Raw genomic sequence first — 72,089 nt, 5'->3', positions numbered from 1 at the left:
ATCTCCCAGTCAAAACTCTGACCCATAATTGTTCCTGTCTGAAAGAACAGCAGAGACAAAACTGGAGAAATGCCTAAGGAAAAGAAGGTCCAGCTACAGGCCCAACTTGGGATTCAGCCCAAGGGGAGGCCCCAAGGCCTTGCACTATTACTGAAGCTATGCAGTGCTCACAAAACGGGACCTATCAAGACTGTCCTCTGAAATATCCAATAAGCAGTTGAAAGAGTCAGATGCAGATATTTGCACCCAACCAATGAACAGAAGCTGTTTGAATTAGAGAAAAGCTACAAAAAGCTGAGGAGCAGAACGACCCTGTGGGAGGACCTGCAGTCTCAACTGACCTAGATCCCTGAGATCTCTCAGACACTGGACCACCAACTAGGAAGCATACATCAGCTGATATGAGGCCCACAACATGCATACAGCAGAGGACTGCTGGCTCTGGGTTAAGTCAGAGAAGATGCATCTAACCCTCAAGAGAATGGGGGCCCCAGGGAGTTAAGAGGTCTGGTGGGAAGGGAGGTAGGGGAGGGGAGGAACATCCTTGTGGAGACAGCAGGAGGGATGGAGGAGGTATGGGATGTGGAACAATCAGAGGGTGGACGAGAAGGAGGATAAAATCTGGAGTGTAAAAAAAAAAATAAAAATCTCAAACAAATTTTTAAAAAACATTACGATTATAGGGAGATAGCATATCTTTGTTTTAAATAAAGTAGCTTTTATTGAGATTCTCAGATGAATTCTAGAGAATGGTACAAGGCTGGTTCATTGTTTCTACAAAATATCTAAACATGAAAATATTATTAAATCTATGTTGGCAGCCTTTATACAAGTGTTGATTGTGTTAGAATTGCTCATTTGATGGCAAAAGAAATCAACTTGGTTCCTAGTTAAGGGATTCGTTTTCATGCCTGGTTTTCATAATTTCAAGTCTCTCATTCTTTTTCCATATAGATAAAAGTCAATGTTCTGTTCTCCTAGAAGTACTCACAAGAAAATAAAAATGAGGCGCGGGACCTGAGACTGCATTAGTTAGGGAAGCAGAAACCGGCCTGAGTAGGGCCACAGGCCTCACCCGGCCGGATCAGCGCCAGGGTAGTGGGAGCGCAGGGTTGCCTGACACCCGCCAGCTACCCACGACCCCCGCCGCAGGATTTTGGGACTGCTGGTGAGTGGAACACAGCTTCTGCTCCAGTCCAACCACGCGGGACCTGAGACTGCTCTGGTTGGGGAGAGAGAAATCCGGCCTACACAGGGCCACAACCCTCTTCCGGTCAGAAAAGCACCTGAGCAGCTGGGGCGCAGGGTCTGCTGACACTCGCCAACTGCCCACAACACCCGCCACAGGATCTTAAAACTTCTGGTGAGTGGAGCACAGCTTCTGCTCCAATCCAATTGCGCGGGACCTGAGACTGCATTAGTTAGGGAAGCAGAAACCGGCCTGAGTAGGACCACAGGCCTCATCCGGCTGGATCAGCGCCGGGGTAGCGGGAGCGCAGGGTTGCCTGACACCCGCCAGCTACCCACGACCCCCGCCGCAGGATTTTGGGACTGCTGGTGAGTGGAACACAGCTTCTGCTCCAATCCAATTGCGCGGGACCTGAGACTGCATTAGTTAGGGAAGCAGAAACTGGCCTGAGTAGGGCCACAGGCCTCACCCGGCCGGATCAGCGCCAGGGTAGCGGGAGCGCAGGGTTGCCTGACACCCGCCAGCTACCCACGACCCCCGCCGCAGGATTTTGGGACTGCTGGTGAGTGGAACACAGCTTCTGCTCCAGTCCAATCACGCGGGACCTGAGACTGCTCTGGTTGGGGAGAGAGAAATCCGGCCTACATAGGGCCACAACCCTCTTCCGGTCAGAAAAGCACCGGGGCAGCTGGGGCGCAGGGTCGGCTGACACTCACCAGCTACCCACAACACCCACCACAGGATCTTAAGACTTCTGGAGAGTGGAACACAGCTTCTGCTCCAATCCAATTGCACGCGGGACCAGAGACTGCATTAGTTAGGGAAGCAGAAAAACGGCCTGAGTAGGACCACAGGCCTCTTCTGGCTGGACCAGCACCGGGGTACCGTCAGCTACCCACGACCCCCGCCGCAGGATTTAGAGACTGCTGGTGAGTGGAACACAGCTTCTGCTCCAATCTTTAAATAGTGACAACGATAACAACTAACCCCAGAGATTACCAGATGGCGAAAGGTAAACGTAATAATCTTACTAACAGAAACCAAGACCACTCACCATCATCAGAACCCAGCACCCCCACTTCACCCAGTCCAGGGCACCCCAACACACCGGAAAAGCTAGACACGGATTTAAAAGCATATCTCCTGATGATGATAGAGGACTTCAAGAAGGACGTTAATAACACACTTAAAGAAATGCAGGAGAACACTGCTAAAAAGGAAGAAGACAATAAAGAGGAAGCACAAAAATCCCTTAAAGAATTGCAGGAGAACACTGCTAAAGAGTTACAAATCCTTAAAGAAAAACATGATAACATAATCAAACAGGTAGAAGTCCTTACAGAAAAACAGGAAAACACATCCAAACAGATGATGGAAATGAACAAAACCATACTAGACCTAAAAAGGGAAGTAGACTCAATAAAGAAAACCCAAAATGAGGCAACACTGGAGATAGAAACCCTAGGAAAGAAATCTGGAACCATAGATACGAGCATCAGCAACAGAATACAAGAGATGGAAGAGAGAATCTCAGGTGCAGAAGATTCCATAGAGAACATCGGCACAACAATCAAGGAAAATGGAAAATGCAAAAAGATCCTAACTCAAAACATCCAAGAAATACAGGACATAATGAGAAGACCAAACCTACGGATAATAGGAGTGGATGAGAATGAAGATTTTCAACTCAAAGGACCAGCAAACATCTTCAACAAAATTATAGAAGAAAACTTCCCAAATCTAAAGAAAGAGATGCCCATGAACATACAAGAAGCCTACAGAACTCCAAATAGACTGGATCAGAAAAGAAATACCTCCCGACACATAATAATCAGAGCAACAAATGCTCTAAATAAAGATAGAATACTAAAAGCAGTAAGAGAAAAAGGCCACGTAACATATAAAGGCAAGCCTATCAGAATTACACCAGACTTTTCACCAGAGACTATGAAAGCCAGAAGATCCTGGACAGATGTTATACAGACACTAAAAGAACACAAATTCCAGCCCAGGCTACTATACCCAGCCAAACTCTCAATTAACATAGATGGAGAAACCAAAGTATTCCACGACAAAACCAAATTCACACATTATCTCTCCACGAATCCAGCCCTTCAAAGGATAATAACAGAAAAAAACCAATACAAGGACAGGAACCACGCCCTAGAAACAACAAGAAGGTAATCCCTCAACAAACCTAAAAGAAGACAGCCACAAGAACAAAATGCCAACTTTAACATCAAAAATAACAGGAAACACCAATTTCTTTTCCTTAATATCTCTTAATATCAATGGACTCAACTCCCCGATAAAAAGACATAGACTAACAAACTGGCTACACAAACAAGACCCAACATTTTGCTGCTTACAGGAAACTCATCTCAGAGAAAAGGATAGACACTACCTCAGAATGAAAGGCTGGAAAACAATTCTCCAAGCAAATGGCATGAAGAAACAAGCTGGAGTAGCCATTCTAATATCTGATAAGATTGACTTCCAACCCAAAGTCATTAAAAAAGACAGGGAGGGACACTTCATACTCATCAAAGGTAAAATCCTCCAAGAGGAACTATCAATCCTGAATATCTATGCTCCAAATACAAAGGCAGCCACATTCATTAAAGAAACTTTAGTAAATCTCAAAGCACACATTGCACCTCATACAATAATAGTGGGAGACTTCAACACACCACTTTCACCAATGGACAGATCATGGAAACAGAAACTAAACAGGGACACAGTGAAACTAAGAGAAATTATGAATCAAATGGATCTGGCAGATATCTACAGAACATTCTATCCTAAAACAAAAGGATATACCTTCTTCTCAGCACCTCATGGTACCTTCTCCAAAATTGACCACATAATTGGTCACAAAACAGGCCTCAACAGATATAAAAATATTGAAATTGTCCCATGCATCCTATCAGATCACCATGGACTAAGGCTGATCTTCAATAACAAAATAAATAATAGAAAGCCAACCTTCACGTGGAAACTGAACAACACTCTTCTCAATGATACCTTGGTCAAGGAAGGAATAAAGAAAGAAATTAAGGACTTTTTAGAGTTCAATGAAAATGAAGCCACAACATACCCAAACTTATGGGACGCAATGAAAGCATTTTTAAGAGGAAAACTCATAGCTCTGAGTGCCTCCAAAAGGAAACTAGAGAGAGCACACATTAGCAGCTTGACAACACACCTAAAAGCACTAGAACAAAAGGAAGCAAATTCACCCAAGAGGAGTAGACGGCAGGAAATAATCAAACTCAGGGGTGAAATCAACCAAGTGGAAACAAGAAAAACTATTCAAAGAATCAACCAATCAAGGAGCTGGTTCTTTGAGAAAATCAACAAGATAGATAAACCCTTAGCCAGACTCACTAGAGGGCACAGGGAAAGCATCCTAATTAACAAAATCAGAAATGAAAAAGGAGACATAACAACAGATCCTGAAGACATCCAAAACACCATCAGATCCTTCTACCAAAGGCTATACTCAACAAAACTGGAGAACCTGGATGAAATGGAGAAGTTCCTAGACAGATACCAGGTACCAAAGTTGAATCAAGATCAGGTTAATGATCTAAACAGCCCTATATCCCCCAAAGAAATAGAAGCAGTCATTAATAGTCTCCCAACTAAAAAAAGCCCAGGACCAGATGGGTTTAGTGCAGAGTTCTATCAGACCTTCAAAGAAGATCTAATCCCAGTTCTTCACAAACTATTCCACAAAATAGAAACAGAAGGTACCCTACCCAACTCATTCTATGAAGCCACAATTACTCTGATACCTAAACCACAAAAAGACCCAACAAAGATAGAAAACTTCAGACCAATATCCCTTATGAATATTGATGCAAAAATCCTCAATAAAGTTCTTGCTAACCGAATCCAAGAACACATCAAAACAATCATCCATCCTGACCAAGTAGGTTTCATCCCAGGGATGCAGGGATGGTTCAATATACGGAAATCCATCAACATAATCCAGTATATAAACAAACTCAAAGACAAAAACCACATGGTCATCTCGTTAGATGCGGAAAAAGCATTTGACAAGATCCAACACCCATTCATGATAAAAGTCTTGGAAAGATCAGGAATTCAAGGCCCATACCTAAACATGATAAAAGCAATCTACAGCAAACCAGTAGCCAACATCAAAGTAAATGGTGAGAAGCTTGAAGCAATCCCTCTAAAATCAGGGACTAGACAAGGCTGTCCACTTTCTCCATACCTATTCAACATTGTACTTGAAGTCCTAGCCAGAGCAATTCGACAACAAAAGGAGATCAAAGGGATACAAATTGGAAAAGATGAAGTCAAAATATCACTTTTTGCAGATGATATGATAGTATATATAAGTGACCCTAAAAATTCCACCAGAGAACTCCTAAGCCTGATAAACAGCTTCGGTGAAGTAGCTGGATATAAAATTAACTCAAACAAATCAATGGCCTTTCTCTACACAAAGAATAAACAGGCTGAGAAAGAAATTAGGGAAACAACACCCTTCTCAATAGTCACAAATAATATAAAATATCTTGGCGTGACTCTAACTAAGGAAGTGAAAGATCTGTATAATAAAAACTTCAAGTCTCTGAAGAAAGAAATTATAGAAGATCTCAGAAGATGGAAAGATCTCCCATGCTCATGGATTGGCAGGATCAACATTGTAAAAATGGCTATCTTGCCAAAAGCAATCTACAGATTCAATGCAATCCCCATCAAAATTCCAAATCAATTCTTCAACGAATTAGAAAGTGCAATCTGCAAATTCATCTGGAATAACAAAAAACCTAGGATAGCAAAAACTCTTCTCAAGGATAAAAGAACCTCTGGTGGAATCACCATGCCGGACCTAAAGCTCTACTACAGAGCAATTGTGATAAAAACTGCATGGTACTGGTATAGTGACAGACAAATAGACCAATGGAATAGAATTGAAGACCCAGAAATGAACCCACACACCTATGGTCACTTGATCTTCGACAAGGGAGCTAAAAACATCCAGTGGAAGAAAGACAGCATTTTCAACAAATGGTGCTGGCACAACTGGTTGTTAACATGTAGAAGAATGCGAATCGATCCATTCCTATCTCCTTGTACTAAGGTCAAGTCTAAGTGGATCAAGGAACTTCACATAAAACCAGAGACACTGAAACTTATAGAGGAGAAAGTGGGGAAAAGCCTTGAAGATATGGGCACAGGGGAAAAATTCCTGAATAGAACAGTAATGGCTTGTGCTGTAAGATCGAGAATTGACAAGTGGGACCTCATGAAACTACAAAGCTTCTGCAAGGCTAAAGACACCATCAATAAGACAAAAAAACCACCAACAGATTGGGAAAGGATCTTCACCTATCCTAAATCAGATAAGGGACTAATATCCAATATATATAAAGAACTCAAGAAGGTAGCCTCCAGAAAGTCAAATAACCCCATTAAAAAATGGGGCTCAGAACTGAACAAAGAATTCTCACCTGAGGAATACCGAATGGCAGAGAAGCACCTGAAAAAATGTTCAACATCCTTAATCATCAGGGAAATGCAAATCAAAACAACCCTGAGATTCCACCTCACACCAGTCAGAATGGCTAAGATCAAAAATTCAGGTGACAGCAGATGCTGGCGAGGATGTGGAGAAAGAGGAACACTCCTCCATTGTTGGTGGGATTGCAAGCTTGTACAACCACTCTGGAAATCAGTCTGGCGGTTCCTCAGAAAATTGGACATAGTACTACCGGAGGATCCAGCAATACCTCTCCTGGGCATATATCCAGAAGATGTCCCAACCGGTAAAAAGGACACATGCTCCACTATGTTCATAGCAGCCCTATTTATAATAGCCAGAAGCTGGAAAGAACCCAGATGTCCCTCAACAGAGGAATGGATACAGAAATTATGGTACATTTACACAATGGAGTACTACTCAGCTATTAAAAAGAATGAATTTATGAAATTCCTAGCCAAATGGATGGACCTGGAGGGCATCATCTTGAGTGAAGTAACACAATCACAAAAGAACTCACACAATATGTATTCATTGATAAGTGGATATTAGCCCAAAACTTAGGATACCCAAGATATAAGATACAATTTGCTAAACGCATGAAACTCAAGAAGAATGAAGACCAAAGTGTGGACACTGTGCACCTTCTTAGAATTGGGAACAAAACACCCAGGGAAGGAGCTACAGAGACAAAGTTCGTAGCTGTGATGAAAGGATGGACCATTTAGAGACTGCTGTATCCAGGGATCCGTCCCATAATCAGCTTCTAAACGCTGACACCATTGCATACACTAGCAAGATCTTGCTGAAAGGACCCAAATATAGCTGTCTCTTGTGAGACGATGCTGGGGCCTAGCAAACACAGGAGTGGATGTTCACAGTCAGCTATTGGATGTATCACAGGGCTCCCAATGGAGAAGCTAGAGAAAGTACCCAAGGAGCTAAAGGGATCTGCAACCCTATTGTTGGAACAACATGATGTACTAACCGGAACCCTGGAGCTCTTGTCTCTAGCTGCATATGTATCGAAAGATGGCCTAGTCGGCCATCAATGGAAAGAGAGGCCCATTGGACTTGCAAACTTTATATGCCCCAACATAGGGGAATGCCAGGGCCAAAAGAATGGGAATGGGTGGGTAGGGAAGTGGGGGGCGCTATGGGGGACTTTTGGGATAGTATTGGAAATGTAATTGAGGAAATTATGTAATAAAAATATAAAAAAAAAAAAAAAAAAAGAAATTGAGTAAAATTGATGTTAAAATTTAAAAAAAAAAAAAAAAAAAGAAAATAAAAATGAGATTTTTATATGATGTGATCTTATACACAAAATTCTACACAAAATTATTAGAATGAAACAATATGTATAGAACATTCTCAGGATTAATTTATTATAAATTATTATTATTATTGTTGTTATTATTTTAATTTTGAGACAGAGTCTTTCTCTTTTTTTTTTTTTGTATTTTGTTTTTGCTTTTTTTGGGGGGCGGGAGTTCGAGAAAGGGTTTCTCTGTATAGCCCTGGCTGTCCTGGAACTCACTCTGTAGACCAGGCCTGCCTCTCCCTCCCAAGTGGTGGGATTAAAGGTGTGTGCCACCAACGCCCGGCTGACAGAGTCTTTCTTAATAGTCTTCTCTGTGCTGCAGCTCACTACCTATAGCAGATTGGCCTTATACTCATAGAGGGGTACCTCATTTTTAACTCCTATGTCCTGAGACAGAATAGAAAGATTAGTAGATAGATTTGGTCAGTTGTTCGTTATTTGTTGAATCTCGTTTTTCTTGTGAGTACTTATAAAAAACATGCATGAAAAGGAACCCCTTAACTAGGAGCCAGGTTGAGTTCTTTTGCCATCAAATAAACAATTCTAGCACAATTAACACTTGGTATGTTATAAAGGCTGCCAATAGAGAGTTAATAAAATTTGTGACAAAGAATTTTATCCTAGTAGACTGAGAAATTGCTGCCATTTCAAAATGACTGCCGAGGCAACTAATATTTCATAGAAAACAAGAACATTAAATCCTTAACTTATATTAAATCCTAAACCCACGAACAAACCCCACAACACGCATCTATCTAAGTACTAACTATCTAAGATATAAGAGCTACATCCCACAAACACAATAGAACACAATGAAAACTTGAGGCCTTGGACTTAACAACTTTCGACCACAATTGGAAAGTAGTGGCTGCATAATCTCTGCATTTCATCAACTTTGAGCCCTCACATACTTTTCTAGCTGTGCATTAAGTCTTTGCTACATATTGCAAAGATGTGCAAAGACAACTGAATCCTGAAAAAGGAGGGCACAGGTATAAAATTTTTGTTGTAAATCAAATTAATTTCATTATACTAACTAAACATTTGATTTCTAAATTTAAAAGTGTTAAGTTCTCCCTAAAAAAATGTTAGTCAATAAATTGATACTATTTTTCAAAGAAAATAGTGTGGGTATTATCTCAGCCCCTAGTGAGTAGCATTGTCATACCAAATACATTTTCTCCACACAAATGGATAGTAAATAGTGAAATTTATAGACAATAATGTCCTTAGCAAGAAAGATAAATGATTTAATGTTATGTATGTATATGTGTGTGTATAAAACTGGGATTCTGCCGTTTATGAATATATTCCTGTGTATTTTTTCTATTATAGAGTACTTACTTGAACATTATGCTGCATTAAATAGTTCTCAAAACTAAAATATATTTGATGAATAGTATTCTGTAACATTTAGGCATCAAACATTTCTTTCTTTCTGATAAAGTGCAGATTTCCCCCTTTATGTTGATTATTTAGCAAATTTCTCTTTAAAACGTTACTATCCCATTTTTCTCACAACATATTAAAGATTACTCTGGCACAGAATTATGAAAATGTTTTTAGTATTTTATCAAGGCTTCTCAAACTAATTTCTAGACATTTAGCATAATTTAATAGTTATTTAAAAATTAGCATCAGTAACTAAATTAAATAATTGAATTAGAATTAAATTAAAGTAATTTTAAGATATATACTTAATATATTTCTATATCATTGCTATTCAACTTAATTTGTTTAATCATTTATATTATGAAAAATATTATCATTTTCATAATAATTTCATGAGATTTTATGAGAAGCTTTATAATTATTTTAGGATCTCAAATATGTTATCTACTTGCACACTGACCTACACATCAGACACATCATCTATTTTTTCCTTATAGTGTATCATTTTGTAGCTTTTAAAATTATTTTTATGCTTTAAGCTTCCTAATTTTGAGTTTAACTTTTGTGTTTTGAGAGAAGCATGGTTTAAATAATATAGGTAATAAAATTGGTATTGAATTTTTTTTAAATCACTTTTAAAAGAACTACATCTTAAAACACTATTTTTCTTATGATTTGTAATGCTTCGGTTTCGTCTAATAATCTCCTCAAATATGAAAAATGCCATCCTGAAGCAAATCTTCTAAAACTCAAGCAGTGCTAGAATGAGAAACACTAAGATTCAAGAAATTCAGGGCTGAAGCGGTGGATCAAGGTTTAAGATCACTTGTTGCTTTCGAAGAGGATACACAAATATTGTTCAGAACATACATATTCATGTGGTCGCTCAAATCTTCCTGCATTGTAATTCCAGGTAGCCTTCTGCCTTGCACTGGCCAGAATGGAACTAAGGATGCACATGCTGTACACACACACACACACACACACACACACACGATATGTATTTATATATTTAATTAAAATGTTGGAGATAAAATGCACAGTCTCTTGAATATTTTGCACATTATACATGTCTGAAATATTTGTCTAAGTTTTTTTTTTTACTTCTCATAATCACAAATCTAAAGATGTGTCTTTCCTTTGTTGAAGAAAGGATAGATCTTCCATGGATTCCATTGCAAAATTCAGGTCACAGGAGTTAAGCTGTGCTTGCACTAAAAGAATGATATGTATGGACGAGGGTTTGGTGTATGAAATTTTCCTAATCATTTTCATCTTTCAAGGAAAAATCTAATGCTTCTGTAGGAATCTTGTGTAATCTGAAAGTTTTGAAAATTAGAAGTGGCTCTAAACTTTTCATAGGGTGAATCACAATGGTACATTCTATTATGGGCAGGTATATCTCTGAGTATAGTCATGTAGATCCAAATACAGCCATGTAGAAGGTTTAAGATGATTTGAATAATGCTGTGAGAAATTGTTTGTTTTCATTTCTAAAGCACAGTATCTTTTCAGATTACTATATTTAGGAAAAATTATCTAGCACTAGAGTACATATAGACATAAAACCTGAGAATAAAGATGTTTTCATAAAGAATCTATCTATGTGTGAGAAAGAGGATTGTGTGTCTGCCTATTTGTCTGTCTTTCTGAAAATTAATGATGAAGTTCTTCAATAATGTAGGTGTGATCTTAACTAAGAAAAGGAAGTCAGGATCTGAGAGCTATAGCTCAAATTCAGGTCCCCCAGGCTATGTACGAATGTCTCTATATGCTGAGCCATCCCTCTACACCAGTGAGGTGTTCTCTTCATTTTTCTATATTAAATACTAGTTTCTTACAGGTAGACACTGGAAAAGAATGTTGGACTCCATAAGTAGTTATGAGCTGCTTAATGTGGGCGGTGGGAACAATGGTAAATAATGTTTTATTTATCTTGAGGCCCATACCACGAGATGAAGGCCAGGTCCCTATACTGTCTGGATAGCCATGAACTGAAAACTGGATAGATCAGAGACCTAGGGTATAACAAAACATAAATGGCAAATAAATAAATGAATAAATAGTTAAAATTTAAAATGTGCTTAACAATGTTCTGCTAGACTTCTAGATCAGTGGCTTGTCCAGTCCTCTTCCTTAGACAGGGGCAGCAAATTGAAGCAGATACAGAGGCCCATAGCTCAACTACATGTAGGTAGTAGAAGGTGAGAGGGAAGGGAGGGAGAGGGAGAGGAAGAGAGTCCCTAAATTGATTAAGAGGTTTCCATTGATTCCCTCCCCTCAGAACTCAGGGAAGTGCAAATGTAGAAGAAAAGATGGTAGGAGTCAAAGAGACTCTTTCAAATATTGATTTCCAGGGTGGTTGTACCAGTTTGGAAGCCTACCAGCAATGGAGGAGAGTTTGTCTTTTTCCATATCCTCACCAACATCTGCTGTCTACTGAGTTTTTTATCTTAGCCATTTTCATTGGTGTCGGGTGGAATCACAGGGTCCTTTTGATTTATGTTTCCCTTATGACTAAGGACTTTGAACATTCCTTTAATAGCTTCTCAGTCACTTCAGATTCCTTTGTTGTGCATTATCTATTTAGCTCTGTACCTGATTTTTTAATTGGGTTATTTGCTTTTTTGGAGTTGTAGTAGGTAATTGGATGGGGACTAACCTCTATATTCCTGTGTGGCAGGCCTCTGATGGATATCTTTGGCTGTACGATTCTGGATCTGCAGGTCTGTATGGCTCAGGATCTGTAGGTCAGTATTGTTTAGGAGCTACAGGTCATATGAAGGTTGGTGGAAGGTGGCAGGTGAATGGAGGTCCCTTGGTATAACAGGCTGCTCAGGGTGGTTTGGCTGGCCTTAGAGGACTCAGCAAGCAGGGAGGAAGAGTGAGGGAAGGGAAGCTAATCTGTACAGGTCAGGATAACAGGACTGATGAAGGTGAAGGTAGAAGTAGCAAGAGAATGGAGTTCTACGTGGGACAGCCGGCTGCTCAGCGCAGCTTGGATTACAATTTATTTTTAAATTGGATATTTTGTTTATTTACATTTCAAATGATACTGCCTTTCCAGGTTTTCTCTCTGAAAAATCTCTATCCTGCTCCCCCCCCCCCCCACTGCTTCTATGAAGGTGCTCCCTCACCTACTCCCAGGTCACTACCTAACATTGGTCTGGGGCAATACACTGGGGCATCCCAGCCTTCACGGGACCAAGGGCCTCCCCTCCCATTGATGCAAGGTCCCTTTAGATCCTACAGCCCTTCCCCTAACTCCTCTACTGTGTCCCTGTGCTCAGTCTGATGGTTGGCTGCAAGCATCCGCATCAGTATTGGTCAGGATCTGTCAGATCCTCTCAGGAGACAGCTTATTACAAATTCTTAAGTGTATAATTTTAAAATATTGTCCACACTAACATACACCATTAAGTAGGTGATTAAAAAATAAAGAGTGCATTTGTTTTACTCTCAAATGTATGCTACCTCTTTAAATATTCAGATTTCACCATATTATTCGGCTCTTGAAAAGGCTCATATGATTTGGGTTTTGATGCAGCATTTTTTGCCATATTTATCTCAGTTTAGCTTATTTCAGCTTAATTGTCCTATTAGATCTTAGAATGTATCATCAAAAAAAGCTCTGCATTATAATCCATGATAAGATCCAAAATTTTAGGAAAATACCATTTTTAAATTCCTAGTAATTGTTCAAGTGTGCATACATATAATAATACATATAGTAGCTGAAAACTATATATCATAATAAGTTACTTAAATGTTAGAAATAAGGTAAACCTGAAATCCATGTCTTTGCCCTGAGTAACTATTTAAGTTACACAAGAATCTGTTATATTTTAAGAAGATTTATACCTTATTTAACTTTATTGTTTGCATCAAGTAAGGATGTAGAATACTAAAGTCACAAGTCATATTTTCTGTTGTAATTCAAAAGGTGATAACTTAATGGGCCTGTTGTTTATTAATGGGTTTATTTTTGATTCGGTACACGTGTTTCAGATTTCCTAAACACGTAGATTATAAATACCATTTCTAAAAATGTCTTTCCATAAACACTAATTTGCAAAGGTTTGACATATATTTAATCACATTTTAAAGTTTGCAAATTGTATTTTGACAGTTTGAGGGAGTGCAAGAGCAGTTTAATGAGCTCAAGTGTTGGAATGAACAAAAAAGCACAGCGCCATGCAACTGTGAGCTGTGTAAGGAAATATTCATGTGCTCTGTCCTGGCTAGTTTCACATCAATATGTTAAAATGCCTTCGTAAAAACCTGATGCAGGATATTTTCTTAATTAGTGAAGGCCTAGCCCATTGTAGGTGGTTTCATCCCTGGGTTGTTTGGCCCTAGGGTTTGTCAAAAAATCTAACCATTTCTTAGAAACACAGAGGCAGATGCTTGTAGCCAACCATTGAACTGAGTGCTGGGCCTCGAATGAAGGAGTTAGAGAAAGGACTGAAGGAGCTGAAGGGGTTTGCAGCCACATAGGAAGAACAAAAATATCAACCATCCAGACACCCAGAACTCCCAGGGACTAAACCACCAATCAAAGAGTACACATGGAGGGACCCATGCTCCATCCACAAATGTAGCAGAGGACAGCATTGCCTGGCATCAATGAAAGGGAATGCGAAGGCTGGGAGTGGCCAGACTCCCACATAGTGCTTCTATGTGGGTGGGGAAGCACCCATATAGAAACAGGGGGAGTGGAAATGGGATAGCAGGTTTGAGGAGGGGAAACTGGGAAAGGTGATGATATTTGAAATGTAAACAAATAAAATATCCAATTAAAAGAAGAAGAAGAATCTATGAGGAGCAAGCAATACCCCTCCATGGTCTCTGCATTACATTTTGACTCCAGATTCCTGCCCTGTTTGAGTGCTATTCCAGACTTCTTTTTGATGATAAACAGTGATATCAAAGTGTAAGACAAATAAATTCTTTCCTCCCCACGTTAATTTTTAATTATGGTCTTTCTTTGCAGCACTAAAAATGTTAATTAGGACTAACTGGTATTAGAATTTGGGTGTATTGCTGTTATAGGCCTGATTGTTTTGACTAGGGAGGATGGCAAGAAAATCCATTGAATGTTAAATGCTTGGTAAGCTGGCCTGTAGTTTCTTAGAAGATAAGAATAGTGAGAATAATGCTGAAGGAGAAGGCTGGGCTTGTGAAGTTTCAGAGGCAAGTTGAAAGGATTATGGGACTTTTTTTATTTTTTTTAAATTAAAATTCTAAGTTTGTAGTTTGCTGGGGCTGAAGAATCATCTTCATTTAACAGTATACCAGAACTGTTAAAGAGAAGCCTATCCTTTAGTGGGATACTCAATGCTGGCGATCTAGAACAGAGAAATTAGCAGTCATTAAGAAGAGACCAGCACGATTGCAGTGAAATCTTCAGGGACATGTTGCATGTGGGTTAACATGCAGAAGTTGTAGTCTAGAGGTGACCAAGTCTATACCTCAATACTGAAGGTCAAAGTTGGTAGTATAAGAGTCACACCAGTTACTGATGAAAATATAGCTCAGTTGTAGCAAAAGACCCTAGGATTTTGGAGTTGGCGGTACCATGTGACATCCAGCAAGAACAATTGCATCCTTAGACTGGCTGCATAATCATAGAATACAAGCTCTGTGTACTGCAGAGGGTGACAGAAGACTTATTGAAAGAGTCAAGAAGATTGTGAGTAAATCTCAGGCATTGGTCATTGGGTTATTTATACCTTTTGCGATTTGTTTTGCCTTGTTCAGGTTATGATTATTTATGATTATTTCGTGGTTTTTCTTTTTGGAAGTGAAAAGGAATTTAATTTCATTTTGATTCTTATAGAAACACACAGCTGAACAAATTTGAACTTTGAAAAATGATTTTTGATTTTTAACAATATTGGATATTCTAAAGAATTTTTAAAATGGTTAAATTTTAAAAGACCGTGGACTTTAAAATTTTGGAATGTTTATTTTGCAATGTTCATATTAATGTATAATCTTGGGGATGAACTACAAGGAACAGTGCTGTTTCTTTGTCTGGTTGACAAGCAATTTTAGGTCAATTTGACACAGCTAGAGCTATCTAAAAGGGGAAACCACAGTTGATAAAATGTCTCCACAAGATTCATATCTAAGATATCTTATTAATTAGTGACTAATGAGGAAGGGCCCAGATCATAGTGTGTGGGGTCATCCTTGGGCTTGGTTAGCCTAGTTTCTATAAGAAAGCTCGAACACATTCATACAGGAGACAACTACTTGAACAGAACACCAATTGCTCAGACTCTTAAGAAGTACTTAAAGATATGTTCAATGTCCATAGTCATCAGGGAAACTGTAAATTAAAATAACTTTGAGGTTCCATCCTATACCCACCAGAAAGGCTACAATTGAAAACTAAAGGGTCAGCTTAAGCTGGCAAGGATGTAGAGAAAAGGGCAACATGCCTCCATTGCTGGTGGGAGTGCAACCTTTTACAACCACTTTGGAAAACAGTCTGGCAGTTTATCAAAAAACTGGTAATAGTTCTGCCTGAAAACATAGCTATACCATATCTGGGCATACACTCAAAAGATGTTCCACCATCCACAAAGACTCCTCTATATTCATAGCAGATTTACTCATAATAGCCAGAAACTGGAAATAATCCAGATCCCTTTCAACCAAAGAATGGATACAGAAAGTGGTTTATTTGCACAATGGAATATTACTTAGCTATTAAAAACAAGGATATCATGATTTTTTGGAGGCAAATGAATGAAACTGAAAAAGGACTCAGGCTATAAGATCAATAATTAATAAATAGAACCTTATGAAAACCTTATGAGGCAAAGGACACTGTCAATAGTACAAAATGGCAGTTTATAGATTGGGAAAAGCCTTTGCTAACTCTATGAGAAAGAATTACCTGAGTGAGGTAACCCATACTCAAAAGGACAAGCAAAGTATGTATTTACTTGTAGGTGGATTTTAGGCATAAAGTACAGGATACCTATGCTACACTCCCCAGACACAAAGCTAAACAAGAAGGAAGCCCTAGGGATGATTCTTGCATATCACTTAGACAAGGGAATAAAATAGTCATAAGAGGCAGATGGAGAAAGAGAACTGAATGGGAGAGGAGATGTGGATGGGAATGGAGCAGGTTCAGGATCAGGTGTTTGGATAGAAAGGGTAGAGGGTCAGAGGGCCAGGCGAATGAATGCACATCACTACTGGTATGGGTGGGCAGGTGTGAACCATCTTTAGTACATACCAGAAACTTGTGATGGAGAGGGTCCAAAGATATAAGATACAATTTGCAAAACACATGAAACTCAAGAAGAACGAAGACCAAAGTGTGGATACTTTGCCCCTTCTTAGAATTGGGAACAAAACACCCATGGAAGGAGTTACAGAGACAAAGTTTGGAGCTGAGACGAAAGGATGGACCATTTAGAGACTGCCAAACCCAAGGATCCATCCCATAATTTGCCTTCAAACGCTGACACCATTGCATACACTAGCAAGACTTTGCTGAAAGGACCCTGATATAGCTGTCTCTTGTGAGGCTATGCCGGAGCCTAGCAAATACAGAAGTGGATGCTCACAGTCAGCTATTGGATGGATCACAGGACCCCCAATGGAGGATCTAGAGAAAGTATCCAAGGAGCTAAAGGGATCTGCAACCCTATAGGTGGAACAACATTATGAACTAACCAGTACCCCTGAGCTCTTGACTCTAGCTGCATATCTATCAGAAGATATTGGAAAGGGAGGCCCCTTGGTCTTGCAAACTTATATGCCTCAGTACTGGGGAACACCAAGGCCAAGAAGTGGGAGTGGGTGGGTAAGGGAGTGGGGACAGAGGGTATGGGGGACTTTTGGGATAGCATTGGAAAGGTAAATGAAGAAAATACATAATAATAATAATAATAGTAATAATAATAATAATAATGAGTATATGAGGTTGAATTTAGCTGAAACTCCAAGGGATATGGAAACTACCTGAAGAGGCTTCCTCCTATATCCAGGGCACGATCTCAGTGGAAGGGCACCAAATCACCCACAAAACTTTGACCCCCATTTTATTCTGTCTACAAGAAATGCATGGACATAGCCGGGCATGGTGACGCATGCCTTTAATCCCAGCACTTGGGAGGCAGAGTCAGGTGGATTTCTGAGTTTGACGCCAGCCTGGTCTACAAAGTGAGTTCCAGGACAGCCAGGGCTATAATACAGAGAAACTCTGTCTCAAGAAACCAAAAGAAAAAGAAAAAGAAAAAGAAAAAGAAAAAGAAAAAGAAAAAGAAAAAGAAAAAAAAGAAAAAGAAAAAGAAAAAGAAAAAGAAAAAGAAAAAGAAAGAAAAAAGAAAAGAAAAAGAAAAGAAAAGAAAAGAAAAGAAAAGAAAAGAAAAGAAAAGAAAAGAAAAGAAAAGAAGAGAAGAGAAAAGAAGAGAAGAGAAAAAAGAAATGCATGGACAAAGATGGGACAGAGAATAAGAGGGAATGGCCAAACAACAACGGGCCCAACTTGAGACCCATCACATGACTAAGAGCCAATCCCTGACACTATTAAAGATACTCTGTTATGCTTGCAGATCCTAAGAAAACTATCCTTTGAGATTTTCCACCTAGTAGCTAACTGAAACAGATGCAGAAGCCCACAGCCAAATATTGTACAAGATTCCGGGAGCTGGAGAAAAGATTGAGGGCTCTAGAGAGGGTAGGCACACTGCCGTGGACCAGGCTCAGTTGGGCCCCCTCAATCTGCGGAAGAAATCAGGGATTCTGGACAGGTGGGCGGGAGTCGGCGAGGAATGACAAATGAATATGAACATAAGGGAGTATGGTATCTGAATGTAATTTGTCTCAAAGCAAGCACCAGTATTATAAGTGACTTTTACACAAAACAGAGGAATGTATACAAAAAGTTAACAGGAACCACCTGGGATAAAAACAAAAATCAATGTTAACAACTGGGATCAAAAGAAGCCCCACCTAAGGTCATCTTAATCTTAGAAGTCAGGGGCAAGGGCTTCATGTTCTTGCCATAGTTCCAATTCTAGTCTACTGTATAGTCCACCTTCCCCCTAGGCCACTGTAAATTCCTGTGTGTGGGTGTAACTCAGCTATCAATAGTTCTAAGTATTTACTCTAGTTCCTTCTTAGACCACAAACTTCCTTCTTCCTAGATAATGATAAATTCTTGCATATGGGAGTAGGTTGCCCTGAGATTTCTAACTCTTATCCAGTAAAATACTGTAAGAAAGATTGCAAGAGCCTCCACATTATTGCAGGAACAAATCTGGGGTATTCTGAAAGAACCTAATGGGGAAACCCCCACTCAATTCGCAATTCGGCTTGCACACAAGAATCACAAAGAGAATAGAACACCTTGATGTAAAAACATGAGGTAGTTTAATGGCAGAGCTCTGGGTTGAAACGTAAGGTTCTACGGGAGGAATTGGCACAGTTTCACATGATTGGTCCATTTAAACATCAGCAGCCTGTTAACATTTAACTTAGGTCAGAGATAGGGAGGTGCCAGGCCAGTCTGACATGTCATTCTCTTTATCTCTCTTTATCTTTATGGCCAAGCAGCCTCAGGAATGTCTGTCTTAATGACAGGCCTGCCAGGGCATGTCCTGGCCTGTTCTGCTATGTTCTCAGCCCCACGTTTCAAAGCTCACAAACAACTCTTTGGGCTATTTGACATAAATTACATGAACCACAGGTATCAAGTTTTATTTTCTTTCAATTCTAGCTATGGGAATGCCTAATTTCCAGGAGACTAAATTTCCGTGAACTTTTCGCCTCAGGATTGTGTCCAGGTTTTTGGGGCCTGTTGCCTGTCACTACTGGAGTGGATGTAGCAGCACACCACCGATCGACCAAAGAGTCAACCAACTTGGACTCATGGGGGATCCCATATAATAAATCACTGATCTAAGAGTAAACACAGGCAGGACTTAGGAACCTCACACATAGGTAGCAAATATGCAACTCGATCTTCATATGATTCTTGAAAACTGGAATGGGGGCTGTTTCAAAATCCATTGCCATCTGTGGGCCTTGTTTCTCTATCTGGACTATGTTGTCTGGCTTCTGTGGGAGCCTAGCCCTGCAGAGACTTTATTTGCCAATGAACAGGGATGTTGGGGGGTGGGCTGAGGTGCTCCACCCTTTCAGTGAAGAAGGGGAAGGAGGGGGGATGAATGAGGGGACTGCGTGGGTGGTAGATCAAGATGTTATATGTATTTTTTGTTCCAATAAATAAATTAATGGGAGAGAGAGAGAGAGAGAGAGAGAGAGAGAGAGAGAGAGAGAGAGAGAGAGAGAGAGAGAGAGAGAGACTGAGAGCAAACTGATTCAGCAAACCATGAGGAAGAAGGAAGTAAGGAAGTAATCAACAGCCTTCCATGACCTCTGCATCAGCTCCTGCCTCCAGGTTCCTACTGTGTTTGAATTCCTGTCCTGACTTTCTTTTTGACAAACACTGATGGAGAAGTGTAAGCTCAAAAAACCCTTTTCTCACCCATTTGCTTTTGGTCATGGCTTTCCATTGTAGTAATATAAACCCTAACTAAGACATGGTGACATGTTGTTGCCTTATGTGATTTACATTATAATGAGGAATTTTATTTTGATTACAGCATTTTTTGTATACATTCTCACTTCTAATTTTAACGTTTATTTTCTGATACTATAAATTCCTGGTCAATTAATCTAAGCTGATTAAATTTGTGGTAGAAACAGGTTGAGGAGATTTCAAGTATTGGCAAGGAAATTTAATGGTTAACATCAAGTTTTGGGGTGGGTGAGAAGGCTCAGAATATTATGTAAGATAGTTGTTGCACAGGCTTGATGACTTGAGTTGAAACTCTATAACCCATGTGTAGGTAGGAGAAAAGTATCTCTATAATGTTGTTCTTCCACTTCCAAGTAGGATCAGTGGCATGTATGCAACACCCACCTACTGACAAATCAACAATAATAAATGAACTTAGTTTTTAAAAATTGAGAACTCATGTCGAACCTTAAAGTTATTTATATTTTGCTCTTCAAGATCATTCTATTAGATGAAATTCTAAAAAATATCATGCAGTGGAAAAGGCTGACATACTTAACAGTGTTCAGCAGTTATATCAATGATCAAACAAATATATAACAGCTTTCAAATTGGTGTTCAGAGGTCACTTTGTGGGTATAATTTCTAATCAATTGTTGTATTCTATAAGAAGAAGAATATTTATAACATAGAGATAAAGTAAAAGTGCTTGTGGTATATTGTTCAAAATCTATACTAAAACTCTTGTACCGTATTCTAGAGTGGTTAGAGAATTCTTCATGCTTGATATTGCTGATACATATAATCCTTTATACTCATTAGTCACATTAGCACATTGACATTATTTACTAGATTTGTGGTTATATAGGTCAAAAATAAACTTTGTTTCTAAATCAGTGAGGTACATTTGGACATCTTTTATGGTGGAACTATGAGCTTTTATTCTCTAGTTTTCACTTGAATTAAGTTTATTATCCCATTAGTCCTTTCCTTTATAAAAGAGCTGAATAAAATATCCACATGAGTTCATTTTATATTCTTAGAAAAATAAAGGCTGTAACATAAAAACAAGTTAATAATTTTTATAGAATTTGTATTTATATATTTTCTCTGGAAAATAGATTTATTTATTTATTTTTTACCTGTGTGTACATAGTACTGAAGCCGTTGAGTAATGGTCACAAATAGGAGGATGCTCATATCCATTCTGTGAATTTAGCATTCAGATCTGACATGGTTAAGGTAGAAATATTTACACTATAAATTCTGGAGCAAGACTAAAAATAATTTTAAAAATCAAGATACTTTACAAGAACTTCACTTTGCATCTAATTAAAGTGAATTAATTAATGGAAAAAAAAGGGTACAATCCCCATAGAGTGTCTGCATGTTAGTATGATCTAGGCATCTCTTTCTTTGACACTATCCTCTTAGTTGATTCTAGACTGTGTCAATTTGGCAATAATCTAACTATGGCATTATCACTATTATAAAATGAGTTTAGAATCGGTTTATAATGCTATTAGAATGTTGCTGGTTTGAAAATGCCTACGAATCATGGGTCTACAGAGGAAAACCATCACAAACATTGACACGCAGGGAAAAAAAGCACATTGAATATATGTTACATGTATGCAAGCAATGTAAGACACAATGCACATTTAGTTGAGATAAATCTGGCACTTTATCTTTTGCCATACACAGTAGTTATTGGACCACAAATATTATGAACTCTGATCTTTACTTTAAAGTTTTTCATGATTAAGGTGAAATAATTTTCTGCTAAAGTCTGGTAATTTTTCAACATTAAAAGTGTTCTCTTCACATATTCACTTTTCATTAAACATTGTTTCCTGTGTTATTAATATGATGTTTATGGCTTCTTCATGCTTTTAGTTTTTGTAGTGATGTATAAAATATTTATCCTATCCATTGCTTTTAACAAACTGGTTATTTCCAGTTCATGTTGTAATTTTTTATTTATTTAACTACATACTGTAGAAAATATGCTTTGATGAAATACCAATTAAAATTTATTCATTCTATATTGGTTGCTTTTATTTTAATTTTTTTCTGGAACATATATAGATAAGTACATTGTAGATAAAATGAAATAGAATTATGAATTGTTAGCTATACTTATCACAAAGAATTTCAATTTGTGAACTAAATTTTTATTTTACTTCTGTCGTTTATAATAAACTCAAATACTCAATATTAATATAACCTAGATTATTATATTTTTCTAAATTAGTATTTCTCACTGTTGTTCATAGACTAACATAAGAACAAAAATATAAATATAATCACTCTCAACTATTCTGGACTAAAACTAATAAATAAAATAAGTATAATAACAGAAAGAAAAATAAAATAGCATTATAAATAAAATATAACACAAATGAATAAAATATCAGTCTCAACATTTCTATTCATATTACATTACAAGTGAAACAAGATGGGAGGGAGGAGAGGCCCTTGTTCCTGTGAAGGCTTGATGCCCCAGTATAGGGAAATGCCAGGGTGATGAGGTGGGTGATGGGGGTGGAAGAACACTCTCATAGAAGCAAGAGGAGGGGGGATGAGGTACAGAGTTTCTGGAGAAGGAGCCTAGAAAGGGGATAACATTTGAAATGCAAATAAATAAATCATCCAATAAAAAAAAGATAAATATTTTAGAGAATGTAGCATTTTAATTATTGTCTTCCAGCTAATAAATAGAATAAATTAACCTCTCAGTTTATAAAACATTATACATCTAGGAATGAAAATCCCTTGTATTATTTATAAACCATTATTTCTAGTTTTATATTTTGTATTTCAATAAATAAGATGTAATTTTAGTTTTTATTTGTGATTTTATAGAATTAGATTATTTTCTTGTTTCATCCTATCTCCCAACAAAAGTAAATATACAGAATATTATTGTTTGTTTTTTTTTCTCCTATAGAGAATTATACATTAATGCTAAACAAAAGAAGAATCTCAAATATGGCTTGAATTAGTACTGAGTTCCTTATGGAGAAACAATCAAATTTGAGAATATTTACTTAAATAAATGATGTGAAATTTTTCACAAAGTAAACTGTAATGTGTTATGCAGAGTATTTGCTGTAAAAACATGCATTTATGCACATACTATGAATGAGTGTCATAAAAGGACTTTCAGTGATTTTGAAGTTCCTTAAATAAACATCAATTTTCTTTCTCTGGAGGTGATATAGATTTGGTATATTTCAAATACATAATCATATACTTATTAGTGTACACTAATGTTTTATCAACATAGCTATTGTAATTTATTTACATAAAATTATATATGTTGACTCTGTTATGGATAATGGAGATTAAGGAAATGATATAGAAAAGTCCCATTTTATGCATATGGAGAGATGGAATATCTTTTACATTTTTTTTTTCCCCAAGGATGGTTTTGTTTGCTAAACTGCTCTTAAACAGATTACTCTTAAACAGAGTCCATGCTGGCCTCTGACTCACAGTAATGCTTTTGCCACTGATTCTTAATTATTCAGATTACCAGTATGTGTTACCAAACTCAGATTAGTCCTTGATTTCTATTATCAAGATAGGGAAATGTGAACCATAATTAGTGAATGAAAAAAAGTAAAAATTATATATCAGAGAGTGATACAACCCCAGAATTCTAGGAAAAATAATTGCTCAGTGACTACTATAGGGAACACTCAAAGACCATCTCTCCCTTTGAGATATAGTAAAGCTAACATCTAAACAACACTAAGGAACACCCTTAAAGTGATCTTTAAGGATAATATTTTAGGAGGGATAAAAGCTAGACTACCATAGTACAGAACAGCCTGAATGCGACTAACTTCCAATAAACTGGAATGTAACTACTGTATAGGGTATAAGGGTGGTGGCATAAGATAAAGCTAGCTCTTCATAAGTTCATGGGCTATCATTAGTGTTTGAATATACATCTTGTATTGAGTAGGATGACCAAAGTGACTATCAGTAGTACCCTTTATTAAATTTTATAATGGTCATATATTGCTTTAATTTTAATTTATAGGATATGAATCGAAAAGAATGATAAAACTTAGTCATTATGTTCAGGATGTCCACACAAGATTAAGTCAGTAGTCTTTAATTTTGAATTAGATATTTAGTGGAAACATATTAACATTTTAAATTACACAATTAGAGCTTAAATTACACAATATATTCAATCAATCCATCTTATTTATTTTAAAAAATGTGCATTTTGAAGAAAGTATTTTACAGCTATTTTCATATGTAATTTCAAGATGATTATATCATATCAAAATATATTTCAGTCATCTCATAGCTCAGAAATATAATTCTTGACAACACATGTAAATTTGAAGGTCATTGGCAATACAAATTAATTTTCTGTAAATTCATAGGCATGAGTGATACTGCTATCATTGATGGCCATTTCCTTCAATTCATTCCCACATTGAATTATTTCATTGTCACTATTCATAAATAGTTAATTCACCTATCACTCTCAGATGCTCATTTCAATTCACCTCCATACCTAATTGTTAATTATTGCTGAATTTTACCAAATTGCTAGGAGACAGCTACAAAATAAGTTCTGTTAAAAGGCATTTGCTGGATCTCTGCACTGCAATAAACATTACAAGCTTACTGGTGTACTAATAAAGGTCTTGTTTTTCTGAGATCATTTAATTTTCTTTCCCCAGAAAGAATTTAATAAAGATTTCAATTAAATTGGTAGATTAAAATATTCAGTATAATCAAGGAGGCAGTAGAGATTGTAATTCTAACCCTTTGGATAAAAGTGAGCAATAATCAATGATCTAGAAGTCATGAGAGAAGGAAATAGTTCATAGGTGTTTGATGAGCAAGTCCCATAAGGTTGGAGGGCATTATCTTGAAGTAAAGCTTTGTATCACATTGATGGTGATGCTTTCTTCTCTTATAATATTCTAGAAGCCAAGATGAAACACTAGGATAATAGAACAATGCTAATCATTGCCTTCTGTCCTTAGGGAAGACAAATCATATAAAAATAAAATTATTACAATTAAATTCCTAGGTCTTATTAATTATATTTGAGTATTATATAAATATTTATTGACAATGGGCCAACTGATAGATAATATGCTATATACTTCCACTAAATATTTTGCATAGCTCCAACATTTTAATATGGGTTTATGCATACTTGAGGAATGGGAGCTTGATGTTCCCATTGTATGAGTGTGGCTCATTATTTAGAATGCTAAATACAGCCTGGTTTGGAAACATCACCAAACATCGTTTTCTTGGTGGAACATTCTGGTTGTGTACAGTACATTAAAAGTTTATACATTGTTTAACTGACTGTTTGCATGATTATTTGGGGGAATATCTTTAAGAGAAAAGTAAATTGTCATAGATTATTCTGTGGGAAGTGGACAAATTAATACCATTCACATCGCCATAATTTACAAAGTTGTAATTATAAATTAAATATATCCTGTGTAGTAATTATTGCATGAGTATCCATAATTTATGTCATGTGATCAAGAATAACATAAGTAGTTCCATTGAGTTATTTCTGTTTTCAAAACATTTTTGTACATTCTTTTTTTTTGTACAGTGTCTGTGATTGTGTGTGTAAACAATTGTGTATGTATATGAGTTTGTGTATGAAAGTGTGTGTATATCTCATTCTAGTCTTTGTGCAAACCTGAATATACAGAGATCACACTCTTACAAGGAAACATATAACTAAACAATGTAATAAGAAATAAAACTATACTTCTGCATTAACATTTTTTATTTAACAAGATACCTAATAGTTGCTAAAACTTTCTTCATAACAAAACACAATTATGTTAGGTAACAATAACAATAATAAAATACATGTTAAAATTAATATATTAATATACAGCCTAAAATAAGCTTTTCTGTGTAATATTAACTCCAATTTCATGTAATAGATACCCGTTTTCAATGTAGGACATTAAAATTTGGAGAATAAATATTTTGAATAAGGTACGAACTTAGCACATTTCTGAACTTAACGCTAATAAATTAGATGACCACATGTTAAGTCAGCCTGTATAGCTTTCCACTATATAACTCTACTAAATTTTTATTGTTTTTGTTTTTGTTTTTATAATTTATTTACATTTCAATTGTTAGTCCCTTATCCGTTTACCCCTTCCAGGATATCCCCTTGTTGGGAACTATTAAGACAACACAATTGTCCTGATCTCTGAATTGGGCCTCTCCCCCCAAGAAGAAAAGGGGGTCAAAAGCGGGCCACTGACACAGAGCTCCGAGAACAACCACAGAGTGTTCCAGCCCTAAGTCAGTGCCAAATGTCCTGACCATAAGATGTACCCTGATACCATCAAGTTCCTGCTTCCCTGTGTAGCTGCCAAAAGAAAATTTTCCACTGCCCCATCCCTCCTGCTGAGAAGTACTTGTACTTCCCCTTTTGCTTGTGCATTTCCACTGCTCCACCCCTACTGCTGAGAAGTACTTGTACTTCCCCTTTTGCTTGTGCATTTCCAATGCCCCACCCCTCTGCTGAGAAGTACTTCCCCTTTTGCTTGTGCATTTAAGCCTTGAGCCTTGCTGAATACAGACACACCCTGATGCTACTCAGACTGGTTCCGTGTCATTCTCACACTTGATGTCTGTCTTTCTCTCCCCCAATTTGGTTCTTAGGAGAAGATCCCCTTGAGACCCTCGAATAACTAGACCTGCTGGATGGGTCATCCCCTATCCAATACCCCCACTGCTTTTATGAGGGTGTTCCTTCACCCACACACTCCTGCCTTCCCACCCTAGACTTTCCTATCAGGGTACATCTTGTGGTCAAGACATCTGGCACTGACTTAGGGCTGGAACACATCTATCAAGCCTTCATAGGGCCAAGAACCTCTCTGCCCATCGATCCCTGACAAGGCTGTCCTCAGCTACACATGCACTTGGAACCATGTGTACTGCTTGGTTTTTGTCTAAGTCCCTGGGAGATCTGACAGGTCTGGTTGGTTAATATTGTTGTTCTTATGCGGTTGCAAACCATTCTACAAATTTTATTGATCACTATAGTAATTGTATATCACAGTTTTGAAATGTACTTATGCCAAGCAATTTTTTAGACTGCAACTAACTGATCTTTGTTTTATTTCATTTTCCAAGTTGATCTGATCTTCATTACTTGATCTCAAGAATTTTTCATACACATGCAGACTTTACTGTCTTTATCTTTCTTTGCTTTATGGGCACTCAACTTTGCTTACTCAACTCCAACTTTAATGAGTAAATTATCACTTATTATATTACCTATTTTCCCTTTCTGGTTATAAATATTTATGACACCTTATTTTCATTCTATTACGATAAAATGTTAGACAGTATTTAAATAAAGTAGGAATAGAATATAATTTCTAAAACTATTTTTGATATAAATGTCATAAAGCATGGATTTCTAATAGGTCAGTAGATATTATACCATCAGATATTTATGGATATAGTATTTAATGTTTAACAATTATATTTTATACATAATTGAAAATAATATATATTGTGTTATTTTGAATTATTGAATATAACAGAACACTATATATATATATATATATATACATATACATATACATGAGCATATGAAATAGACTCTCCTGTCATACAATTCATCCTGATCATAGTTTCCCCTGCCTCTGCTCTGAGTTTTTCTATTCATCAAGAACAAGATATAATGAATCAAGGCAAACAAAACAAATCAAAAAACAAAAAATAAAACAAAACAAAAAAAAAAACACCAAGCAAACAACAAACTAACCTCATATTGAAGCTGGTCAAGGCAACACAGTAGGAGGAAAAGAGCCTCAAGAATATGCAAAGAAATTAGAGGAGTTCCTGCTCCCACTTTTAGGAGTCCCACCAAAACTCTAATACAACAGACATGACATGTAAACAGAGGACTTTGTGCAGTCCCTTTTATGGCCCTTGTTTGCTACTTTAGTGAAATGATTCCTAGGGATTAAAAAAAAAAGGTAGATACACTAATCTACATGATGAAATTTCACTGATACAACAGAAAATAGTTACTCGTACTTTATTAATTTAGCTTATAAAAGTATATGATAGTTTAGGAATTCTCAAAAGTATGTACCACTTTCATGCATTTATATATACAGTGTCTATCTTCAAGTGCACATATATATGTACATAAGTGTGTACATATGTGTGGGTAGATATATGAGTATGACTTTTTACATTACAGAAAGATAAGATTTTTTTTATCAAGAAATAAAGATATGTATTTCATTGTCCAACAATAATCTCAGGCAATGAACTGAATTAAATCATTAACCTTGCTGAAGAAATATGAAAATAATATTGGCACATTATGAAGCTTGCTACACACAGTCCAGTGAAAGTCTGTTTAGGAGGCCAAGAGGCTTGGAAGCACTCACAAGGCAAAGAGTTTCAAGGAAACTCAACCTTCTGGAACCTTGGCATTCTCATAACCCATACACTCATACCCTATCCCCGTGTTAGTCTGGTGTATGGACTCACGTAATCTCTTTTAGTATTATTTTATTATAAGTGCCTTTAAAGATTGAATTCTGACATAGCTAAGCCTTCACCAATGTTTCAACATCCCAGAAAATCCTTGAAACTGACAAAGTTGGAATTCAGTAGGAATTCAGTAAGAAGCTTGTCTATTCAGTAACATTCAAATTTACTTCTAGTAGAGAGGGTGAAACTAATTAGGCATTATAAAGAACATAGCTGGAATAGCTCAGGGCTGGTATGCAGTGTTTACTTGAGACAATAGCCAGTCTTACCCAGACAAGGTAATTTGCAATGGCCTAGTGAATAGGTGGGTTTACCATGAAAGAGTTAGGGAAACCCCCTGAGACAGGTTTCTTCACTTGGCCCAAAGAAACAGCATAATCAGGCATTTACTAAGAACCCCTGATGGAGGGCTTAACAATAGACTTGCATTACACCTGTTTCCCTTCTTAGTGGCAGTGGCCTGGTCCCCGCCTTCTTTTGATGTATACATTCCTTTTGTATTGTGTCCCCGCCTTCTTTTGATGTATACATTCCTTTTGTATTGTGTCCCCGCCTTCTTTTGATGTATACATTCCTTTTGTATTGTGTCACTGTAACTTGGCGGATGTATCTCGCCTGGTGTCTTGTTGATCTTCTGTATTAAAAGTATGATCTCGACTTGAAAAGTTACATTCAGATTCTATACATTCTCTTGGGTTAATTCTGTCTGTCATTCATTTCGCCGACTCCTTGTCCACCTGCAACCAGAGACCCGTTCTATGCAGACCCGTTCTGCTGCAGGGTCTGCAGTAGAAGCTGAAGAAATATTTTGGATAATTTTGCATAGATAAAATTGTAGAAAATATCAGTGTTCCTGTGTTCATATTTGTGTCTAATTCTCTAATTTAAGAATTATGAAATATATGATTATTTACAATTGAAATACATTAACAAATCATATTAAGGTTGAATACATTCAAGTTTTCAAAATATAACTATGAACATTAATATATACTCATTTTGGAAGTTAGTGTAAATATTACTATTGATTCCAAAGAACTGCTGATATACAAATTATATGATTTAGTTTAATATTGGCATGAAATAGATTGCTCACATGAAATTTTGATACAATAACAATTTTCACCATAGGATTCACTAAATTTGAATGACTAGGAATTTGGTATGTGATCACTCTGGGAACTTTAAGACATTTAGTAAATGGCACTAGAAAAAATACATAGTGTAGACATAACAGCATAATAAAATTATACCCCTTTTTAGTTTAAGCAGGAGCCAACTGTCATTTTGCTTGTTTCACATACTCCTCATCCCAGCATTTCCTTGTGTTCAATATTATTTAACATCTAGATCATGGCACTTTTGAATTTTTTAATTGGATATTTTATTTACATTTCAAATGTTATACCCTTTCTTGATTTCCACCCCTAAAACCCCCTACCCCATCTCCCCTCCTCTAGTTTCTAGGAGGGTGTGCCCCAACCCATCGGCCCACCCCCACCTCTTCAACCTTGCATTCCCCTACACTGGGGCACCTAGCCTTCACAGGACCAAGGGCCTCTTCTCCCATTGATGAGCAAAAAGGCCATCCTCTGCTACATATGTAACTAGAGTCATGGGTCCCTCCATGTGTACTCTTTGGTTGGTGGTTTAGTCCCTGGGAGCTCTGTTTGGTTGATATTGTTGTTCTTCCTATAGGGATACAAGACTCTTCAGCTTCTTCAGTCCTTTCTCTAAATTCTCCATTAGGAACCACGTGCTCAATCCAATGGTTGGCTATGACATCTGCACCTGTATTTGTCAGGCTCTGGCAGAGCCTCTCAGGAGAGAGCTATATCAGGCTCCTGTCAGCATTCATTTCTTACCATCCATAACAGTGTCTGGGGTTGGTGACTGTATACTGGATGGATCCACAGATGGGGCATTCTCTGGATGGTCTTTACTTCAGTTTCTGCTCCACACTTTGTCTCCATAATTGCTCCTGCAGTATTTTGTTTCCCATTCTAAGAAGGACAGAAGCATTCACACTCTGGTCTTCCTTCTTCTTGAGCTTCATATGGTCTGAGAATTGTATTTTGGGTATTCTGTGCTTTTGGGTTAATATTCACTTATCAGTGAGTAGATACCATGTGTGTTCCTTTGTGTTTAGGTTACCTCACTCAGGATGATATTTTCTAGTTCCATCCATCTGCCTAAGAATTTCATGAATTCATTGTTTTTAATAGCTGAGTAGTACTCCATTGTGCAAATGTACCACATTTTCTGTTTCCATTCCTCTTTTGAAGGACATCTGGGTTCTTTCCAGCTTCTGGCTATTATAAAAAGGTTAATATGAACATAGTGGAGCATGTGTCCTTGTTATATGTTGGAGGATCTTTTTGATTTTTAAACATTTCATTTTTTAAGCCTATATCCTGACACGAACTGGTTTCCACTTTATTTGGTGAGGGTGGTCAAGTCTAACAAATAGTTTTTTGCTTCTACTTTAACTTTAACTGTGAAACAGCAGCTAACATAAAGTACATTTAAATCTATCCTATTGACTCAAGGTTAATACTTTCTTTGGTTTGCTCAAATCAACCTCTAAACAACTTATATAAATTATGTTTGGTGATTGCACTTGATTATTTGGTACTGTACTATATAATTGTATTTTTCTACATTATGTGGTTTGTGTGTGTGTGTGTGTGCTTACTCCACTACTAAAAAATGATCCCAGGGGCTCTGATGCATGTAAAGTTTATGTTCTCTCTCAAACAAACTCTATGCTCAACTTTCCTTCCTATAATTTTAAACTGTTCATAGGAGTACATCTAGTACTCCACTGATTTTCCTATAACCATTATTACAGTGAAATATATAAATACAGAGATTTGGTTATATTGAGTTTGTGATTGTAGATTAGAATGATTTTTACATGATTATGTGTCTCCATACTACATGAAATATATGTCTGCATACTTCACAGATTGCATACCTTTGTTTTTGAGGCCATGATTTTATTAGTATTAACTACACCAATATTAACCTGAAATTTCCTTAGGGTTCTCATGTCATACTGGATGATAACGATGGTGAAGGGTCTTTCTAATTTTTTTTATTTGTTTGTTTCAAGACAGGATTTGTCTGTATAGCCCTGGCTGTCCTGGAACTCACTTTGTAGACCAGGCTGGCCTCGAACTCAGAAATCTGCCTGCCTCTGCCCCCCGAGTGCTGGGATTAAAGGTGTGCATCACCATGCCCGGTGAGGGTCTTTCTAATTTTTACATTCTGGATATGGTAATTTGGGCAAGTTATTGCAATAGACCTTGGATATCTTTTATCTAGTAAAGAAGATGTAGAAAATAAATCTATATCAAACTTATCAGGAATGTTCTATGCAAAACACTAGAAAAGTGGTGAACACAAATAAGATGCTTTAAGTATGAACTTCTATATAAGTTATGATTTATATGATAAATAAGACTTTAATATGCATAGTCTTACTCTCCTCCAAACAATCCCTAACGACTCCATTGTTAAGTTCAACTTTGGATAAATTAGCCAAAATAATCTGCAAGATCTTGAAACTTTAAAGGAAAAAAATTAAATTACTTTTCTCAGATGTGTGACTAGCAAATTAGATCACTTCACACAAAGACGAAAATGAAGATACAATAGAAACAGGAGTAGGAAGGCAGAAATGATTAGAATATATTTAAAATTTTGAATATCACAGGAAATTTTGGTGTAGAGTATATTGCTTCTATTAGTGTTTCCATTGCTGTGAAGGAACACATGGCCCAGGCAACTTTTATAAAGGATAAAATTTAACTGGAGCTAAGTTACAGATTCAGAGGTTTAGTCCATTATCATCGAGCCCGAAACACAGCAGCATCCAGGAAGTCATGGCACTGGAGGAGCTGAGAGTTCTACATTTTAATCTGAGTGCAATCAGAAGATTGTCCAGTTAGTTAGAAGGAGGGTCTAAGTCCCATTCCCACAGAGACACACTCCCTCCAGCAAGGCCACACTACTTCATACCTCCTAATATTGTCATTTTCTGACTGAAGCATATTCAAACACATCAGTCTATGAAGGTCAAATGTATTAAAACTACCAAACTGCCCATCATATGTAGGATTAGAGTTTGAGTGGCTGAAATTGAAAACAGGTCTAGAATCCCCCATAAAAAGAATATTTTAAAACTTGTATACCCATATAAAATTGATATAATTTATTTTCAGGCAGTAAAATTAATTGAAGAATTTCACCTTTAAAACGTAAATTGTTATTTTAGATACAAAATTGTACAGCCATTATGATTACAATTATTTTAAGGTGATTAATGTCAAGCCACAGTGTATACAATAAACACACAGTCACAGATACACACACACACACATACACAATATGCTGTGTATTTGCTGAGAGAGTATGTTTTAATGGTCAGAGTTAAATATGTCACTGTTCTGTTTAAATATTAAAAGATTAAATTGAAATACTGTTAAGAGTGGTGGCGCACGCCTTTAATCCCAGCACTGGAGAGGCCGAGGCAGGTGGATTTCTGAGTTCGAGGCCAGCCTGGTCTACAAAGTGAGTTCTAGGACAGCCAGGGCTATATAGAGAAACCCTGTCTTGAAAAACCAAAAAAAAAAAAAAAAAAAAAAAAAAAAGATTACATGTATGTTTTAAAAGGTAGTGCAAATGTGTTTTGCAAATAAGAATGCTAAGATTTCTGAAGTTGAAGTTATATTTATAACAAAGACTGCCTTAAATCTTCAGGAAATTTCATAATTTTAGCACTGCTCAGTAGAAACACAAGTTTGGCAGGGTTGCATCATGTGTTTATTTTTTCCCTGTAGAGAGTTAAGTTCCACACACAGATTCCTGATTCTATTATTACAATGTCCACTAGTGCTTTAGTTGCATCACCACAGAACTAAAAAACAATGACGAGTAAATAAATTATCAGAAGAAACAGAAATGAACAAAATATAAGTTAAAAAAGGTATAGGTCATAAGTCTTAAAATATCTATTAAAATAACATCTGCTTAAAATTTTTTACATGAATTAACTATCAACCTAACCCTTAATGAAATCATTAATTTATATATTGTTTTATTTTCAAATGACATTACCATGCACCTCAGGCTGCTCTCAAATTTACTACATGTCAACAAATGACTTGAACCTCCATTTCTTCTAATACAACCTACTGAGTGCTGGAATCACAATCACAGAAATCAACATTCAGCTGCTGGGATTTTAAGGTTCAAAGGCTCTTATTTTCTTTTTTATTTCTTCTTTGTTAATTGGATATTTTCTTTATTTACATTTCAAATGTTATCCCTTTCCTGGTTTCCACTCCAGAAACACCCTCTTCTATCTCCCCTCCCCCTGCTTCTGAGGGTGTTTTCCCACTCATCACCAACACCTATGTTCTTGCCCTGAGTTCAACTCTTCCCATTGATGCCCTTTCAGGCCATCCTCTGCTACATACACAGGTGGAGCCATGGGTCCCTCCATGTATACTCTTTGGTTAGTGGTTTAGTCCCTAGGAGTTCTGGAGAGTTTGGTTGGTTCATTTTGTTTTTCTTCCTATGTGGTTGCAAAACTTTTTAGCTCCTTCAGTCCTTTCCTTCTCCTCCATTAGGGACCCCATGCTCAGTCCAATGGTTGTCTGCAAGCATCGGTCCCTATACTTGTCAGGCTCTGGCAGAGCCTCACAGGAGACAGCTAAATCAGGCTCCTGTCAGCAAGCACTTCTTGACATCCACAAATAGTATCTGGGATTAGTGACTATATATGGGATGGATCCCCAGGTCTCTGGATGGCCTTTCCTTCAGCCTCTGCTCCACACTTTGTCTCCTTATTTCCTCCCATGATTATTTTGTTCCCCCTTCTAAGAAGGACTGAAGCATCCACACTTTGATCTTCCTCCTTCTTGAGCTTCAAGTGGTCTGTGAATTTTATTTTGGGTATTCTGAGCTCTTAGGCTAATACACATTTATCAGTAAGTACATACCATGCATGTCCTTTTGGTTCTGAATTACCTCACTCAAGATGACATTTTCTAGTTGCATCTATTTGCCTACGAATTTCATGAAGTCATTGTTTTTAATATCTAAGTAGTACTCCATTGTGTAAATGTACCATACTTTCTGTATCCATTCCTCTGTTGAAAGACATCTGGGTTCTTTCCAGCTTCTGGCTAGTATAAAAATAAAACATAAAAAAAAATAATGCTGTTATGAACATAATGGAGCATGTGTCATTGTTATATATTGGATAATCTTTTGGGTATATGCCCAGGGGTGGTTTAGCTGGGTCCTCAGGTAATACTATGTCTAATTTTCTGAGGAACTGCCAGACTGTTTTCCAGAGTGATTGCACCAAATAGCAATCCCACCAACAGTGGAGGAGTGTTCCTCTTTCTCTAATCCTTCCCAGCATCTGCTGTCATCTGAGTATTTGATCTTAGCCATTGTGACTGGTGTAAGGTGGAATCTCAGGGTTGTTTTGATTTGCATTCCCCAATGACTAAGAACGTTGAACATTTCCTTAGTTGCTTCTCAGCCACTCTGGATTCCTCAGTTGGGAATTCTTTATTTAGCTCTGTACCCCATTTAAAAAAAAATAAAATAAAATAAAATCAGCACATAGCCATAAACATTCTATAATTTTTTAAACTATACTACGAACTTTTGATCCAACCTTCTAACAGCATTTAAGCCTTTTCCTGTGTAGTTGGATGGTATCCAAACTCATAACTTACTGGGGCTGTTACCAATACACAATACACAACCTTATGGAAGGTACATTGTTTAAAGCTATTGTCTTAGTGAGCATTTGGGCTAGTTTATTTATTTCTTTTTTTAAAAATTAGATATTTTCTTCATTTACATTTCAAATGCTATCCCGAAAGTCCCCTATACCCTCCCCCCCTGCCCTGTTCCCCAACCCATCCACTCCGCTGCCTGGCCCTGGCGTGCCCCTGTACTGGGGCATATGATCTTCTACCTCATTTTTAGTATAGTTATTTGACTCTCTCGAATCTATCTTCATGAGTTCTTTATATGTATTGGATATTAATCCTCTATTGGATGTAGGATTGGTAAAGATCTTTCCCCAATCTATTGGTAACCCTGGCTGTCCTGGAACTCACTCTGTAGACCAGGCTGTCCTCGAACTCAGAAATCCGCCTGCCTCTGCCTCCTGAGTGCTGGGATTAAAGGCATGCACAACCACACCCAGCTGATTTTTTTATCCTTTACTAATTATTATTACAGTGTAATCCATCCTACCTTTTACTGAACCAGGAAATAAACATATTCTGTGAATTTCTTAAGTTTGATTGGAATTGACACATATTGTATTCAGGTACAAAAAATTAAATACAGGAAAATGGAACATGTTTTGGGAATTCTAAGAGAAAAATGCTCTATTTTATGTGGGGATAAATACTAACAAAGACAAACAAAGCTAGAGAATTTGTTTAGCAAAATTGCTGTCAACATTACATTATATTTATTATTTTATTAGTTCTTGAGAATTTCATCCAAGATGAATTGATTATATCCATTCCACCCAATTCTTCCCAGATCTACTTGCCCTCTCTACCTATTTAAGTTTGTGCCCTATATATTTTTTAAACCTTGAAAATCAATTTGTGCAGCCCAAGCCATGAAGACGTTGATAAATATTCACTGTGTGGCACCTGTTGGATCAGCTAGTCTCCTGTGGAAGATCATATATCTGAGAATACTTGCATGTCATGATTGCACTATCAAACATTTTACATGAATGGGAATATGACATGGTTTTTAGAGTGCTTAATTTTGCAAGTTCATTTGGAATAACAAAAAACCCAGCATAGCAAAAACTATTCTCAACAATAAAATAACATCTCAGGGAATCAAAATCCCCCATTTCAAGCTGTATTACATAGCAACAGTGATAAAAGCTATATGATATTGGTACAGAGACAAGCAGGCAGATCAATGGAATAAAATTGAAAACCCAGAAATGAACCCACATATGTATGGTGACTTGATCTTTGACAAAGAGCAAAAACCATCAGGTGGAGAAAAGGGCATTTTCAACAAATGGTGCTGGTTCAACTGACAGTATGTAGAAAAATTCAAATCAATCCATTCTTACCTCCTTGTACAAAGCTCAAATCCAAGTGGATCAAGGACCTCTACATGAAACCAGATATACTGAATCTAATAGAAGAAAGAGTGGAGAAGAGCATCAAACACATGGGCACATGAGAAAATTTCCTGAACAGAACACCAATGGCTTATGCTCTTAGATCAAAAATAAACAAATGGGACCCCATGAGATTGCAAAACTTCTTTAAGTCAAAGGACACTGTAAATAGGACAAAACAGAGAAACCCTGTCTTGAAAAACCAAAAAAAAAAAAAAAAAAAAAAGAATAAAAAATCTCTTGTTATAACTTAATATATTTTAGTTTCAAAATTTGATGTGTTTATGTCAAAAATATCTGCTTTTGAGTTTTCAAATAGAATTAGTAAAAGAATATTTTAGCAATATTTGGACCACTTCACTACACAAAATATAGTATCAGTTGCATTATGGGATGTTTACAAAGTATATTATGTGTACTACATGACATATATATATATAGTCATTATACAGAAAAATTTATATTTATGCATGAACACACAAGTATTTACATGCATACCTTCATATGCTTTCTTCAAATTATGTGGCATCTTTCATGGAATGTAAGTCTCCACATTTTTTCCTTTTGGTGGAAGTTATAATAATATCTGTTTAAAAGCAAAATAGCTAAAATATAAGTAATAGTTCACTAAGTCTTGTATTATTTGGGAATATCTATCCAGATGAAATTGATAATCTAATTCCTAATACCTGGTACAGTGTCTTGAACACAGAATATTGTTTAATAAGTGCCTTGTAAATTAAATAAGTTCACATATATGACAGCTAACCACAGTGCATTCAGTCAAGGAAATCCTGAGGACCAAGTCTGGGGCTGTGAACTCAGGTCTTACCATAGTATCCCATCTTCATAATACCTCAGCAATTTGTGGTATTGATTCTATTTCATTGATGGAATAATAAGTAGAACCAAACCCTTTCTCTCTCAAGTTCCCACAGACAAAACGCCAAGATGGAATTTAGATATTTCATGCTTGAACACTGATGTTCATTTCACTGACCTTGTGTTATAGCTGAACCTTTATATTTAAGTGTGTGCCCATGTGTGTGTGTGTGTGTGTGTGTGTGTGTGTAAATCATTATATATTTTTTCTGAAACTCTGATAAGTTTCTATACCATTTAGGGAATGTCTATGCAGACATTCATAGGAAACTTAGAAAGAGGGGGAGAGATAGAAAGTATGTGATATCTTGAAATGTAAAAGGCTTGACTAGAAAAGAAGCTGTTCCTACTTGAGAATAGCTTGTTGCATAGTGAGTCAGACAGAACACTTCTGATATATTGTTTCAATTACATTGCACATAAAATGTAAATTTCACTCAATAATATTAACAAAAGGGATCAAATTGTGTTCAATGCCTTGTCATCGTTAATTGCCTCTGGAATTAAAAACTGTAAGGATCTAATGTAGCCAGGAATCTGGACTCCCTTTGCCTTGTGGCTTCCTGACTGCCTGTCTACCTCTTTCACTCAATTTTACCTTTCTTTCCATTTATACTCAGTCTCTCACATCTGTCAGTTTCCTTCATTTTCTCCTCACTTATGTCTTATCCATTCTGTCCTCTTCCTCTTCTTTGTTCTCTCATTTTTTCATCTCTTCCTTCACAACTTAACTTTTTTTTTTCCTTTGGTTTTTTGAGAAAGGGTTTCTCTGTGTAGCCCTGGTTGTCCTGGAACTCACTCTGTAGACCTCGAACTCAGAAATCTGCCTGCCTCTGCCTCCCGAGTCCTGGGATTAAAGGTGTGTGCCACCACACCCGGCACAAGTTCACTTTTAATAAAAAATATGAATGCTTATTTGTTGATTTAATTGACCCAAACCATTGTACTTCCCATGGTATGTGTTCTTTAGTTGCTCCCATTTCCTACTTAGTCCACTTTGAAAATGTGGCTGTTGTGGCTGATGGAAACAGCTGCTGGGTTCAAAAGAAAACTTTACAAAAAAACAGAGTGGAAAAACTTTATAGCAATCACTTTCTCAGCTCGGGTTAAGCCAAACTGTTTTGTGATGCTGACTGTTCTGTAGTAGAAACTGCCATCAATGAACAATACTTTCCATTCTTAGCCCATTTAGAAATTATGTAAATTGAAAGTGAAGACAAGAATACCCTAATGTGTTTGGGCATATCTCTGTGTAATGACCACTCATGTCCTATTTATCTCTTCAAACTGTCAGTATCAGAGGCTTCCAATGAAGAAGCCAGATTTAAAAGGGCCAATTAATCATGAATAAGCTTGTTCATCCTCTCTAGAGATGATTGTCTAGCTCTTTGCTTTAGCTATATTTGAAATATACATGGCTGGTAAACGTTAATGTGAGACTTGGAAGGCATAATGAGAATTGAATGCATCCAGCTATAATGGTATAAAAGGCTTTAAGTATTGTGGCTTTTAAATTACATTTGGGATCTGACATACAGAATTATCAGTATTTGGATTTAGAGTTATCAAAACGTCTGTGAGAATTGCAAAGAAAAAGAAGAGTGTCTTGAATTGTACATATATTCTTCAGGTCAAGAAGTACTTATTTCTGTGTTAGAATCAAATTGCATTTATTACAAATAAAAACAGCTTTTATACTGCAATCTGACCAAATATATGTGACTGAAAAGATCCCTACATAAATCTAGTGAAATGTATTGTGACTGAGTGAAAACACCATATTCTTAATAACATTCTTTCCTATTTTAATTATGCACATTTATCTCTCAAGACATTGCAGCTCTTTCTGTCCTGTCGACAGTTACTGGTGATACATAAAGGTAGTATAGCAAAAAGAATGAAAGTTTCAGGAACTTTGGGAAGTTTCTGTTTTAACTTTGAAATTAATGTCCAAATATGAACATTAGGTGGGCAAAGCCATGGTGTACACTTCATTTAGGGTGATAACTTTTCTCATTTACTTTGTGTTATATTCATAAAACTTAATTGTATGTAGATATATATTTATTAATGTGGTGGGTATATTTAGTGTATATGTGAAAGAGTATACACTCATATGAACATAAGTAGAGCCCAGAAAGGGTTACCCAATCTTGTTTTGTTCTCTACCTTATTTTCGAAGTTAGATTCTTTCATTGATCCTTATCCTGAACTTAATAGTATGTTAGTTTTGCTGTTTTTTGTTTTTGTTTTGTTTTGGGTTTTATTTTTGTTTTTGTTTTCTGCAAGGCTAAAGGTGACCAGAAAGTCTCGGAATATTCCTTTCTCTGCCAAGACATTCCCTATCTAGTACAATTTGTATTCATTGCAATTTCAGGAACTTAAATGATACATTTCTCAAAATTATTAAAAACATCCAGAATTAGAACTGACAAGATTTGATTATGAGTAATTCAACAAATAGGTTAAAGAGACACAACTTTTAAGACTTACAGAAGCCCTGTCTATGTGGTGTTAAAGAATCTGTAGGGATGGGCAGAATCCAGTGTTGCCAAGTTTACATTACATAGACACAGAATCCTAAATGTTTGAATCTCTTTTAGCGCAATTGGAGACATGCACAGTTAGGATTTCTCTGACTGTCCTTTCAACTTAATATCACTTAGAATTTTAAAGTCTCTCATACACCCAATGAATTCTATTCACTTAAGCAATCTTTATGCTTCTAATCTCCTACCACCACAACGATAATTTCTTGTGTAATGTTTTATATCATGTTATTTTAACATAATTAGCTAGTGTCAGATGGTAGGCATAATTACTATGAATGGATATTTTAAAAGTCGTGAAGAATTGAAATAAAATTGTAACATAAAAGTATGTAATTTCATATTATAAACTTCATTGAGTGTAAGCATTAGCATAACCACAAATTGATGGATGTGGAAGTGCACATGTCATACATTTTTTGAACTGTATTTTATAGAAGTAATTTTAAATGATCAGTTTATAAAAGACTTGCACATATTCCAAGGAGATCTTTTTAGACATAAGTGTTTTAGACATATAGATATGATATATTCTTCTTGAATGTATTTATTGAAGCTTTCATAAAGGGATAAATAATATAACAAATGTGTATTTACTAGTATAATTTACTTACTACAGGCAGTCACCAGATCTCATTCATCTTTGTTGGGCCCATGCATGCTTACTAATTTACACAAATACTTTATATAAGTCGGTTTCAATACCCTGACCATTAGAATTATGTTTTCATCTTTCTACTATGGATCTGTCTTAGAGACTTGTATGTAATTCAGGTTGACTATACTTAAATACAATCTCTTAATATTACACAAAATAAAGGTATTCATAAGGGTTAGGTCAGGCTATCTAGAGGCATATCTAGGAGATGTTTTCTTAATTGAGATGATTAATTATGGGAAGAGCCACCATTATTGTTAGTTGCCACATGCAGTATGATTATGGACATGAAACTGTTTATTCCCTCAAAAACTATGTATCAGGAACTTGAATAGGGTCACTCATGTTGTATTTTGATTGTACCCCCAAATGACTTTACCTTTCATGAGGTTCTAGGACACTTTACACCCACCCAAAAGCTTCTGACCCCTGTGGTTGAATTAGGAAAAAGCTGGAAGAAGCTGAGGAGGAGTGTGACCCTGTAGGGGGAGCAGCAGTCTCAATTAATCTGAATCCCAGAGAGTTTACCAACTAGACAGCATACACCAGCTGATTTGAGGACCCTTATACATATATAACAGAGGACTTCTAGATCTGGGGTCAGTTAGATAAGATGTACCTAATCCTCATAAGACTGGAGGCCCCAGGGAATGGTGAAGTTCTCAGGGGATGAGAGTGGGAGAGTGGGGGCATTCAAATGGAGACTGGGGGTGAAAGGATGTATGGGATGTGGCACAATAAGAGGGTAGACCAAGAGGGGGATAAAATCTGGAGTTTAAAAGAAAAGATTAAATAAAATTAAAACACAAACAGACAACAAAAAAACCAACCAAAACCAAAACAAAACAAGAAACAAAGAACAAACCCAAACAAAAAATAAGCACACACATATACAAAAAAACAAACAAACAACACAAAACAGAGGCAAGAATAGGAATCACATCAGAGAAAGGAGTATGTGTGCTTGTTAAGAACACAGAATATTAAAGTCAAAGAGCTTCTGCAGGTTTGTTTATGTTTGAGAAGTAGCTTTGTTTCACAAAGAGGCTACAACTATTAATAAACCTTAAGTGCTTCAACATTGTTAGATGAAAGAAAGAATGAGGCTAGATATTTTTTTCTTATTCCTATTCCATATACACATGTCTGATTTCTTCTAGAATTGGTAGCAAGTAATGTCTGGCTTCAGACTTTGACCAAAGAGCAGGATTACCAGAAATAAGAGTCAATAGGCTATCCTGATCATTCCTTGTGAAAAGGGACAGAGATATCAAGATACAAAGAGGCTTATCTGACTACCTGTATAGAAACAAGCCTGCAGGTGGCATCCGTGACACCAAAATTCACTCAAGTTGGGGCAGTCAAACTTCATGAGTTCTGGGTCCATGTAACTATAAAGCATCTGACAGTCAATTTTTTATTTGAGGAAAGTATGTAGTAAGCTCCCTCATATAAGTAGATCCACTTTCAAGTAAAAATTGGACAAAGAATTTGAACTAAATGGTTGTGTGTATGTGTGTGTGTGTGTGTGTGTGTGTGTGTCTGTGTGTAAAGTAACACTAATGTAAAACACATGAAATTATAAAATTAAATTGAGTTAAACAAATGTATATCCAATTAACTGTTACTTGCATTCCTCTTATTATTATGCTTAAATAAGTTTTAGCTTAGAAGATACTCATATGTTCAATAGAGTATTAGAAACAAAAAATGTGTTTCTTTGAAAATGATGAATATATTATTCACAACTGTACACTTCGATAGTAACTAGACATCTTGTATGGTTCTGTGTCTTCATGTGTATTCCAAAGTATAGGTATGTTTAAGCTTGTTGCTGCTTGACTACACATTCAATTCACTCTTGGTTCTGTCAGTTTATTGATTTGATGTTGATCTGACTTGATTGGGTCTAGATAGATGATATCAGTTCTAATACTGAGGAAGTAGACAATGCAAAGTAATTATTCACAAAGCTCTTCTGTAAGCCTCCAATATAATCAACTCTGGACAAATTAGCCCATAAGCATAATATCTCCCATTTAATTTGATTTCTGAGCTCCTGAATTAGGAAGGCCATCAGTTAAGATCCGGTGTTATTTTGCTCAATATAATTAGAGGGTCTGCAATCTGATATGCCTTGATGACAAAACTGTTATCTAAGGCATCTCCTTTCCCATTTAGGAAAAATAAAAGCCTGTGCTTACTTGGCTTTCTTTTCTAATTAAGAAGAGTTAGTCCTGGTTTCATAGGGATGAAATGAGCTGGTGGAAATGTAAGAGTGCAGTACTCAAAGTGACTATGAAGAACATCCTAGGCTGGAGGGATCACTGCCCTGACATCCTTGGCTTCCCTGCTCACATACAACTGTGGTCTTTCTGGATCTGTCTGGTAGCTGCTGATCCAGCTGCCACATGCATGCCCTTCTTAACCATTTACTCTGTGAACACCCCAGATAACCTTGAGTGTATCTGGTCATTACACAATTCCCTCTTCCCTCATTTGTCAGAGTTGGAAGTTTTTTTAATGGAATTCTGTTGAAAAGTCAAAGAAAATAACTAAAACAAAATTTTGTTGAAAGTATTCAAATATGTAATTCTGTATAGTGCAGAATTATTAAGATAGCTGTATCTATCAAGCTCTCCTATCATTCTCTCAATATTTAAAGTATATTTCCATTGTAATCTTACATTTCCTGGATTAATCAAGGGACATATTCGCACTGAGGTGAAGTCATCTAATGCTTTTCACTTTTTTGTGTGGCATCTCATTGGGTTGCCCTGTTTCCTGACAACTTTGGCTCAGACTCTGCAGACTAGTTTGGCTTCAAAGTCAGAGCTGCCTAACTTGGCCCAAAGAATGGTGGATTTAAATGTAGGTGCCACCATACCTGGAAACTGTTATACTCATGTGTCAAGAACAAAGTCTTAGATGAAAGGTTTTCAGTGTCAGGAGAACACAGGTACAGACACTTTTCTTTTTATATATTTTTTTAATTAGGTATTTTACTCATTTACATTTCCAATGCTATCCCAAAAGTCCCCACACCCTCCCCGCCACTCCTCTACCCACCCACTCCCACTTTTTGGCCCTGGCGTTCCCCTGTACAGACCCTTTTCGATTTACTGAATTTAGCAGTGCGCCCTAGCAAGCCTCATTGCTAAGTGCTTATCAATAAGAACTTGACCTTATCGATACCTTTACACTATGGAGAACAAAGAACATATAACACGTCCACTAGTTTTTGAATAAAAATGAATGTCAAGCATGAATATTATGTCTAATAAATAAACAAAACCCAGAAATAATTGTTTTTATATTTATTTTAGAAGGATGTCTAATGTCTTGAAAAGAAATTCTCCTTAGTATATTTGATTTTTTTTTACATTACATTGGGTGCATATTGCCAATTAGTGATCTGCTTCTTGTGTTATTTTAGATAAACAGTTTCGATTAATGGGCCCTTTTATGTGGTCTTCTGTGTCAATATATTATTCAGAAAGGCTCACACATGTTCCTTAATAAGCAGTCCATTTCCTCACACATTGTATTGAAAGGTCTACAAATGACTTTTTTTGATCTTTCAGAATACAATAGAACTGATTAAATAGCTCAATAACCATCGTGTTCTGAACCCCTGAATTTTTTGAAGCTTTATTCAAGAATCATTTGATGTACGCCCAGTAGAAGATCACAAACTCATCAGAGCTTAAAAAGCATGCTACAGTAATACTGTCACTGTCTACTGTGATTCTCAACCATAGAGCCATTTAGGGTCTGTTCACCTTTATTAGAGAACTTTAGCTCATGATGAAACCAATTCCTGTTGATGCCCAGCATGTATATATAAAAAAATCACATGAATATCCAGAAAATAGCTGTAAACAAATGCACAGTAAATATTGGAATAGGTGATCAATGCATGCATGAAGTAGCTTTCTCATGACTGGCAACTGTGGCCATATGGGCATAACAAGCTATTTGATTTTTATTAACTGAGGACTCAGACAATGTTGAATATATCAGCAGTGCCTTACTTGAAATTTTGACAACACAATCTGCAATATCATAATTCATTTTGTTACCCAAAATTTCTAATTAGGATAGCCCCAAAATTTAAGTAGTTATGCCAAAACTAAAGAAGTGATTGAAGTCATTATCAGTTAAGAGTTTTTCAAAGAAATCTACATGAAAGTGACAAAAATCCAATATTTACATTTAATATAATTTTACACTTGCTTTTGTTTTTTTGGTATTTTGTTTGTTTGTTTTTTTGTTTTTTGTTATTTGGGTTTTTTTTTTGAAGAAAGAAGGGTTTATTGGGCTTATACTTTCAATATCATAGTCGAATCACTAAATGAAGTCAGGACAGGAACTCAAGTATGGCTGGAATCTGGAGGCAGGCACTCATGGAAAATTCATGGAAGGGTGTTGCTTACTGGCTTGCTCAACATGGCTTGCTCAGCCTGTTTTCTTGTAGAACCCAGGACTACCATCCTAGGGGTAGTCACATCCATAGTGGGCTGGGCCATCTCCCATTTATCACTAATTAAAAACATACCCTACTGACCTACCTACAGTCTTATCTTTTTTTTTTCTTTTCTTTTTTTTTTTTTTTTTTTTTTTTTTTTTTAGTTAGGTATTTATTTCACTTACATTTCCAATACTATCCTAAAAGTCCCCCACACACTCCCCCCACCCACTTCCCCAAGCACCCACTCCAACTTCTTGGAGCTGGTGTTCCCTTATACTGAGGAAAATAAAGTTTGCATGACCAATGGGCCTCTCTTCCCACTGATGGCCAACTAGGCCATCTTCTGTGTATCAGAACAAGCAACTAGAGATACCAGCTACTGGTTAGTTCATATTGTTGTTCCACCTATAGGGTTGCAGATCCCTTTAATTCCTTGGGTATTTCCTCTACCTCCTCCATTGAGGGCCCTGTGATACATCCAATAGCTGACTGTGAGCATCCACTTCTATGTTTGCTAGGCCCTGGCATAGTCTCACAAGAGACAGCTATATCAGGGTCCGTTCAGCAAACGCTTGCTAGTGTATGCAATGGTGTCAGCGTTTGGAGGCTGATTATGGGATGGATCCCCTGGTATGGCAGTCTCTAGATGGTCCATACTTTCATCTCTGCTCCAAACTTTGTCTCTGCAACTCCTTCCATGGGTGTTTTATTATCAGTTCTAAGAAGGGGCGAAGTACCCACACTTTGGTCTTAGTTCTTCTTGAGTTTCATGTGTTTCACAAATTGTATCTTATATCTTGGGTATTCTAATTTTCTGGGCTAATATCCACTTATCAGTGAGTACATATCATGTGAGTTCTTTTGTGATTGAGTTACCTCACTAAGGATGATGCCCTCCAGGTCCATCCATTTGCCTAGGAATTTCATAAATTCATTCTTTTTAATAGCTGAGTAGTACTCCATTGTGTAAATGTATCACATCTTCTGTATCCATTCCCCTGTTGAGTGAACATCTGGGTTCTTTCCAGCTTCTGGCTATTATAAATAAGGCTGCTATGAACATAGTGGAGCATGTGTCCTTCTTACTGGTTGGAACATATTCTGGATATACGCCCAGGAGAGGTATTGCGGGATCCTCTGGTAGTACTATGTCCAATTTTCTGAGGAACTGCCAGACTGATTTCCAGAGTGGTTGTACAAGCTTGCAATCCCACCAACATTGGAGGAGTGTTCCTCTTTCTCCACATCCTCGCCAGCATCTGCTGTAACCTGAGTTTTTGATCTTAGCTATTTTGACAGGTGTGATGTAGAATCTCAGGGTTGCTTTGATCTGCATTTCCCTGATGATTAAGGATGCTGAACATTTTTTCAGGTGCTTCTCAGCCATTCGGTATTCCTCAGGTGAGAGTTATTTGTTTAGCTCTGAGTCTCAAGTTTTAATGGGGTTATTTGATTTTTTGGAGTCCACCTCCTTGAGTTCTTTATATATATTGGATATTAGTCCCCTATCTGATTTAGGATAGGTAAAATCCTTTCTCAATCTTTTGTTGGCCTTTTTGTCTTATTGACAGTGCCTTTTGTCTTACAGAAGCTTTGCAATTTCATGGGGTCCCATTTGTTGATTCTCCATCTTACAGCACAAGCCATTGCTGTTCTATTCAGGAAGTTTTCCCCTGTGCCCATATCTTCGAGGATTCTCCCCACCTTCTCCTCTGTGAGTTTCACTGTCTCTGGTTTTATGTGGAGTTCCTTGATCCACTTAGATTTGACCTTAGTACAGGAGATAGGAATGGATCATTTCCCATTCTTCTACATGTTAACTGCCAGTTGTGGCAGCACCATTTGTTGAAAATGCTGTCTTTTTTTCCACTGGATGATTTTAGCTCCCTTGTCAAAGATCAAGTGACCAAAGGTGTGTGGGTTCTTTTCTGAGTCTTCAATTCTATTCCATTGGTCTATTTATCTATCTCTGTACCAGTACCATGCAGTTTTTATCAAAAACACTCTGTAGTACAGCTTTAGTTTGGGCATGGTGATTCCCCCAGAGGTTCTTTTATCATTGAGAAGAGTTTTTGCTATTCTAGTTTTTTTGTTATTCCAGATGAGTTTGCAGATTGCCCTTTCTAAGACATTAAAGAATTGAGTTGAAATTTTGATGGGGATTGCCTTGAATGTGTAGATTGCTTTTGACAAGATAGCCATTTTTACTATTTTGATCCTGCCATTCCATGAGCATGGGAGATTTTTCCATCTTCTGAGATCTTCTTTAATTTCTCTCTTCAGAGACTTGAAGTTCTTGTCATACAGATCTTTCACTTCCTTATTTAGAATCATGCCAAGATATTTTATATTATATGTGACTATTGTGAAGGGTGTTGTTTCCCTAATTTCTTTCTCAGCCTGTTTATCCTTTGTGTAGAGAAAGGCCATTGACTTGTTTGAGTGAATTTTATATCCAGCTACTTCACTGAAGCTGTTTATCAGGTTTAGGAGTTCTCTGGTGGAATTCTTTGGGTCACTAATATATACTATCATATCATCTGCAAATAGTGATATTTTGACTTCTTCCTTTCCAATTTCTATCTGCTTGATCTTTGTGTTGTCGAATTGCTCTGGCTAGGACTTCAAGTACTAAGTTTAATAGGTATGGAGATAGTGGGCAGCCTTGTCTAGTCCCCGATTTTAGTGGGATTGCTTCCAGCTTCTCACCATTTACTTTGATGTTGGCTGCTGGTTTGCTGTAGATTGCTTTTATCATGTTTAGGTATGGGCCTTGAATTCCTGATCTTTCCAAGACTTTTTTTCATGAATGGGTGTTGGATTTTGTCAAATGCTTTCTCTGCATGTAATCAGATGATCATGTGGTTTTTTTCTTTGTGTCTGTTTATATAGTGGATTATGTTGATGGATTTCTGTATATTAAAACATCCTTGCATCACTGGAATGAAACCTACTTGGTCAGGATGGATGATTGCTTTGATGTGTTCTTGGATTCTGTTAGCGAGAATTTTATTGAGTATTTTTGAATTGATATTCATAAGGGAAATTGGTCTAAAGTTTCCTATCTTTGTTGAGTCTTTCTGTGGTTTAGGTATCAGAGTAATTGTGTCTTCATAGAATGAGTTTGATAGAGTACCTTTTGCCTCTATTTTGTGGAATAGTTTGTGAAGAACTGGAATTAGATCTTCTTTGAAGGTCTGATAGAACTCTGCACTAAACCCATCTGTTCCTGGAGGTTTTTTGTTTTTTGTTTTTTGTTTTTTTTTTGGTTGGGAGACTACTAATGACTGCTTCTATTTCTTTAGGGGATATAGGACTGTTTAGATCATTAATCTGATCCTGAGTTAACTTTGGTACCTGGTATCTGTCTAGAAATTTGTCCATTTCATCCAGGTTTTCCAGTTTTGTTGAGTATAGCCTTTTGTAGAAGGATCTGATGGTGTTTTGGATTTTTTCAGGATCTGTTTTTATGTCTCCCTTTTCATTTCTGATTTTGTTAATTAGGATGCTGTCTCTGTGCCCTCTAGTGAGTCTGGCTAAAGGTTTATCTATCTTGTTGATTTTCTCAAAGAGCCAGTTCCTGGTTTGTTTGATTCTTTGATTAGTTCTTCTTGTTTCCACTTAGTTAATTTTGCCCCTGAGTTTGATTATTTCCTGCTGTCTATTCCTCTTGAGTGAGTTTGCTTCCTTTTGCTCTAGAGCTTTTAGGTGTGTTGTCAACCTGCTATTGTGTGCTCTCTCTATTTTCTTTTATAGGCACTCAGAGCTATGAGTTTTCCTCTTAGAAATGCTTTCATTGTGTCTCATACGTTTGGGTGTGTTGTGGCTTCATTTTCTTTAAATTCCAAAAAGTCTTTAATTTCTGTCTTTATTCCTTCCTTGACCAAGGTATCATTGAGAAGAGTGTTCTTCAGTTTCCACATGAATGTTGGGTTTCTATTATTTATGTTTTTATTGAAGATCAGCCTTAGTCCATGGTGATCTTATAGGATGCATGGCACAATTTCAATATATTTGTATCTTTTGAGGCCTGTTATGTGACCAATTATATGGTTAAGTTGGAGAAGATATCAGGAGGTACTGAGAAGAAGGTATATCCTTTTGTTTTAGGATAAAATGTTCTGTAGATATCTGTTAATACCATTTGTTTCATAACTTCTATTAGTTGCACAGTGTCCCTGTTTAGTTTCTGTTTACATGATATGTTCATTGGTGAAAGTGGTGTGTTGAAGTTTCCCACTATTATTGTGTGAGGTGCAATGTGTGCTTTGAGCTTTACTAAAGTTTCTTTAATGAATGTGGCTACCCTTGTATTTGGAGCATAGATATTCAGAATTGAGAGTTCCTCTTAGAAGATTTTATCTTTGATGAGTATGAAGTGTCCCTCCTTCTCTTTTTTGATATCATTTTGTTGGAAGTCGATTTTTCCCCCTCTCTCTATAAAGAGAATTTATTAGAATAGATTACAGGTTGTGGTTTGGTTAGTCCAACAATGGCTATCTATCAACAGAAGGTTCAAGAATCCAGATGTTCTTTAGTCTGAAAGGCTGGATGTCTTTGTTGCTCTTCAGTATACATGATTCCTGAAGAACTAGGCTCTAATGCCAGTAAGGAATGGACTTGTAAGGGGGAGCAAACAATCAAAGAGATAGAGAGCAAGCTTCTTTCTTCCACATAGAATGCCAGCAGAATGTATGGTCCAGATTAAAAGTTGATCTTTCTACTTCAAAAAACCTGGATTAAAGGTGGATCTTCCTACATCGGATTATAACTGTGTCTTCCCACTTCTTTATATATATATATATATATATATATATATATATATATATATATATATATATTAGTTGGCAGATGATGAACATGTAGACACTATATTACTGTCTTTTGTAAAACTGCCCCCTTTTTATTATTTTTTAAATATTTTTATTAGGTATTTTCCTCAAATACGTTTCCAATGCTGTCCCAAAAGTCCCTCATACCCTCACCCCCACTCCCCTACCCACCCACTCCCACTTTTTGGCCCTGGCGTTCCCCTGTACTGGGGCATATAAAATTTGCATGTCCACTGAGCCTCTCTTTCCAGTGATGGCCGATTAGGCCATCTTTTGATACATATGCAGCTAGAGTCAAGAGCTCCCGGGTAATGGTTAGTTCATAGTGTTGTTGCACCTATAGGGTTGCAGATCTCTTTAGCTCCTTGGATACTTTCTCTAGATCCTCCACTGGGGGCCCTGTGATCCATCCAATAGCTGACTGTGAGAATCCACTTACGTGTTTGTTAGGCCCCAGCATAATCTCACAAGAGACAGCTATATCTGGGTCCTTTCAGCAAACTCTTGCTAGTGAATGCAATGGTGTCATCGTTTGGAGGTTGATTTTATTAGATATTAGAATGGCTACTCCAGCTTGTTTCTTCATACCATTTGCTTGGAAAATTGTTTTCCAGCCTTTCATTCTGAAGTAGTGTCTGTCTTTTTCCCTGAGATGGGTTTCCTGTAAGCAGCAATATGCTGTGTCCTGTTTGTGTAGCCAGTCTGTTAGTCTATGTCTTTTTATTCAGGAATTGATTCCATTGATATTAAGAGATATTAAGGTAAAGTAATTGTTGCTTCCTATTATTTTTGTTGTTAGAGTTGGCATTCTGTTCTTGTGGCTGTCATCTTTTAGGTTTGTTGAAGGATTACTTTCTTGCTTTTTCTATGGTGTGGTTTCCGTCCTTGTTTTGGTTTTCTCTGTTTTCATCCTTTGAAGAGCTGGATTTGTGGAAAGATGTTGTGTAAATTTGGTTTTGTCGTGGAATACCTTGGTTTCTCCATCTATGGTAATTGAAAGTTTGGCTGGGTATAGTAGCCTGGGCTTGCATTTGTGTTCTCTTAATGTCTGTATAACATCTGTCCAGGATGTCTGGAGCCCAAAACGGGGTCTGTCTCAGAAGCTGTCCTTTTGGGACCTCGGGGGTGTCTGATGACTCTGCGCCCAGGTGACCCAGTTCTGGAGCCAACCGGAAGGGACTTGTGACCCTGGTCAGGGAGGTTTTCCTGCTTTCCTAATGCTGTCTTAGGTCCCAAGTGATTGGATTAGAACAGAACTTGTGTTACACACACCAGTGGTCCTAAGATCAGGTGGAGAGTTCTCTAGGGGACCTTGGGGGTGCTTGCTTTTGTTTTAAAATTTAGCATGGTATTTTAAATTGCTTTCTAAAAATTTCAGTTCTTACATAAATTTTATAAAGAGTGAATGCTATTGTTTCTTCAATTGCCTCAGGCAGGGAGGAATTGTTCTGATGGTCTGCTAGCCCTTGAGCTTTCAGTGGATATCTGTACTATTGAAGGATTTTAGGGAGGTGTTTATCTATAGCCTTTCTTTTTCAAAGATGGTTTGAATTAGTAAGAACCTTGTCTTCTTGGACACTTGAGCTTGTGGCATCACATTGTGTGTGTGTGTGTGTGCGTGCGTGTGTGTGAGCAGGTGTATATATATATATGTGTACATATACACATGTGGTGTGTGTATATAAATGTATATATGTATATATGTATGTATGTATATATGTATGTATATATGTATACACACACATCAACACACACAACCACACCACATTTGTGTGTGGTTGTGTGTGAATGTATGGATAACAATTTTTCCAACAGATGCATTGATTTCTATTCTTAAGTTCTTAGAAACTCTTTCCCAGAGTATTTACACTTTACTGCTTTTTGTCATTGGTCATATAAGTTGACAAACTAAGGTAGAGTAAAAAACAAAGTGGTTGGATTTTTCTGCAAATTGCTTCCAAGCACTTCTTTCACTTTCTTTCCATCTGAAAACGGAAGTTAAAGGAATTCTATTCAGCCATCAATAAAAAGGGGCATCACAAGTTTTACAGGCAAATGCATAGAACTAGAAAATATCATCCTGAGTGAGGTCACCAAGACCAAAAAGGCCATGCATGATATATATTCACTAATAAGTGGGTACTAGCAAAAAAGAATATCTAGAATATAACCTACATAACTTAAGGGGAAGAAAATAGTCACAGAAGGCCAAGGTAGGAAAGGATCTGGGTAGGAGAGGGGAAAGGGAGGGTAAAAGGGATATATGATCAGGTATGGGTAGAAACATATTAGTCCAAAGGGTCAGCAGAATGAATGGAGATAAGTAGCACTGGGGGTAGAAATGGAATGTGGGGGGACCCTCTAGAAAGTACCAGAGACCTGAGATGTGAGAGACTCTCAGGACTCAATGGGAGTGACCTTAGATTAAATGGCCAAAAGTGGGGAGAGGGACTCAAAAAGTCAAAGTAGATAGACATGGCCTCAGTTGGTGAAATGGGGTTGTCAACACACAGGCAAAATTTCTGACCGACAAGTATTCCAGTCTAAAAGAACTTCTGGGATGAAAATGGAGAAGAGTCTGAGGAAAGTTGGTCCAGTGATCAGCTTAACTTGTGAACCATCTCATGAGGAGGCACCAAGGCATGACATTATGTTGCTGATGCTGTGGTGACTATGGCAGCTGAATGAGACTGACACAGATACTTACACACAACCTTTGGACTGAAGTTGGAGACCCCTATTGTTAAATTAGAGGAATGATGGAAGAAGCTGAAGAGGAGGGTGATTATATAGGAAGACCAGCAGTCTCAACTAACCTGTACACTTAGGAACTCCCAGACACGAAGCCACAAACCAGGCAGCATAGGTGAGCTGGTCCGAGGCCCCAGTACTCATATAGCAGAGGACTGCCTGGTGTGTCCTCAGTGGGAGAACAGGGTGGACTCAGGGAGAGGGGAGGACTGGTGGGGAAAGAGCATCTTCTCAGAGATAAAGGGGAGAGAACTGGAATGAGGAACTGTGTAATAGGGGACCGGAAAGGGGAGCAATGGCTGGATTGTAAATAAATACAATTAATTTTTTTTTTTAATTTTTGGGGAGGGGTTTTGAGACAGGGTTTCTCTCACTTTGTAGACCAGGCTGGCCTTGAGCTCAGAAATCTGCCTGCCTCTGTCTCCTAAGTGCTGGGATTAAAGGCGTGGGCCACCATGCCTGGCAAAAATTAAATTTTAAAACGGAAGTTAGAAGAAGTAAAGTCACTTAGGAGTAAAACCATGTCTTTCCCTTTTTCTGTCTTAAATATTGCTTGTTTATAGTTTTTCCAGGCTTGACTTATTTTTACCTTGTATACATTACGGCTAGTTTAGGCTGAAACTATTATTCATTCTTGATATTTCCATTCTTGATATTCCATGGGTCAAATATGTACTAAAAAACTAGTGAATGACTCTCTCAATAAATCATCAAGTGCTTTAAATCTACTTGAATGCACCTAAGATGTCATGTGAATATAGCACTATTCTGTAGGGAAAAACTCAACAATGTTTGCTATATATACATAAAAGAAAGCTCAGACTCTGGGGGTTTCTATTTCTGTTTTTGTATTGTAGCTGCAGATGGTACTTCTAAGGAGTGTGAAATTTACTTTGTTGCAAATATAATGTATGATCTTTAATTTTCTTGCACATTTTCACCTCTTTTCCTTGTTATAAATGCAGAAATACTTCTAATACCAGCACAAATGTTATCTAGTCTCAGAGACCAAATTGTTCCCTTTCCCTCCTTCTCTAATCCATGAGATCACAAGAACAAAAGCAGAGATCAACAAGCTGTAAGTCCACATATAGTTGCAATAACATATTATGTAACTAGGTGCCACATTTTTTTGTTCATGTATAGATTCGTGTCTATGCTTGGAATATCTAGTAAAACTTAATGTTTCTATTCTACAGAGAAATAGTTATATTCATAACAATATGTCAGACCTGAAAACATCATTTGGTTATTAAAATTATAGTCCAGGAGTCCTGAGACGTGATTCAGTTGTTATGGTCCTTTGAAGACAAGTAAGAAGTTTGAAATTTAGGTTTTGGAACCCAATAAAAACCAGGTGGGCATGGCAACAACATAGAGATGGGGAATAGCTATACAAGGGCATCAAAAAAAGGATCCCAACATCATGGGATCTTGGGCCTCCACATGCACATGCATACATGGCATAAACATTCATGTGCTCTTACACATTCTCACACAGCAACACATGTATTTGCATCACAAATACATGAAAAGCAGAAAATAATAAATTCCATAAGAACTGTCAAATTATTGTCAGTTTGAGCTTGCTTAATGGATAGGGTTAAAATATAGATAAAGCAATCTTATCTTGTGTGGTTTTATATTTTTGTGTGCATTGTTCTCTTCTGTCTTTCAAGTGGTTAAAAGTAGTTTAACCTCTGTGTTGTTTATGTAATGACCGCACCTCAAATGTGAACAAAAATCAAGAGTGTCATATTAACATTCACATATGTTTGTTAACAATTGCCAACCCTCTACTTATCTCTCAGTAAACTCTGAAACTACTTTGATAAAATATCTCAAAGTGGCTTGGAATCAATCTTATAAGACTAAGGTCATTTCAGTTTCAGATCTTTCAGAAACTAACAATAGGGTGAGCCAGGGTGAAACACACATGCTAAACCAGCACTTACAGGTTTTATAGAGGACAGAGAAGAGTCTGAGGACATCTTGGGCTACATAGTTTATTTAAGGTAACACTAACTCAGGAAAACCTAGTACTTACTCTATGCATAATATTTCACTGGACAGATGTTTAACTGTTATTTTACAGTGTTGTGAAACTTCATTCCTACAGTGTACATATTTTATTAATTTATATGTATTAAGGTAATAACAGTCATTTATTTTTTAATAAATATAATTTCTTGAAAATAATCCCAGGAATATTCCAGGAAATATGAAATTATATATTTCATTCATTTTTTCATTATTCCCAGATTAATAAGGTTTCTGTCTGTCTCTCCCTCTCCCTATCTTCCTCTCTTTCTTATCTCCTCCACTTTTCTCCAACTCTGCCTACTGTTTCCTACCCGTTCCCTTCTCTCTCTCCTTTCTCCTTCTCTCTCTTCCCTCTCCTGCTCTCTTTCCTTCTCCTTTTCTTTCTCCTTCCAACACCACCTCATTTTAATTTTGATATAAGGAATGCCTATACAAATGAAATCATAGATAAAGCCTCTCCTCTCCTTTTCTTTCTCCTTCCAAAACCACCTAATTTTAGTTTTGATACAAGGAATGTCTATACAAATGAAATCTTAGATATGTGCAATGTTAACAGCCTAACTTTGACATTATAGACTTTCTGTTTAAATCACCCAAGTATTGAGATTAGAGCATGTGTTACACCTCACTACCACAGATAACCTTCTTTTATGAAATTATGCAGAAAGCTTTATAGCACACTTTTGTTGTTATCCCATAATACCAAAGAATGGACATGTTCTAATAGCAGGATTTTAATTATCATTCTTCTAAGAACTTGAAGGTTATGATGAAGATGTCAGAATTTGTACTGTCATAAGCACCCGATCTCTGCTTACAAAGAATCATCTAATTCATGCATCCTTTGGAGTGGATGGATAATGGATACTCATATTGATAAGCAGAAAGAAGGAAAGGCTGCACTGTCTCAAAATCCACACTAGCACATTCACAACTTCAGAGTCTGCCTGGCTTCTGCTTTCTGATTCCAAGGGGACAAATATTTTAATGTGAATTTTAGAAGGGAAATGCTTAAATGATTATGGCTTTATATGACATTTCTTCAATTATGGAGGCAATAGCAGTGAGGTTATTCAACTGCTTACTTGTGAGTTCAGTTTGTATAGTTTTTTTTTTTCCCTATATGGAAGTTGGCATTATGAGCATTGAGTTCCTAAGTTGATTTTTTAGTGGCACTATTTTCTCTGTGCCTAACAGCTAGATTTTATTCTATAAAGTTGATTTTCAGTCCTTCTCAATCTTTAACGTTAAGATAACTGTAGTTCAGTGGTTTGTTTTGTTCAATGTGCTATGATCTGACTCTATCATTAATTATTCATTTTTGAGAATGAAATGGCTTCTTTGGTTCATAGAAATTCCATGAACTTAGTTTCTCTATATTTTGTTTTTTCCAAATGCATTTTTAGCTCACTGTATTTTCATTATCAAGGCCTAGCAACTTCCACTTACTGAAATAATCTATTAAAAGAAAATTAATGGTATGAAGAAAGCACATCTATGTAATTAGAAGTGTGAATTGATACTGAAATAACATTGTTTCTAAGCCACTCTGTGCATAGATCTTGAAAGATCATTTTCACAATACATTAACTCATTGGACAGTTCAATCTGAATTCAAACCCACACATACTTCCTTGTTACTCAGATTTCACGTTTATAATATATTTAACTTTTCACTTTTTTAAAAATTAGGTATTTTCCTCAATTACATTTCCAATGCTATCCAAAAAGTCCCCAATACACACCCCCCCAGTTCCCCACCCACCCACCCCCAACCCTTGGCCCTGGCATTCCCCTGAACTGGGGCATATAAAGTTGGCAAGTCCAATGGGCCTCTCTTTCCAGTGATGGCCGACTAGGCCATCTTTTGATACAAATGCAGCTAGAGTCAAGAGCTCTGGGATACTGGTTAGTTCATAATAATGTTCCACCTATGGGGTTGCAGTTCCCTTTAGCTCCTTGGGTACTTTCTCTAGCTCCTCCATTGGGGGCCCTGTGATCCATCCAATAGCTGACTGTGAGCATCCACTTCTGTGTTTGCTAGGCCCCAGCATAATCTCACAAGAGACAGATATATCTGGGTCCTTTCAGCAAAATCTTGCTAGTGTATGCAATGGTGTCAGCGATTGGAAGCTGATTATGGGATGGATCCCTGGATATGGCAGTCTTTAGATGGTCCATTCTTTCTTTGAAGCTCCAACCTTTATCTCTGTAACTCTTTCCATGGGTGTTTTGTTCCCAATTCCAAGAAGGGGCACAGTGTCCACACTTTGGTCTTCGTTCTTCTTGTGTTTCATGTGTTTAACAAATTGTATCTTGGGGCTGGTGAGATAGCTCAGTGGGTAAGAGCACCCTACTGCTCTTCCGAAGGTCCAGAGTTCAAATCCCAGCAACCACATGGTGGCTCACAACCATCCATAACGATATCTGGCGCCCTCTTCTGGAGTGTCTGAAGACAGCTACAGTGTACTTACATATAATATAATAAATAAATCTAAAAAAAAAAAACAGAAAAAAAACAAAACAAAAAAAATTGTATCTTATATCTTGGGTATCATAAGTTTTTGGGCTAATATCCACTTATCAGTGAGTACATATTGTGTGAGTTCCTTTGTGAATATGTTACCTCACTCAGGATGATGACCTCCAGATCCATCCATTTGCCTAGGAATTTCATAAATTCATTCCTTTTAATAGCTGAGTAGTACTCCATTGTGTAAATGTACCACATTTTCTGTATCCATTCCTCTGTTGAGGGGCATCTGGGTTCTTTCCAGCTTCTGGCTATTATAAATAAGGCTGCTATGAACATAGTGGAGCATGTGTCCTTCTTACTGGTTGGAACATCTTCTGGATATACGCCCAGGAGAGGTATTGCTGGATCCTCTGGTAGTATTATGTCCAATTTTCTGAGGAACCGCCACACTGATTTCCAGAGTGGTTGTACCAGCTTGCAATCCCACCAACAATGAAGGAGTGTTCCTCTTTCTCCACATCCTCCCCAGCATCTGCTGTCACCTGAATTTTTGATCTTAGCTATTCTGACTGGTGTGAGGTGGAATCTCAGGGTTGTTTTGATTTGGATTTCCCTGATGATTAAGGATGTTGAACATTTTTTCAGGTGCTTCTCTGCCATTCGGTATTCCTCAGGTGAGAATTCTTTTTTCAGTTCTGAGCTCCATTTTTTAACGGGGTTATTTAATTTTCTGGAGTCCACCTTCTTGAGTTCTTTATATATATTGGATATTAGACCCTTATCTGATTTAGGATAGGTAAAGATCCTTTCCCAATCTGTTGGTGGTCTTTTTGTCTTACTGACGGTGTCTTTTGCCTTGCAGAAGCTTTGCAACTTTATGAGGTCCCATTTATCGATTCTCAATCTTACAGTACAAGCCTTTGCTGTTCTATTCAGGAATTTTTCCCCTGTACCCATATCTTCGAGACTTTTCCCTACTTTCTCCTCTATAAGTTTCAGTGTCTCTGGTTTTATGTGGAGTTCCTTAATCCACTTAGATTTGACCTTAGTACAAGGAGATAGGAATGGATCAATTCGCATTCTTCTACATGATAACAGCCAGTTGTGCCAGCACCATTTGTTGAAAATGCTGTCTTTTTCCCACTGGATGGTTTTTGCTCCCTTGTCAAAGATCAAGTGACCATAAGTATGTGGGTTGATCTCAGGGTCTTCAATTCTGTTCCATTGGTCTACTTGTCTGTCGTTATACCAGTAACATGCAGTTTTTATCACAATTGCTCTCTAGTACAGCTTTAGGCCCGGCATGGTGATTCCACCAGAGGTTCTGTTATCCTTGAGAAGAGTTTTTGCTATCCTAGGTTTTTTGTTGTTCCAGATGAATTTGCAGATTGCCCTTTCTAATTCGTTGAAGAATTGAGTTGGAATTTTGATGGGGATTGCATTGAATCTGTAGATTGCTTTTGGTAAGATAGCCATTTTTACAATGTTGATCCTGCCAATCCATGAGTATGGGAGGTCTTTCCATCTTCTGAGATCTTCTTTAATTTCTTTCTTCAGGGACTTGAAGTTCTTGTCATACAGATCTTTCACTTCCTTAGTTAGAGTCACACCAAGGTATTTTATATTGTTTGTGACTATTGAGAAGGGTGTTGTTTCCCTAATTTCCTTCTCTGCCTGTTTATCCTTTGTGTACAGAAAGGCCATTGACTTGCTTGAGTTAATTTTATATCTAGCTACTTCACCGAAGCTATTTATCAGGCTTAGGAGTTCTCTGGTGGAATTTTTAGGGTCACTTATATATACTATCATATCATGTGCAAAAAGCGATATTTTGACTTCTTCTTTTCCAACTTGTATCCCCTTGATCTCCTTTTGTTGTCTAATTGCTCTGGCTAGGACTTCAAGTACAATGTTGAATAGGTATGGAGAGAGTGGGCAGCCTTGTCTAGTCCCAGATTATAGTGGGATTTCTTCCAGCTTCTCACTATTTACTTTGATGTTGGCTACTGGTTTGCTGTATAATGCTTTAATCATAGTTAGGTATGGGCCTTGAATTCCTGATCTTTCCAAGTCTTTTATCATGAATGGGTGTTGGATTTTGTCAAATTCTTTTTCAGCATCTAACGAGATGATCATGTGGTTTTTGTCTTTGAGTTTGTTTATATAATGGATTACATTGATGGATTTTCGTATATTGAACCATCCTTGCATACCTGGGATGAAACCTACTTGGTCAGGATGGATGATTGTTTTGATGTGTTATTGAATTCGGTTAGCGAGAACTTTATTGAGGATTTTTGCATCAATATTCATAAGGGAAATTGGTCTGAAGTTCTCTATCTTTGTTGGGTCTTTATGTGATTTAGGTATCAGAGTAATTGTGGCTTCATAGAATGAGTTGGGTAGAGTACCTTCTGATTCTATTTTGTGGAATAGTTTGTGAAGAACTGGGATTAGATCTTCTTTGAAGGTTTGATAGAACTCTGCACTAAACCCATCTGGTCCTGGGCTTTTTTGGGTTGGGAGACTATTAATGACTGCTTCTATTTCTTTAGGGGATATGGGACTGTTTAGATCATTAACCTGATCTTGATTTAATTTTGGTACCTGGTATCTGTCTAGAAACTTCTCCATTTTCATCCAGGTTCTCCAGTTTTGTTGACTATAGCCTTTTGTAGAAGGATCTGATGGTGTTTTGGATTTATTCAGGATCTGTTGTTATGTCTCCCTTTTCATTTCTGATTTTGTTAATTAGAATACTTTCCCTATGCCCTCTAGTGAGTTTGGCTAAGGGTTTATCTATCTTGTTGATTTTCTCAAAGAACCAGCTCCTTGATTGGTTGATTCTTTGAATTGTTTTTCTTGTTTCCACCTGGTTGATTTCACCCCTGAGTTTGATTATTTCTTGCCGTCTACTCCTCTTGGGTGAATTTGCTTCCTTTCGTTCTAGAGCTTTTAGGTGTGTTGTCAAGCTGCTAATGTTTGCTCTCTCTAGTTTCTTTTTGGAGGCACTCAGAGCTATGAGTTTTTCTCTTAGAAATGCTTTCAATGTGTCCCATAAGTTTGGGTATGTTGTGGCTTCATTTTCATTAAACTCCAGAAAGTCCTTAATTTCTTTCTTTATTCCTTCCTTGACCAAGGTATCATTGTGAAGAGTGTTGTTTAGTTTCCACGTGTGTGTTGGCTTTCTATTATTTATTTTGTTATTGAAGATCAGTCTTAGTCCATGGTGATCTGATAGGATGCATGGGACAATTTCAATATTTTTGTATATGTTGAGGCTTGTTTTGTGACCAATTATGTGGTCAATTTTGGAGAAGGTACCATGAGGTGCTGAGAAGAAGGTATATCCTTTTGTTTTAGGATAAAATGTTCTGTAGATATCTGTCAGATCCATTTGTTTCATAACCTCTGTTAGTTTTACTGTGTCCCTGTTTAGTTTCTGCTTCCATGATCTGTCCATTGGTGAAAGTGGTGTGTTGAAGTCTCCCACTATTATTGTGTGAGGTGCAATGTGTGCTTTGAGCTTTACTAAAGTATCTTTAATGAATGTGGCTGGCCTTGTACTTGGAGCATAGATATTTAGAATTGATAGTTCCTCTTGGAGGATTTTACCTTTGATGAGAATGAAGTGCCCTTCCTTGTCTTTTTTGATGACTTTGTGTTGGAAGTCAATCTTATCAGATATTATAATGGCTACTCCAGCTTGCTTCTTCCTACCATTTGCTTGGAAAATTGTTTTCCAGCCTTTCATTCTGAGGTAGTGTCTATCTTTTTCTCTGAGATGAGTTTGCTGTAAGCAGCAAAATGTTGGGTCCTGTTTCTGTAGCCAGTCTGTTAGTCTATGTCTTTTTATTGGGGAGTTGAGTCCATTGATATTAAGAGATATTAGGGAGAAGTAATTGTTGCTTCCTTTTATTTTTGTTGTTAGAGTTGGTGTTCTGTTTTTGTGGCTGTCTTCTTTTAGGTTTGTTGAGGGATTACCTTCTTGCTTTTTCTAGGACATGGTTTCCGTTCTCATATTGTTTTTTTTTTTTTTTTTTTTTTTTTTTCTGTTATTATCCTTTGAAGGGCTGGATTCATGGAAAGATAATGTGTGGATTTGGTTTTGTTGTGGAATACTTTGGTTTCTCCATCTATGGTAATTGAGAGTTTGGCTGGGTATAGTAGCCTGGGCTGGTAATTTTGTTCTCTTAGTTTCTGTATAAAATCTCTCCAGGCCCTTCTAGCTTTCATAGTCTCTGGTGAAAAATCCGGTGTAATTCTGATAGGCTTGCCTTTATTTGTTACTTGACCTTTTTCCCTTACTGCTTTTATTATTCTACCTTTATTTAGTTCATTTTTTGTTCTGATTATTATGTGTTGGAAGGAATTTCTTTTCTGGTCCAGTCTATTTGGAGTTCTGTAAGCTTCTTGTAAGTTCATGGGCATCTCTTTCTTTAGGTTTGGGAAGTTTTCTTCTATAATTTTGTTGAAGATATTTGCTGGTACTTTGAGTTGAAAACCTTCATTCTCATCTACTCCTATTATCCGTAGGTTTGGTCTTCTCATTTTGTCCTGGGTTTCCTGGATGTTTTGAGTTAGGATCTTTTTGGATTTTGTATTTTCTTTGATTGTCGTGCTGATGTTCTCTATGGAGTCTTCTGCACCTGAGATTCTCTCTTCCATCTCTTGTATTCTGTTGCTGATGCTCGCATCTATGATTCCAGATTTCTTTCCTAGGGTTTCTATCTCCAGAGTTGCCTCAATTTGGGTTTTTCTTCGTTGTCTCTACTTCCCTTTTTAGGTCTTGGATGGTTTTATTCAATTCCATCACCTGTTTGGTCTGGTTTTCCTGCAATTCTTTAAGGGATTTTTGTGCTTCCTCTTTAATGTCTTCTACCTGTTTAACAGTGTTCTCCTGCAATTCTTTAAGGGATTTTTGTGCTTCCTCTTTAATGTCTTCTACCTGTTTTGCAGTGTTCTCCTGCAATTCTTTAAGGGATTTTTGTGCTTCCTCTTTAATGTCTTCTACCTGTTTAGCAGTGTTCTCCTGTATTACTTTAAGTGTATTATTAAAGTCCTTCTTGATGTCCTCTACCATCATCATGAGATATGGTTTTAGATCCAGGTCTAGCTTCTCTGGTGTGTTGGGGTGCCCTGGACTGGGCGAAGTGGGAGTGCTGGGTTCTGATGATGGTGAGTGGTCTTGGTTTCTGTTAGTAAGATTATTACGTTTACCTTTCGCCATCTGGTAATTTCTGGGGTTAATTGTTATCGTTGTCACTGTTTAAAGATTGGTGCAGAAGCTGTGTTCCACTCACCAGAAGTCTCAAGATCCTTTGGCGGGTGTCGTGGGTAGCTGGTGGGTGTCAGCCGACCCTGCGCCCCAGCCACCCTAGTGCTGGTCAGACAGGAAGAGGCCTGTGGCCCCACCCAGGCCGACTTTCTGCTTCCCTAACTAAAGCAGTCTCAGGTCCTGCGGGATTGGATTGGAGCAGAAGAGAACTTTTCACTTTTAAATGTAAAACTTTTGAAATTGACTAGAATACTTATAATTCAATATTCTGCAATATATAAAGATGAGTTTACATAAGTCACTAAAACTCTTACTAAAGTCAAAATTGTAGATAACTTTTGATACCGGCACCGGGGTAGCTAGGGCGCAGGGTCGGCTGACACCCGCCAGCTATCCACAACACCTGCCACAGGATCTTGGGACTTCTGGTGAGTGGAACACAGCTTCTGCTCCAATCCAATTGCGCGTGGGACCTGAGACTGCATTAGTTAGGGAAGTAAAAAACCAGCCTGGCAGCCGGAGGACAGTGGTCCACCCTGCACGGGAGCGCCATCTTGGTTCCAGGACTCCTCCGAACTTAGGAATTTAGTCTGCACAGGTGTAAGTGAGCACCACAGAGGCAGACAGCTTCTGGGACAGGCTGGAGCCACAGAGCCACTGAGGCAGCACCCTTTGGGGGACGCAGACATCCAGCACCCTCCCAGCCGGAAGACAGTGGTCTGCCCTGCACGGGAGCCCTCTGCCTCAGGAGCAGGGAGCGCCATCTTGGATCCAGGATTCCGCTGAACTTAGGAACTTAGTCTGCACAGGTGAGAGTGTGCACCACAGAAGCTGACAGCTTCTGTGACCTGTGAAAGCAACACAGCATCTGGGAAAGGACCTGTTTTGGGCCTTCTTCTTCGGCCAGGAGGAGGTCCAAACAACAGCTATCTGTACACCTTCCCTTTAAGAGGAGAGCTTGTCAGCAGAGAGTGCTCTAACCACTGAAACTCAGATGAGAGAGCCTTTCTCCCAGGTCTGCTGATAGACGGTATTCAGAATCACCAAAAGAACAATCTCTAAACAGAGACAACTATAACAACTCCAGAGATTACCAGATGGCGAGAGGTAAAAGTAAGAATCTTACTAACAGAAACCAAGACCACCCACCATCATCAGAACCCAGCACTCCCACTTCGCCCAGTCCAGGGCACCCCAACACACCTGAAAGGCTAGACCTGGATTTAAAAGCATATCTCATGACGATGGTAGAGGACATCAAGAAGAACTTTAATAACTCACTTAAAGAATTACAGGAGAACATGGCTAAAGAGTTACAAGTCCTTAAAGAAAAACAGGATAACACAATCAAACAGGTAGAAGTCCTTAAAGAAAAACAGGAAAACACATCCAAACAGATGATGGAAATGAACAAAACCATACTAGACCTAAAAAGGGAAGTAGACACAATAAAGAAAACCCAAAATGAGGCAACACTGGAGATAGAAACCCTAGGAAAGAAATCTGGAACCATAGATGCGAGCATCAGCAACAGAATACAAGAGATGGAAGAGAGAATCTCAGGTGCAGAAGATTCCATAGAGAACATCTACACAACAATCAAGGAAAATGGAAAATGCAAAAAGATCCTAACTCAAAACATCCAGGAAATACAGGACACAATGAGAAGACCAAACATATGGATAATAGGAGTGTATGACAATGAAGATTTTCAACTCAAAGGACCAGAAAACATCTTCAACAAAATTATAGAAGAAAACTTCCCAAATCTAAAGAAAGAGATGCCCATGAACATACAAGAAGCCTACAGAACTCCAAATAGACTGGACCAGAAAAAAAAAAATACCTCCCGACACATAATAATCAGAACAACAAATGCACTAAATAAAGATAGAATACTAAAAGCAGTAAGAGAAAAAGGCCAAGTAACATATAAAGGCAAGCCTATCAGAATTACACCAGATTTTTCACCAGAGACTGTGAAAGCCAGAAGATCCTGGACAGATGTTATACAGACACTAAAAGAACACAAATTCCAGCCCAGGCTACTATACCCAGCCAAACTCTCAATTAACATAGATGGAGAAACCAAAGTATTCCACGACAAAACCAAATTCACACATTATCTCTTCACGAAACCAGCCCTTCAAAGGATAATAACAGGAAAAACAAAACAATACAAGGACAGGAACCATGCCCTAGAAACAACAAGAAGGTAATCCCTCAACAAATCTAAAAGAAAACAGTCACAAGAACAGAATGCCAACTTTAACAACAAAAATAACAGGAAACAACAATTAATTTTCCTTAATATCTCTTAATATCAATGGACTCAACTCCCCGATAAAAAGACATAGACTAACAAACTGGCTACACAACAAGACCCAACATTTTGCTGCTTACAGGAAACTCATCTCAGAGAAAAAGATAGACACTACCTCAGAATGAAAGCCTGGAAAACAATTTTCCAAGCAACTGGTATGAAGAAACAAGCTGGAGTAGCCATTCTAATATCTGATAAGATTGACTTCAAACCCAAAGTCATAAAAAAAGACAGGGAGGGGCACTTCATACTCATCAAAGGTAAAATCCTCCAAGAGGAACTATCAATCCTGAATATCTATGCTCCAAATACAAAGGCAGCCACATTCATTAAAGAAGCTTTAGTAAATCTCAAAGCACACAGTGTACCTCATACAATAATAGTTGGAGACTTCAACACACCACTTTTACCAATTGACAGATCATGGAAACAGAAACTAAACAGGGACACAGTGAAACTAACAGAAGTTATGAATCAAATGGATCTGGCAGATATCTACAGAACATTCTATCCTAAAACAAAAGGATATACCTTCTTCTCAGCACCTCATGGTACCTTCTCCAAAATTGACCACATAATTGGTCACAAAATAGGCCTCAACAGATACAAAAATATTGAAATTGTCCCATGCATCCTATCAGATCACCATGGACTAAGGCTGATCTTAAATAACAAAATAAATAATAGAAAGCCAACATTCACGTGGAAACTGAACAACACTCTTCTCAATGATACCTTGGTCAAGGAAGGAATAAATAAAGAAATTAAGGACTTCATAGAGTTCAATGAAAATGAAGCCACAACATACCCAAATTTATGGGACTCAATGAAAGCATTTCTAAGAGGAAAACTCATAGCTCTGAGTGCCTCCAAAAAGAAACTTGAGAGAGCACACATTAGCAGCTTGACAACACACATAAGAGCACTAGAACAAAAGGTAGCAAATTCACCCAAGAGGAGTAGACCGCAGGAAATAATCAAACTCAGGGGCGAAATCAACCAAGTGGAAACAAGAAGAACTATTCAAAAAATCAACCAATCAAGGAGCTGGTTCTTTGAGAAAATCAACAAGATAGATAAACCCTTAGCCAGACTCGCTATAGGGCACAGGGAAAGAATTCTAATTAACAAAATCAGAAATGAAAAAGGAGACATAACAACAGATCCTGAAGACATCCAAAACACCATCAGATCCTTCTACCAAAGGCTATACTCAACAAAACTGGAGACCCTGGATGAAATGGAGATGTTCCTAGACTGATACCAGGATTGAATCAAGATCAGGTTAATGATCTAAACAGCCCTATATCCCCCAAAGAAATAGAAGCAGTCATTAATAGTCTCCCAACCAAATAAAGCCCAGGACCAGATGGGTTTAGTGCAGAGTTCTATCAGACCTTCAAAGAAGATCTAATCCCAGTTCGTTACAAACTATTCCACAAAATAGAAACAGAAGGTACTCTACCCAACTCATTCTATGAAGCCACAATTACTCTGATACCTAAACCACGAAAAGACCCAACAAAGATAGAAAACATCAGACCAATATCCCTTGCGAATATTGATGCAAAAATCCTCAATAAAGTTCTTGCTAACCGGATCCAAGAACACATCAAAACAATCATCCATTCTGACCAAGTAGGTTTCATCCCAGCGATGCAGGGATAGTTCAATATACAGAAATCCATCAACGTAGTCCAGTATATAAACAAACTCAAAGACAAAATCCACATGATCATCTCGTTAGATGTGGAAAAAGCATTTGACAAGATCCAACACCCATTCATGATAAAAGTCTTGGAAAGATCAGGAAATCAAGGCCCATACCTAAACATAATAAAAGCAATCTACAGCAAACCAGTAGCCAACATCAAAGTAAATGGTGAGAAGCTTGAAGCAATCCCTCTAAAATCAGGGACTAGACAAGGCTATCCACTTTCTCCATACCTATTTTACATTGTACTTGAAGTCCTAGCCAGAGCAATTCGACAACAAAAGGAGATCAAAGGGATACAAATTGAAAAAGATGAAGTCAAAATATCACATTTTGCAGATGGTATGATAGTATATATAAGTGACCCTAAAAATTCCACCAGAGAACTCCTAAGCCTGATAAACAGCTTCGGTGAAGTAGCCGGATATAAAATTAACTGAAACAAATCAATGGCCTTTCTCTACACAAAGAATAAACAGGCTAAGAAAGAAATTAGGGAAACAACACCCTTCTCAATAGTCACAAATAATATAAAATATCTTGGCGTGACTCTAACTAAGGAAGTGAAAGATCTGTATAATAAAAACTTCAAGTCTCTAAAGAAAGAAACTATAGAAGATCTCAGAAGATGGAAAGATCTCCCATGCTCCTGGATTGGCAGGATCAACATTGTAAAAATGGCTATCTTGCCAATAGCAATCTACAGATTCAATGCAATCCCCATCAAAATTCCAACTCAGTTCTTCAATGAATTGAAAGTGCAATCTGCTAATTCATCTGGAATAACAAAAAACCTAGGATAGCAAAAATTCTTCTCAAGGATAAAAGAACCTCTGTTGGAATCACCATGCGGCACCTAAAGCTTTACTACAGTGCAATTGTGATAAAAACTCCGTGGTACTGGTATAGTGACAGACAAATAGACCAATGGAATAGAATTGAAGACCCAGAAATGAACCCCCACACCTATGGTCACTTGATCTTCGACAAGGGAGCTAAAACCATTCAATGTAAGAAAGACAGCATTTTCAACATATGGTGCTGGCACAACTGGTTGTTAACATGTAGAAGAATATGAATTGATCCATTCCTATCTCCTTGTACTAAGGTCAAGTCTAAGTGGATCAAGGAACTTCACATAAAACCAGAGACACTGAAACTTATAGAGGAGAAAGTGGGGAAAAGCCTTGAAGATATGGGCACACTGGAAAAATTCTTGAATAGAACAGCAATGGCTTGTGCTATAAGATTGAGAATTGACAAGTGGGACCTCATGAAACTGCAAAGCTTCTGCAAGGCAAAAGACACCATCAATAAAACAAAAAACCACCAACAGATTGGGAAAGGATCTTTACCTATCCTAAATCAGATAAGCGACTAATATCCAATATATATATAAAGAACTCAAGAAGGTGGACTCCAGAAAATCAAATAAGCCCATTAAAAAATGGGGCTCAGAACTGAACAAAGAATTCTCACCTGAGGAATACCGAATGGCAGAGAAGCACCTGAAAAAATGTTCAACATCCTTAATCATCAGGGAAATGCAAATCAAAACAACCCTGAGATTCCAACTCACACCAGTCAGAATGACTAAGATCAAAAATTCAGGTGACAGCAGATGCTGGCGAGGATGTGGAGAAAGAGGAACACTCCTCCATTGTTGGTGGGATTGCAATTTGTACAACCACTCTGGAAATCAGTCTGGCGTTTCCTCAGAAAACTGGACATAGTACTACCTGATGATCCAGCAATACCTCTCCTGGATATATATCCAGAAGATGTCCCAACCGGTAAGAAGGACACATGCTCCACCATGTTCATAGCAGCCCTATTTATAATAGCCAGAAGCTGGAAAGAAACCAGATACCCCTCAACAGAGGAATGGATACAGAAATTATGGTACATTTACACAATGGAGTACTACTCAGCTATTAAAAAGAATGAATTTATGAAATTCCTAGCCTAATGCATGGACCTTGAGGGCATCATCTTGAGTGAGGTAACACAATCACAAGGGAACTCACACAATATGTATTCACTGATAAGTGGATATTACCCCAAAACTTAGGATACCCAAGATATAAGATACCATTTGCTAAACGCATGAAACTCAAGAAGAATGAAGACCAAAGTGTGGACAATATGCCCCTTCTTAGAATTGGGAACAAAACACCCATGGAAGGAGTTACAGAGACAAAGTTTGGAGCTGTGATGAAAGGATGGACCATCTAGAGACTGCCATATCCAGGAATCCATTCCATAATCAGCTTCCAAACGGTGACACCATTGCATACACTATCAAGATTTTGCTGAAAAGACCCAAATATAGCTGTCTCTTGTGAGACTATGCCGGGGCCTAGCAAACACAGGAGTGGATGCTCACAGTCAGCTATTGGATGTATCACAGGGCTCCCAATGGAGAAGCTAGTGAAAGTACCCAATTAGCTAAAGGGATCTGCAACCCTATAGTTGTAACAACATGATGAACTAACCAGTACCCCGGAGCTCTTTTCTCTAGCTGCATATGTATCGAAAGATGGCCTAGTCGGCCATCACTGGAAAGAGAGGCCCATTGGACTTGCAAACTTTATATGCCCCAATATAGGGGAATGCCAGAGCCAAAAGAATGGGAATGGGTGGGTAGGGTAGTGGGGGGCGGTATCGGGCACTTTTGGGATAGTATTTGAAATGTAATTGAGGAAACTATGTAATAAAAATATTTAAAAACATTAAAAAAAATAAATTAATAAAAGGAAAAGAAAAAAATCTTTCATAATTTAGAATAATTCATTCCCATGTAAACTTACTAAAAGCTATATAATAACAGAACAAATAATATTTGACCTGTGGTTAATGCTTTACAGTTTTTTAATTGTACTTGAATTAATCTTTTTTAATTGGACTTTACTTTTTATTTATTTTACAGTAGTATTAGTAGAATTGAAATTGAAGCCCTCATATGTAGAAGACAAGCACTGTACCAACTGAACAATATCCATCTCTTCATGCTTTCAGTATTATATAAAAATGTTTATAATCTCTGTTTTTATTAAATTTCTGTTTTTGTTTTAAATATGTTTTGAATTATGAACATGATAAAAATGTATCTGTGTCAAAATGTAAATATTAAATCAGAAACTATCATTCCTTTTCTCATTTACATTATTTAAGTACCATACTTTACATTTCTGTGTTTTCTATGTTTTTTCTCTAGTTATAATATGTAGAGATAGATCTAGATCTAGAGATAGAGATAGATACAGATATAGAGATAGCTATAGATATATAGGAATATAGTATGGTCTCATTTCTCCTCCTATGATACACATTATGATCTACTGGTATATTCTTTTATACTTTTGTTTCTACAACTAGCAAACTCTGCTCACTCATTCTAATGCCACCATGTGACGATCTTGGACGTAATTAATTCTCACTCTTAAGTGAATCTCACAGATTATCTAGACATGCCTCAAAATACCTCAGTTTCCTGTGTATATGTTTGGAAATATCAACCATCATAATTTTTATAAATATAATATATCATTGTAACTTTTCCAGTGTCCAGTGCTCTGAAGTTGAATCCATTTGTATTAGAAATCTATCAGATTCTCAGTTTTGATTGACCATTTTGATCTTCACTAAGCAGTTAAACTTTCCAGAGTTTTGCATGGGAAATTTACTACACTTTTTAAAAAATATCTTAAGCTTTTGTTAAGGTATAAAAAGCAGTGTTAGTGAGGGTTTTTTTTACACGTCCTGATATGTTCAAAATAATATTTGTGTTTACATTTTCCACATAGTCTAATCTTGGATAAATCTTTTAGAATTTTTCTATTAGCATTTTTGTTATTCATATTTTATATTATATAAAACTCAAAGTAGTAATAAATAGTTTCAGTGCACACTTTCTACAGGAGTTTTATTTAATGTACACAATTTTATTAAAACTCTAAAACACAACTGTCTTAGTCAAGGTTTCTATTCCTGCACAAACATCATGACCAAGAAGCATGTTGGGGAGGAAAGGATTTATTCAGCTTACACTTTTCACATTGCTATTAATCACTAAAGGATGTCAAGACTGGAACTCAGGCAGGTCAGAAAGCAGGAGCTGATGCAGAGGCCAAGGAGGGATGTTCTTTACTGACTTGCTTCTCCTGGCTTGCTCAGCCTGCTCTCTTATAGAACCAAGACTACCAGCCCACAGATGGCACCATGAACAAGGGACCTTTCCCCCATAGATCACTAATTGAGAAAATGCCTTACAGTTGGATCTCATGGAGGCATTTTCCCAACTGAAGCTCCTTTCTCTGTGATAACTCCAGCCTTTGTCAAGTTGACACAAAACTAGCCAGTACAACAACAAATCAAGAATTTATTAGAGTGTACTCAATGATCAAAGTTCACCCAGATTTCCCAATCTTTTTACCAGTCATCTTATGTAATTTTATTCCTAGTATCCAACCTAGATCTATTTTGGTGTCCAGTATAAATTTCCATTTTAAAAGCTGGTTATGTTAGGGAGACAATGTGTTTTTCGTGTGTATGTGTGTACGTGTGTGTATGTGTATATATATATATATATTATTTTTCAAATTTTCTCAGAAATTTTAAGTGCCTCTGCTCCATTTCTCTAGAGTACATTTCTTTCTTTCAAGGAAATTATTTTCATGTGTCTGATAATTTTCCTGTTAGTTCTTTAGTTCATGATCATGACACCCTCAGAATTTCCTTTATGCCATTTATTAACATTAACACTTTTACATATTTATTCTTTCTCTACCATATGGAGATGCAGTGCTCATTCACTGCCATACAGTCAAATTAAAATCTGCATTTCCTGAAATATATTTCACTCTTAAGGACTGCATTTATACAAAAATTGTGTTTTAAAAAGGAACTATTGAGGAAGTAATAAAATATAATTTAGACAGAGAAAACTTAAAGTAGCATATAATGGATATTTTCAAATATTTAAATGATGCTTATGTAATACAGTTACATTATTTAAATCAAAAAGCAAATGAGCGTGGTCGTATTCTACTTTTCCTTATATTATTAACATTTTAAAATATATTTTCTAAAGTCATAGAAAAACATTTGCCTCATTTTGGAAATACGTTCTAAACCATAGAATATTCAAATAAAATGGATTTTAGTTTGACTGAGTGTTTGGGAGAAAGATCTGTGTATGAAATTTAATTTTATTAAATATATTCTACTCAATGTATGCCCACAGGTAGAATTTTATAAAGCTGTCACACACACATTCAAATGCATACTCACATGCACAAGCACATGCAAACATGCATGTATGCACACACACACACACACACACACACACACACACACACACACACACACCTAACACACCATACCAACAATGAATG

Source organism: Mus caroli, unplaced genomic scaffold, assembly GCF_978045245.1.
Source record: "Mus caroli unplaced genomic scaffold, Mus_caroli_1 scaffold_2, whole genome shotgun sequence".
NCBI classification, from domain to species: domain Eukaryota; kingdom Metazoa; phylum Chordata; class Mammalia; order Rodentia; family Muridae; genus Mus; species Mus caroli.
The sequence above is the reverse complement of the archived record's forward strand: the minus strand, read 5'-3'. Positions refer to the sequence as shown.